We start from the raw sequence: 71,124 nt of genomic DNA, 5'->3' as shown, positions 1-71,124 counted from the left end.
AAAACCCCACAGCACAGCAGCCCTTCAAAGCTCTGGAGCTGCATTTCTCATGGCTGCAATAATACTTCCTTACAATATGGACTCTTAGCTGCTTTTTATGTAACTGCTGCTCTTAATCAGCTCAGTATCAGCAGCTCTAACCTGCCCTTGCTTGATTTATTGTATTTTCTTCCTAAAACAAACAGAGATTTGCAATCTCTCTGATTTCCCAGCTCTTATGCCACTCCACTGAGGTGCTTTAAACATCTCATTTAACTCCCATAGGTTGGGAAATTGCAAACCCCTCCCCTTCAAAACAAACAAGCAAGCAGGGAAAAAAAAAAAACTAACCCCTTCCAGCTAAAGTCTACACAGTTGGAATGTGTTGATTTCAACAAGAACTCTGAAACAAGATAGGAAGAGACAGGAACATGAAAACAGACCTTCTCCCCCCACCTTGCACAGATGGAGCTTGGAGGTTGCTTGTATCAAATGTTGGCTTGTTCTGAGGGAGCAGAGAATCATAGAATCATAGACTCATAGAATCAAGCAGGCTGGAAGAGAGCTCCAAGCTCAGCCAGCCCAACCTAGCACCCAGCCCTGGCCAAGCAACCAGACCATGGCACTAAGTGCCCCAGCCAGGCTTGGCTTCAACACCTCCAGCCACAGAGACTCCACCACCTCCCTGGGCAGCCCATTCCAGTGCCAATCACTCTCTCTGACAACAACTTCCTAACAACATCCAGACAAGACCTCCCCTGCCACAACTTGAGACTCTGTCCCCTTCTTCTGTTGCTGCTTGCCTGGCAGCAGAGCCCAACCCCACCTGGCTACAGCCTCCCTGCAGGCAGCTGCAGACAGCAATGAGCTCTGCCCTGAGCCTCCTCTGCTGCAGGCTGCACACCCCCAGCTCCCTCAGCCTCTCCTCACAGGGCTCTGCTCCAGGTGTAGTGGATTGAATAGGGCTGAGTGCTTGGCTTCAACATCTCCAGGCACAGAGACTCCACCACCTCCCTGGGCAGCCCATTCCAATGCCACTCACTCTCTCTGCCAACAACTTCCTCCTACCATCCAGCCTAGACCTCCCCTGGCACAAGCATCTACTTATGTTTTGTGAAACCTGAAGGAAGCAGTAGAGGAGAACATTTTTCAGTTGTTTGAGAAAGGCTGAGATGCTGCACTTGTTGTAGCATGAGTTTCCTTCTCCTTCCCTTCCTGCCCACTTCAGCTGTGTTTGTACAAAGGAGGGTGGAAGCAGTGGCAATGGCTCTGATGTACTGGGATTTTTCAAATGGGGTTTGGGTGGGAAGAACATAGAATCATAGAACCAACCAGCCTGGAAGAGACCTCCAAGCTCATCCAGTCCAACCTAGCACCCAATCACAGAATAACAGAATCAGTCAGGGTTGGAAGGATCACAAGGATCAGCCAGTGCCAACCCCCTGCCATGCCCAGGGACACCCTACCCTAGAGCAGGCTGCACACAGCCTCACACAGCCTGGCCTCAAACACCTCCAGCCATGGGGCCTCAACCACCTCCCTGGGCAACCCAGTCCAGCCTCTCACCACTCTCACGCTCAGGAACTTCCTCCTCACAGCCAGACTAGGTCTCCCCACCTCCAGCTTTGCTCCATTCCCCCCACTCCTGGCACTCCCTCACAGCCTCAAAAGTCCCTCCCCAGCTTTTTTGTAGCCCCCTTCAGATGCTGGAAGGCCACAAGAAGGCCCCCTGGGAGCCTCCTCTGCTCCAGCCTGCACAGCCCCAACTCTTTCAGTCTGTGCTCACAGCAGAGCTGCTGCAGCCTCTCAGCATCCTCCTGGCCCTGCTCTGGACACACTCCAGCATCTCCACAGCCCTCTTGTCCCAGGGGCTCCAGAGCTGGATGCAGGACTCCTTACCCTTCCCAATTGCTATTTTCTTAGGCATAAACACATTTTTCATTGTTTTTTTGTTTTTCATGAATACTAGAAACAATCTTCCCCACCTCACAATAATATTCTCTATAAGAATAGAGAAATAATTACTGCAAATAACTCAACCTTCTTTTTTTGTTAACCCAGTCTGTGAAAAATGCTTTTAAGTTTTGTATTTTTTCACTCTCTGCTGATGTTTTTATCCCCCCACAGGAGCCTGTGTAACAACACAGCTGGAAGAACATGATCTATCTATAGAACAGGGTTATGAGGATGATGAGGGCACTGGAGGACTGCCTTATGAGGAGAGGCTGAGTGCCCTGGGGCTGCTTAGTCTGGGGAAGAGAAGACTGAGAGGGGATTTATTAATGGTTTAGAAACATCTGAGGGCTGGGGGTCAGGAGTGGGGGGACAGGCTCTGCTCACTGCTGCCTGGGATAGGACAAGCAGCAATGGGTGGAAGCTGCAGCACAGCAGGTTCCAGCTCAACACAAGGGGGAACTTCTTTCCTGTAAGGGTCCCAGAGCCCTGGCACAGGCTGCCCAGAGAGGTTGTGGAGTCTCCTTCTGTGAAGACATCCAAGGCCTGTCTGGATGTGTTCCTGTGTGCTCTGTGTTAGATAGGATTGTCCTGCTCTGGCAGGGGGATTGGACCTGATGATCACCTTGGGTCCCTTCCAGCCCCTAGCATCCTGTGAGCCTGTGATGACACCATGAGATGCACTGCCTCCCTTTTTAGCACAGTTGAGGTTTGATTTCTCAAGGCAAGTTGTCACCCAAACACTGAACCCCCTCCCTGTGCTCCTAATGAGCAAACCCAGCAATTTCACAGAGCATAAAGCAGGCACAACGTGAAAGCCTCCTACGAATTGTCTAGGGGTGTAAAGGTCGGAGAGCAGCCCTGAGGAACAGGACCTGGGGGTCTGGGGTGAGGAAAAGCTCAACAGGAGCCTGCAGCATGCATGTGCAGCTCAGACAGCAGCTGTGTGCTGGGCTGCAGCAAGAGCAGTGTGGGCAGCAAGGCAAGGGAGGGGATTCTGCCCCTTGGCTCTGCTCTCCTCAGACTCCACCTGCAGTCTTGTGTGCAGTTCTGGAGCCCTCAACACAAGAGGGACATGGAACTGTTGAAGTGAATCCAGAGCAGGGCCACGATGATGCTGAGAGGGCTGCAGCCTCAGCTCTGAGGACAGGCTGAGAGAGTTTGAGCTCTTCTGTCTGAAGAAGAGATGGATTCAAGGAGATCTTATAGTGGCCTTCCAGTGTCTGAAGGGGATCTACAAGAAGGCTGGGGAGGGACTATGGACAAGGTCTTGTAATGACAGGATGAGGAGGAATGGGTTTACACTGGCAGAGGGGAGATTTGGACTAGATGTTAGGATGAATTTCTTTGCAGTGAGGGTGGTGAGACACTGGCACAGGTTGCTCAGGCAGGTTGTGGCTGCTCCCTCCCTGGAATAGAATTATAGAATCATAGAATCAACCAGGCTGGAAGAGACCTCCAAGCTCATGCAGTCCAACCTAGCACCCAGCCCTAGACAATCAACCAGACCATGGCACTAAGTGCCCCAGCCAGGCTTGGCTTCAACACCTCCAGCCACACAGACTCCACCACCTCCCTGGGCAGCCCATTCCAATGCCAATCACTCTCTCTGACAACAACTTCCTAACAACATCCAGCCTAGACCTGCCCTGGCACAGCTCCAGACTGTGTCCCCTTCTTCTGTTGCTGCTTGCCTGGCAGCAGAGCCCAATCCCACCTAGCTACAGCCTCCCTGCAGGCAGCTGCAGGCAGCAATGAGCTCTGCCCTGAGCCTCCTCTGCTGCAGGCTGCACCCCCCCAGCTCCCTCAGCCTCTCCTCACAGGGCTCTGCTCCAGGCCCCTCCCCAGCCCTTCTCTGGAGGTGTTCAAGGCCAGGTTGGATGAGACCTTGAGCAACCTGCTCTAGTGGGAGGTGTCCCTGCCTACGGCTGGGGGGCTGGAGCTGGATGATCCTTGAGGTCCCTTCCAACCTAGACCCTTCTACGATTCCACGATTCCACAGCTCTAAGCCCTGCATTGCAGCCCGCATCCCCAGCTGCACATCAGCAGAGGCGCAGGTCGCTTCCATCGCTTTGGCAGCGCCAGCGCCGCAGCAGCCTGCTTGAGCGGGCGCGGATCGAGCCCCGCACGCATCCCTTACCCACTGCGCCCTCTGCTGGACGCAGCTGGCAACGCAGGCGATGTTACTTCCAATTAATTTTTGGCATCCTCGCTTGGCATCTGCCTGAGGAATGCAAAGCGTGAAATTTGTAGTAGCAGGTTTAATATTTGATCCAGCCAAAAATGGCTTTTTTTTTGCTACGAGGACTTACCTTTGGTGGCGTTTTCACACCCGCCCCCCCCTCTTCCCTCCACCCCCTCCTCCTCCTTGTCCTCCTCCTCCTCCTCCTTTGCTCCGTGTTATTTCGTTGCCACCAAGCCTTGTTTACAGTCCAAACGCAAAAACAACCCTGCCACCGAATGCCATACGTGGCAGGAATAATTTCATGCTGTGCAAAATTTGTTTCATTTCACATCCTGTAAGAATAATTACTTAGCATAATGCCACTTAAGCTGTATTTCTAGCTGCAAACGTTAAGGAAAGGGGGAGGGGGGGAAGCTAGATGCTGGTTGGGAGGGGGAAAAGGGGTATTTAGGGGTCCCCAGGGTTTTGTACAACTGGTTGCTTTTGACACCAGGGAGAACAAGGAGTATGGAAATGCTGTATAAATGATGTCACTGAATTTAAGGCCACCATAAACCCTCAAAATTGTCAATGATATTTGAGGTCACTCCTATGCTGGGGACCTTGATAAGGCACTGCCTTCAGAAACAGAGGACAAAATACCACCCCCACCCCACCCCCCTTGCATTGCCTGCATTTCTCATGTTTCCTGCTATTAACTTTGTCTGAAAGGGAGAGTTACCCAATCAGCCTGAAAGAAACAATCATAGAATCAACCAGGTTGGAAGAGACCTCCAAGATCATCCAGTCCAACCTAGCACCCAGACGAATCATAGAATCAGTCAGGGTTGGAGTGGACCACAAGGATCATCTAGTTCAAATCCCCCTGCCACGGGCAGGGACAAATGAAGATCCTGAGCACCCCATTCTGATGCAGATCTCTCTCTCTGAAGAACTTCCTCCTAATATCCAGCCTAGACCTCCCCTGGCACAGTTGGAGATTGTAATGAAATGGGCTGCAATGCTGCTTTTAACCACAACCCAGTGGCTCTCTAAGACTACCCCATCCAGGTTCTGAGCCCAGTATCTCATCCTGTCCAACCTAGCTCCCAGCCCTCGCCAGTCAATCAAGACCATGGCACTAAGTGCCTCAGCCAAGCTTGGCTTCAACACCTCCAGCCACACAGACTCCACAACCTCCCTGGGCAGCCCATTCCAATGCCAATCACTCTCTCTGACAACAACTTCCTAAAAACATCCAGCCTAGACCTGCCCTGGCACAGCTTGAGGCTGTGTCCCCTTCTTCTGTTGCTGCTTGCCTGGCAGCAGAGCCCAACCCCACCTGGCTACAGCCTCCCTGCAGGCAGCTGCAGACAGCAATGAGCTCTGCCCTGAGCCTCCTCTGCTGCAGGCTGCACACCCCCAGCTCCCTCAGCCTCTCCTCACAGGGCTGTGGATTGGATAGGGCTGAATGCTAGGTTGGACTGGATGATCTCAGAGGTCTCTCCAACCTGGTGGATTCTATATGATTCTATGATGCTGGATCCCCTTCCTGTCATTTCATCAACTCCACTATTTACATGATGGAAAACAGGGGCCAGTAGGGTTAGAGATGAGTGAATGTGCTGAGTGCATTCAATAAATCCCACCCTAAGTGGTGCAGAAAAATCCCTTAGCACTCTGGGGCAGTGTGTGAACCACCATGCCAAAGGAGGCTCCAACCACCCTCCTGGGGCCCCACAGTTGTTCACAGTTCACTCTTAACTTCCAGGAAAAAAAAACAAATTGAAGTCTTTGATCCAAGACAAGACTGCCATGGTCTAATTGAGTTTGTTCAATTAAGTGTAGGGATCAAAATGGTTCTAGTGGATTTGTGAAGCTATTCAGGCTTCTTGAGGCCAGACTCAAGTTTGCAAACAAGTAGCAAATTCTTCCTATTTTTTTATTGCCAAATGATGGCAGAAATGATAGAATCAGAATCAACCAGGATGGAAGAGACCTCCAATAACCACTTATAGATCTAATCTCTTGAGAGCTACTTCATCCCCTTTGGCTTTTAACCAGCAATGACAATACCCATCTGCATCAAGGGTCCAGGCTGACCTTTATCTTTCTCAAGGCCAGGCTGTCTCTTCCTCACTCACCAACAAGATCCACTTTTGTTGTAGTTTTGGCCCCAAAGGATTTAGTGATAATACTTACTGACTGCATAGGGTTATGGTCACAGTGGCTTTGTTCAACCTGGCAAAAGGCAAAATCTCAGCTGTGTTAGAAGCAGGCTGTGAAGGATGGATAGAAAAATGTATGGATGGAGGCTGTCAATCATAGAACCATAGAATCAGTCAGGGTTGGAAGGGACCACAAGGAGCAGCCAGTTCCAACCCCCCTGCCATGCCCAGGGACACCCTACCCTAGAGCAGGCTGCACGCAGCCTCAGCCAGCCTGGCCTCAAACACCTCCAGCCATGGGGCCTCAACCACCTCCCTGGGCAACCCAGTCCAGCCTCTCACCACTCTCCTGCTCAGCAACTTCCTCCTCACCTCCAGTTTTGCTTCATTCCCCCCACTCCTGGCACTCCCTGACAGCCTAGAAAGTCCCTCCCCAGCTTTTTTGGAGCCACCTTCAGATGCTGGAAGGCCACAAGAAGGTCCCCTGGGAGCCTCCTCTGCTCCAGCCTGCACAGCCCCAACTCTTTCAGTCTGTGCTCACAGCAGAGCTGCTGCAGCCTCTGAGCATCCTCCTGGCCCTGCTCTGGACACACTCCAGCATCTCCACAGCCCTCTTGTCCCAGGGGCTCCAGAACTGGGTGCAGGACTCCAGGTGGGGTCTCAGCAGAGCAGAGTCACAGCAGATCACCTCCAATGCTGTCCAGCCCTCTGACAGCACAAATTCCCCCAGCTTCACTAATCTGACTGAAGTTATTCCAGTTGGTACTCATTCCTTGTTTTCACTCTGTTTCCAAAAAGCTTTTATTGAAGTGCCAAGTTTGAGTGAAACAGGAGTGTCCAGAGGCAGCAAAGGAGAAATAGTAATTCCGGGAGGGTGGGGGGAATGGCACCAAGTTGGGCACACACAGACTTCTTCTGGCTTGAAATAGGTTGCAGATCCTTCCTGGGGAAGCTTTATGAACAGTGGAGCTTCTCAGATGCCATTGTTTAAAAGGCTTTACTACTAAATCAAATCAAGGGAGGTTCTTCTGCCCCTGTGCTCAGCACTGCTCAGGCCACACCTTGAGTGTTGTGTCCAGTTCTGGGATACTCCAGTCAAGAGAGCTGTTGAGGTGCTGGAAGGTGTTTGGAGAAGGGCATCAAGGCTGGGGAGGGGCCTGGAGCAGAGCCCTGTGAGGAGAGGCTGAGGGAGCTGGGGGTGTGCAGCCTGCAGCAGAGGAGGCTCAGGGCAGAGCTCATTGCTGTCTGCAGCTGCCTGCAGGGAGGCTGTAGCCAGGTGGGGTTGGGCTCTGCTGCCAGAAGGAGAGGACACAGTCTCACGCTGTGCCAGGGGAGGTCTAGGCTGGATGTTGTTAGGAAGTTGTTGTCAGAGAGAGTGATTGGCACTGGAATGGGCTGCCCAGGGAGGTGGTGGAGTCTCTGTGGCTGGAGGTGTTGAAGCCAAGCCTGGCTGAGGTGCTTAGTGCCATGGTCTGGTTGCTTGGGCAGGGCTGGGTGCTAGGTTGGGCTGGATGAGCTTGGAGCTCTCTTCCAACCTGCTTGATTCTATGATTAACCAAAAGCAACCTCACTTCTGGCCCCAAAACCACTGAGTTCCTCCTAACATCCATCCTAGACCTCTCCCAGCACAACTCGAGACTCAGTCCCCTTGTTCTCTTGCTGCTTGCCTGGCAGCTGAGCCCAACCCCACCTGGCTACAGCCTCCCTGCAGGCAGCTGCAGGCAGCAATGTGCTCTGCCCTGAGCCTCCTCTTCTCCAGGCTGCACACCCCCAGCTCCCTCAGCCTCTCCTCACAGGGCTCTGCTCCAAGCTCCTCCCCAGCCTTGCTGCCCTTCTCTGGACACCTTCCAGCACCTCAGCATCTCTCTTGAATGGAGGAGCCCAGAACTGGACACAGCACTGCAGGTGTGTCCTGAGCAGTGCTGGGCACAGGGGCAGAATAAGCTCCTGTGTCCTGCTGCCCACACTGCTCCTGAGCCAGGCCATGCACACATGTAAGCCACGTGGATTTCAAGCTGCATTTCAGGGGTGGATTCTCCTTGTGCCATGTTTAGCTCTGCAACTCTTTCAAAGAGCAAATGCAATTTGCCAGCATCCTCCAGCCCCAACGATTTTATGCAGTTGCCTTCCCCCCCCCTCACCCCTTTCCTTTTTATTTCAGCCACCACATGGAACCCCCTGACAGGGTTTCAGGAGTTTTGTTTTAACGGCAAGGAGAAGAATTTGCTGATCCTTCCCCGTGGTGAAGTTACTTTCAAGTCAGCGAAAAGTTCTTGGCCGGCGATGAAAAAGTCTTTGCCAATTAGCGCTCAACGACTTCAATTCATCCCTCCCGGTTCAAGATGAGTAAGAACCTAATAAGGCTGTGATAAAAGGGCAAAAGGCAGCCAGCCCCCCCAAAAGGGGATTAATAGGCTCTTGCATCTATTTGTCTTCCTAACAGCTGAACTGTTACAAGTATTGACGGTCTTCAAACGGCCCCGGGGTCTCCAATGGCCATCTCCAGCTCCCCGGCCCCTAGGGGTGAGGGTTTCCCCCCCCATGGGCGATGCCAAAACCAACAAAGCCCTCGGGGATCAGGTAATGAAACTTCAGCTTCCCTCCCCGCCCCCCCCCTCCCCAAAACTCCCTCCCTCCTCCTCCTCTCCTCTTCTTTGAGCTTTATTTACCGGCAGCTGACAAGGGGCAAATTCAGCTGGAATTGTGTAGTCAAGGTCCTGTCAAGCCTTCAGAGGCACCCTTATGTCGAATCACCTTCCTGACTGGCATGTCGCTGAAAAGCCCTCGGCGCTGGTCCTTAACAGCTCCCGACAGCACAAAGGACACTCCAGACAGATGCCTACATGGCATCCTGCAGCATTTTAAAAGAGAATTAGTGCTTTTAATTATGGTCGTCGTCTGAAAGGAAACCATGCAAGCTCGGCAGGAGCCCTTTGATCAAACCCTTTCGCTAGCACAATGCCGCGGAACTGTGACTATTCCTAGCAAGGGGCCTTTTCTCGCTGAATGACTCACCAGTGAGCTTTGAATGCAGACAAGTTCCTCGCCCTCCCTCTTCATTAGCGAGCATTTCTATACAGGCTCCTATATAGTGCAGCGGAGTCTCGGAGCTGTATACAATGAGCGAAAGAGGAGGGAGGGAGGGATGGAGGGGGGGGGGGGGTTAAAAAAGAGAATCCCTACAGATTCTGGCCTCTACTTAGGAAGTGCTGGAGGACTCTGAGTGACTTTATTCATTAAAACAGGTTGCTATTAATTAACTGTCATAATAAAATAAAGAGCTATTATTTGCATTTCTTAGTGGGCTCCCTTTAGTAATAGATAGAAAAGATGCTTGTAACAGAAATGAATTTATAAGGGAGGGGGGGGGAGGAAAAGAACCTTCAGAAGTCTTTTTTTTTCCCTTTCTCCCCCTTTCCTCTCTCTTTCTGCCCATCCCCTCCCCCTCTTCCTCCTTTTTTTTTTTCCAAGGTCTAAGCAGCAGGAGCCTGACTAATTATTAGGACCAGTTTAGCAAGAGAACAAATAGAGGTAAAACACAAATATGAAAGCAATTAGGAAAATGCAAAATCCTGTTTACTTGGCAACTGATTCATGCAACTGAGACAAACGAAGAGCAAATCAGCTTTGCTTGTTTGATAAACTTAAAGGGTGCCACCCTAAGAGGAAGCTGATAAAAATGAAACTTCTGCCAGCATCCCTCAGCGCAGCCTTTGCAGTCAGCAGGCTCAGGCAACAGCCACGCAACTGCTGCCTCTACAGGCACCAGCAAATCTCATTTGAACAGATTCAGGATGTGTGTGTGTGTGTGTGTGTGTGTGGTGGGAGGAATTTGGTTAACTTCCCTGGCTGTTAAATATTATCCCCTTCCTGCTCGACCATCAGGGATGGAGCTGAACACCCAGCACGGACACCCAGCACACACAACTCATACCAACGTGGGGCACATGAATGGCAAACCAGTCCTGCTTTGCTCCCTGATAAAAATAAAAGCATCAATTTCACACTGCTCTTCACACTTGGGAAGGTTTTTTGGCCTCTGGGAAAGTTCTCCTCCATGTTTGCATGGCTTACTGCAACATGGGACAATAAACTCCACACAAGCTGCAGGCTGGGGGGGGACCTTTGTCCAGTCTCTCTCTTTTCTCCCAAGTAGATAGTGGCATCCACAAAAGCTTCCAATTATTTCAAGACTATGCAGCTAAGAAAGGGCATCTAATCAAGATAAAGAGAGCCCTTGGCTCACTGTATTTGCTTGAATGGATCTGCAATAATGCAGGTAACAAAAGCATTCAAAAACTGGACCCCTCTTGCTTTTCTGGAGGACTGGTTTTGAGAAGTGAGAAGAAAGCCACCCCCCACCAGAAAGCTGCAGAGAGGAACAGATGATGCTCCCCTGCTCTGTACAAACACTTCTGCAGGGACTGAGGAAAAGGAAGAGATTTAAGTGAGGCACAGTTGACCTGAAATGTAGTCGATTGCAACACAAAGAGTTAAAATGACACCCCTGAACTGCTCCTCTTCCTTCTCTCCCCTCTCCTTTGTGGCTTTGCAACCCAGAAGCTGGAGTGTTCTTTCTTTTTACTGCTCATTTCTCATCTGCTGTTTGTACAGGGATCATTTATAGAAGTAACAGGGGGAATTCCTATGATCTAGTTGAGTGGATAGGGCTGGACTGGATGATCTTGGAAGTCTCTTCCAACCTGCTTGATTCTATGATAGGTTGGACTGGATGATCTTGGAGGTCTCTTCCAACCTGCTTGATTCTCTGGCATGAAGCCATGCCAGAGACCAGAGACTGCCAAACGCTTGAGCAAACCACACCCCCACTGCAGTGCACCCAACAGGTACTCAAGCAGCACACAGCCTGAGGCGTGGATGCCTGCCCAGAGCACTGCACATCAGAAAGGGGCATGGCTCTGGGTTGGTCTGCAAAACAGCAAGTGCAAACCCCACCTAGCACTGCAAATCTTGTGCAGACAGCACAGGAGACACATCCTCTCCCCTACAGTGGACCTCACAGGCATGCCAGAAGCTGCAGGAGAAGCTCATTTCCTCCTGACAGCACCTGGCAACGTTATTCTGTCTACCCACACTCATGAGGGTGACCCTGCCTGGTCTAAATGGTGAGGAGGAAGTTCCTGGTGATGAGAGTGGTGAGAGGCTGGACTGGGTTGCCCAGGGAGGTGGTTGAGGCCCCATGGCTGGAGGTGTTTGAGGCCAGGCTGGCTGAGGCTGTGTGCAGCCTGCTCTAGGGTAGGGTGTCCCTGGGCATGGCAGGGGGGTTGGAACTGGCTGCTCCTTGTGGTCCCTTCCAACCCTGACTGATTCTGTGATTCTAAACCTCTCTAAAATTGCAGTTCTAGCTTCCCCTTTGCAAGGATGCACAATGAAGAAAATCTTTATGGGCTTGTATGGAGAGAGGCCACAGCACAGATGCCACCATCAGTGGGGAGAGCAGTGTCCCGGAGAGGCTGCTTTTGTGTCCCAATCAGGGTCTCAGCAACATGATCCTTCTTCCTCAGGTGGAGGCAGTGCAGGAAATTCCAAGCTGCTGCCTGCAGTCACAGAATCATACAGAGAATGGTTCAGAGTTGGAAAGGACTGCTGAAGGTCACATAATCCAATCCCTTCTATAGCGAGCAAGCAGAGTTTCAACTACAGCAGGCTGCTCAGAGTGCAGCCCAACCAGGAACAGGGAATCCACCTTTCTAGGCAAACTCAGACAGTGTTTGATCACCCTCAGGTTGAAAACTTTCTTCTTTGCATCTAGCCTGAATCTCCCCTCTTTTAGTTTTAAACCATCACCCCTTGTCCTGCTAAAAGAGTTTGTCCCCACCTTTCTCATAGCCCCACTTGAAGTACTGAAAGGCCATAATAATCACAGACTCATGGAATCAACCAGGTTGGAAGAGACCTCCAAGCTCAGCCAGTCCAACCTAGCACCCAGCCCTGGCCAAGCAACCAGACCATGGCACTAAGTGCCTCATCTAGTCTTGTCTTGAGCACCTCCACAGACAGTGACTCCACCACCTCCCTGGGCAGCCCATTCCAATGCCAATCACTGTAACAAAACAAGGTGTCCCTGGAGCCTTCTCTTCTTCAGGCTGAACAAAATCCCATCCCCTGCAAAGCAAGGAAGGCAGAGAGAGCTGGGTTGGTTTCTCCCTACCATCCCACATCAGGAGGACACTGTGTCTGCAGCACCCTTGGGCTACAAGCACAGCCAAGGAACGGTGAATGATCAGGCTCTCACAAACAGCACCACCCCATGAGCTTGTCTTGGTGGGAACCTCCCCAGCCATGCTCTCCTCTGGCCATAAAAACACACAGGCACTACACAGCTAAAGAAAAAATAGCCTTTGGAAACATCTTGGCTCAGCAGAGGAACATCCTCATCCTTGGCTCAAGGGACAGAGAGAACATTTAAAGGCTAAATACGTTTTCTCCATCTATAAAGGATGCTGCATCCATTAGCAAAGGTCTTCACACAGGTTTCTTCTGAAAGCAAACTGCTTTTTGAAATCCCAGTGGTTTATTTAACCATGAGCTGCTTTCCCCCCCACAAACAAAACAGCACAAACAGTTGCAACAGCAACTGCAAGCAGGGTGGCAACAGCAATCAAACTCCAAATGTCAGTGCGCTGCAGGGAGGCAGTCACACTTGATTTCATAGTATCAACCAGGTTGGAAGAGACCTCCAAGCTCAGCCAGTCCAACCTAGCACCCAGCCCTGGCCAATCAACCAGACCATGGCACTCAGTGCCTCATTCAGGCTTTTTTTTCCTCTCTGCTGCCACTTCTGTTGCTTTTAAACTCTGTTCTCACACCAGAGCTGACTTCACGATCGCGGCACTACAGCAGGTGGGTGGAGGAGCTCACTGCCTCCGATCTTCTTTCCTTCTCCTCAGACTCTGCAGCTCTTTCTTCAGGTGCTTCACAGCCTGCAGAATGTCCTGGAGCTGGGGATCATCCTCTGCTTTCTCAACATACAGAAGGAAATGTTTCACCGTTTCAGAGAGCAGCACTTCAGGCTCCACATCCGCCTGCTGGAGACGCAACATCCTCTCGCAGGCGATGGCATAGTTTTTGTGCCAGTTCACTGGGTGACTGGAATGAGAGCTGACAATTTCTTTGTATGACTGTTAAAAGGACAAAAAAAAACCCAGAAAGGGGATATATTAATTGAATGAAGGAGACCAACAGCTCTTAACCGTGCTTCAAAACTGCCCCTAAAGGACCAGATGCTATTTAGATGCCCAAGGCCAGAGTTGGAGCATTTCTCTAACTCCCTGTGTGCAATGGAGTGAATCAGAAATCCAAGGGGGGGGTGGGGGGGATGAAATGGTTCCCTTCCTGCAGCAGCTGCTTGTTTGGAAACGTTACAGATGATGGTGGTGACCCCACTGTGTGTCACGTGCTGCCCCCACCAAGGCCTTACACCAGCCCAGGGGAAATACAAATACTGAGCTGCTGTGCCTGCAAAGACTTGAGGAAGGTAGGAGAGCCCTGCAGAGGGACCTGGCCAGGATGGATGGATAGAAGCAAGCAGGATGGAAGAGACCACCATGGTGCCACACCTAGTTGGCAGCTGGCACTAGTGGTGTTCCCCAAGGATCAGTGCTGGGCCCAGCCCTGTTCAACATCTTTACTGATGAGCTGGAGCAGGGGATTGAGTCCAGAATCAGATGACACCAAGCTAGGAGCAGCTGTGGAGCTGTTGGAGGGCAGGAGAGCCCTGCAGAGGGATCTGGCCAGGCTGCATGGGTGGGCAGAGGCCAATGGGATGAGACTGAACAAGGCCAAGGGCAGGGTTCTGCACTTTGGCCACAACAACCCCAAGCAGCACTTGGGGCTGGGGCCAGAGTGGCTGAGAGCAGGCAGGCAGAGAGGGAGCTGGGGGTGCTGGTAGACAGGAGCTGGAGGTGAGGCAGCAGTGCCCAGGTGGGCAGCAGAGCCAATGGCATCCTGGGCTGGCTCAGGAGCAGTGTGGGCAGCAGGACAAGGGAGGTTCTTGTGCCCCTGTGCTCAGCACTGCTCAGGACACCCCTGGAGTGCTGTGTCCAGTTCTGGGCTCCTCAATTCAAGAGAGATGTTGAGGTGCTGGAAGGTGTTTGGAGAAGGGCAGCAAGGCTGGGGAGGGGCCTCCCTGTGAGGAGAGGCTGAGGGAGCTGGGGGTGTGCAGCCTGCAGCAGAGGAGGCTCAGGGCAGAGCTCATTGCTGTCTGCAGCTGCCTGCAGGGAGGCTGTAGCCAAGTGGGGTTGGGCTCTGCTGCCTGGCAAGTAGCATAGAACAAGGGGACAGTGTCAAGTTGTGTTGGGGGAGGTCTAGGCTGGATGTTGTTAGGAAGTTGTTGTCAGAGAGAGTGATTGGCATTGGAATGGGCTGCCCAGGGAGGTGGTGGAGTCTGTGTGCCGGGAGGTGTTCAAGCAAAGCCTGGCTGGGGCACTTAGTGCCATGGTCTGGTTGACTGGATAGGGCTGGGTGCTAAGTTGGGCTGGATGCTCTTGGAAGTCTCTTCCGACCTGGCTGATTCTATGATTTTTTTCTCCTCAGTGTTTCAGATCAGGATGTCCTCCACAGCACTTTAGCAGTTTGTTGACCAGAACAAGCATATTTACAAGCACAACAGCAGGCACATACCTAAGAACTTGGCTGTACAGCAAATATAAGAGCAAAGCAGGTGAGAGTTCAAAGCAAACTATTTCTTGGCTCTTTGCTGGAGTATGAATCTCCTCTCTCTACTGACAGACTTACAATTTTGGGCAGCTGTTGGCATTTTGGGCACTCCAGTATTTCCAGAGATACCTACACCAGCTTATGGGTGCAGCTTTGGTGTAGGTATCTTTGATAGGTAGGTAGAATCATTGAATCAACCAGGTTGGAAGAGACCTTCAGGCTCAGCCAGGCCAACCTAGCACCCAGCCCTGGCCAACCAACCAGACCATGGCACTAAGTGCCCCAGCCAGGCTTTGCCTGAATACCTCCAGGGACAGCAACTCCACCACCTCCCTGGGCAGCCCATTCCAATGCCAATCACTCTCTCTGGCAGGAACTTCCTAACAACATCCAGCCTAGACCTTCCCAGCCACAGCTTGAGACTGTCCCCCCTTCTTCTGTTGCTGCTTGCCTGGCAGAAGAGACCAACCCCACCTGGCTACAGCCTCCCTTCAGGTAGTTGTAGACAGCAATGAGGTCACCCCTGAGCTTCCTCTTCTCCAGGCTAAACAACCCCAGCTCCCTCAGGTAGGTGTAGGTAGGTAGGTAGGTGTATATATATATATATATATATATATATATATATATGTATGCATATATATATATATACCTTTAATAGGTAGATAGATATCTTTGGTGTAGGTAGCTTTGATAGTTAGGTATAGGTAGGTGTATATATACACCTTTGATAGGTAGATAGGTTGCTTTGATTGGTGTAGGTAGCTTTGATAGGTGGGTAGGTACAGGTATAGGTAGGTATATATATACCTTTGATAGGTAGATATGTATCTGATTGGTGTAGGTAGCTTTGATAGGTAGGTAGGTATAGGTAGGTATATATATGTACACACCTTTGATTGGTAGATAGGTACTTTTGATTGGTGCAGGTAGTTTTGATAGGTAGGTAGGTGTAGGTATAGATATATATATATATATATACACACCTTTGATAGGTAGATAGGTAGCTTTGATTGGTGCAGGTAGCTTTGATAGGTAGGTAGGTATAGGTAGATATATATATACACACACCTTTGATAGGTAGATAGGTATCTTTGATTGGTGTAGGTAGCTTTGATAGGTAGATAGGTGTAGGTGTAGGTTGGTATATATATATGTATATCATAGAATCATAGAATCAACCAGGTTGGAATACACCTCCAAGCTCATCCAGTCCAACCTAGCACCCAGCCCTAGCCAGTCAACCAGACCATGGCACTAAGCGCCTCATCCAGTCTTCTCTTGAACACCTATATATATATATATATATATACACTTAGGTAGATAGGTACCTTTGATTGGTGCAGGCAGCTTTGATAGGTAGGTGTAGGTATAGGTTGGTATATATACATACTTAGGTAGATAGGTACCTTTGGTGCAGGCAGCTTTGATAGGTAGGTGTAGGAATAGGTTGGTATATATACATACTTAGGTAGATAGGTACCTTTGATTGGTGTAGGTAGCTTTGATAGGTAGGTAGGTGTAGGTAGAGGTAGATATATATATATACACACCTTTGATAGGTAGATAGGTAGCTTTGATTGGTTCAGGTAGCTTTGATAGGTAGGTAGGTGTAGGTATAGGTAGATATATATATATACACACACCTTTGATAGGTAGATAGGTAGCTTTGATTGGTGCAGGTAGCTTTGATAGGTAGGTGTAGGTATAGGTTGGTATATATACATAGGTAGATAGGTACCTTTGATTGGTGTAGGTAGCTTTGATAGGTAGGTAGGTGTAGGTATAGGTAGATATATATATATATATACACACCTTTGATAGGTAGATAGGTAGCTTTGATTGGTTCAGGTAGCTTTGATAGGTAGGTAGGTGTAGGTATAGGTAGATATATATATATATACACACACCTTTGATAGGTAGATAGGTAGCTTTGATTGGTGCAGGTAGCTTTGATAGGTAGGTGTAGGTATAGGTTGGTATATATACATAGGTAGATAGGTACCTTTGATTGGTGTAGGTAGCTTTGATAGGTAGGTATAAGTAAGTATATATACATACCTTTGATAGGTAGGTATAGATAGGTATTTATGCATACCTTTGATAGGTAGGTATCTGTGATTGGTGCAGGTAGCTTTGATAGGTAGGTATAGATAGGTACAGATAGGTATTTATGCATACCTTTGATAGGTAGGTATCTGTGATTGGTGCAGGTAGCTTTGATAGGTAGGTATAGATAGGTATTTATGCATACATTTGATAGGTAATTATCTGTGATTGGTGTAGGTAGCTTTGATAGGTAGGTATAGATAGGTACAGATAGGTATTTATGCATACCTTTGATAGGTAGGTATCTGTGATTGGTGCAGGTAGCTTTGCTAGGTAGGTATAGGTAGGTACAGATAGGTATTTATGCATACCTTTGATAGGTAGGTATCTGTGATTGGTGGAGGTAGCTTTGATAGGTAGGTAGAGGTAGGTATATATACATACCTTTGATAGGGAAGTAGGTATAGATAGGTATTTATGCATACCTTTGATAGGTAGGTAGGCATCTGTGATTGGTGTAGGTAGCTTTGATACCTACAGCAGCTTATGCTTTGGTGTGAGAAGCAGCAGAAATAATTTGCACTGAGAAGACTGTCGGATTTGACACTTGCTGGCTTAGATGCATGACTGTGTAATGACAGAGGGGACAAATGCAGAGAGGGGACTTCAGGACAAGCAATCTCCTGGCAGGGGTTTGGAGACCAGCACAGACAAGGTAATTATAGTAAAAGCAGGGTGTCAACTGGTTAGTTTTGGTATCTTCTGTGACCGAGGGAGCAAGTAGGAATGGATAAAATCCCTGACCAAACCTCTTTGAATCTGCTATACTCTCAGTTTGGATCAACAAGGGAGAATGCAGATTACAGGAGCTATGTGGAGACACCCTATTTCCATGGAGCCCAGAAATTCAGAAGGAAAAAGAGCAGCAAGGAGACTGCAGGGACAATTCATAACCAAATACCTGACTTACAGTGTATGCAAAGGTGTAAAGCAGTGATTTCATTTCTGCAGACACACTGGCAGTTTCTGCAAGGTTGAATATAAAGAAAGCTGTTTTCATCCTAGGAGAATAAGAAAAGCTTCCATGGAACTTCTTAACACAAGCAGCTCACATCACACAGTGATACACACCTCCCATATACCCATGTGCAGGTCTGTGCTGTTTTGGTTGCTAGTGATGCAAAATTCTCTCCACGATGTATTCTCACCCTGTGTCCCAGTTACCCTCTACTCCTTCAAGTGGTTTTGGTGAACAAAACCATCACCACTTTCCTGAAGGACCTGCTGGTGGCCATGCACCCTCTGTCTCATCCTGCCAACCTTTTCCTTCTAAAGCTTGGCACACTTAGATCCAATAAAGCCATGCACTGTCAAGCTGCTCGCTCTGATGTGTGTTTCCACGCCACTGAGCTGGCATTACCCACTGGCTGCTGGGAGGGAGCAAAGGAGCATCACCTGGCTTGCCACATCTCCTCGTTAGCAACAGCTTCCCAGGAAGAGGGCTGGAAACTAAATGAGAATGAGAATAAAATTCAGACAGTAGATCCATGTTGCTGTGGTTCATTCACCAAGCAATCAACCTTCTAACCCAGCCAAATACACACCTCCCAGGCAGAAGAAAACCTATCATGAAGCCTGTGGCTCTGAGTACAGTGAATTCAGAGGATTCTCACTCCTTCCTACAACTTCATTCCTCTCTCCCTCCATAGAAGGACCCTCTGGTGTATCAGGTGTTTTACAGCATCCTACCTATCTTTATCATAAGAGATGCTTTTCACCATCCATTACAGTTCAGTTTATGACATTTAAAGCTTTGGATACTCCAAGTCATAGAATCAAGCAGGTTGGAAGAGAGTTCCAAGCTCAGCCAGCCCAACCTAGCACCCAGCCCTAGCTAACCAACCAGACCATGGCACTAAGTGCCCCAGCCAGGCTTGGCTTCAACACCTCCAGGGACAGCAATTCCACCACCTCCCTGGGCAGCCCATTCCAATGCCAATCACCCTCTGGCAACAACTTCCTAACAACATCCAGCCTAGACCTCCCCTGGCACAGCTTGAGACTCTGTCCCCCTCTTCTAGTGCTGCTTGCCTGGCAGCAGAGCCCAACCCCACCTGGCTACAGCCTCCCTGCAGGCAGCTGCAGACAGCAATGAGCTCTGCCCTGAGCCTCCTCTGCTGCAGGCTGCACCCCCCCAGCTCCCTCAGCCTCTCCTCACAGGGCTCTGCTCCAGGCCCCTCCCCAGCCTTGCTGCCCTTCTCCAAACACCTTCCAGCACCTCAGCATCTCTTTTGGCTCCTGATAAAGTTTTAGGAATTGGGCCCAACATTTGACTGGAAGCATCATCTCTAACTTTTAATGCTAATAAAAATGTAGATTTATTATATGTTCCAGTACACAAAATGTTATGATTATGGCTCACATTTCACTTCTCTAATACTGCAATGGATGTGGCTATGCTGCTGGCGGAATAATGAGCAGGAAGGAATCACAGGATCATAGAATCAAGCAGGTTGGAAGAGTCCTCCAAGCTCAGCCAGCCCAACCTATCACCCAGCCCTAGCCAAGCAACCAGACCATGGCTTCAAGTGCCTCATTCAGTCTTTTTTGGACACCTCTAAGAACAGATTTGCCTCTGCCTCATACCTGCCATAGTCTTCAGTCCAGTTATAGAGGTTTCTTGTGAGATGAGTCCACTCTGCTGGGTCAAAGGCAACATCAGAAGGCACCAACTTCTCACACGTACCCCATGGCCAGAGCGAATAGCTCCTCCTCCAGGTTGAGTCACCTTCATGAAGACCTATGCAGACAAATACTTCTTTACTGCCAAAAAGAACAACCAGAGAGAGCAACCATGAAGCCATGCCAAAGACCAGAGACTGCCAAACATGCTTGAGCAAACCACACTCCCACTGCAGTGCACCCAACAGGTACTCAAGCAGCACACAGCCTGAGGCGTGGATGCCTGCCCAGAGCACTGCACATCAGAAAGGGGCATGGCTCTGGGCTGGTCTGCAAAACAGCAAGTGCAAACCCCACCTAGCACTGCAAATCTTGTGCAGACAGCACAGGAGACACATCCTCTCCCCTACAGTGGACCTCACAAGCATGCCAGAAGCTGTAGGAGAAGCTCATTTCCTCCTGACAGCACGTGGCAACGTTATTCTGCCTACCCACACCCATGAGGGTGACCCTGCCTGGTCTAAATGGTGAGGAGAAAGGAGCATGAGAGTGGTGAGAGGCTGCAATGGGTTGCCCAGGGAGGTGGTTGAGGCCCCATGGCTGGAGGTGTTTAAGGCCAGGCTGGCAGAGGCTGTGGCCAGGCTGCTCTAGGGTAGGGTGTCCCTGGGCATGGCAGGGAGGTTGGAACTGGCTGCTCCTTGTGGTCCCTTCCAGCCCTGCCTGATTCTATGATTCTAAATGCAGATGCTATTCTTATTCATCTGAGTATCTAATCCTTTCTCCACTCTTCCTAAGCTATTTTTATAGGATGATTATTCCTGGAAACACATTCATTCTATGCTAATCAGTTGGCCACAAGGAAAGAGAAGCAGCAGCAATTTGCTCTCCAACAGCCATCATTTTGAGCACAGGGGAACGTTCCCTATTTCCATCATTGAATTGTATCAGCAACAAAATCATCAGTAAATACTCTCTCTGCCATCACCTTCTCATTTTTCCCCTACCTTAAAAACCCCAAACCCACCTGACAACAACAGGCAACATTACATCTGCATGGAGCTACTTCTGCACAGGTCTTTGCTTTAATTGCACCAAAATCATCTCACCACCAGGGAGGAACTCGGTGGAGAAAATGGATCTGTTTTTTTGGAGGCAGCACCAAGCTGTTCCATAAACAACTCCAAGGGAAACACCAAAATAAAACCCCCAACCAACAACAAAACACAAAAAGGGCTAAGATTGGATGAAAGCTCTTAGACAGGAAAGGAAATGCTTACTGTTTGTTTACTTTGAGGAAATGATGGAGATTGAAAGTGAGCTTCCCATCGGGCAATACTCCTTCCACAGGATTCCACTGGTCCCCAGGAAAATAAACATCAGGTAAATGCTTTGCCAGCTTGGGTAAATACCATTTGTAAGTCATCATCTGCCAGCACAAAGAGGAGGAAAATTAAAACAAGAAACAAAGTTTTCATCCCTTTTACATCCAGAAGCTGCAGGAAATGAGTTCTGCTAGAGGAGTGATTCTGGATGAGACACTTAGTGCCATAGAATCATAGGATCAACCAGGTTGGAAGAGACCTCCAAGCTCATCCAGTCCAACCTAGCACCCAGCCCTGGCCAATCATAGAATCAATCAGGTTGGAAGAGACCTCCAAGAGCATCCAGTCCAACCTAGCACCCAGCCCTGGCCAATCATAGAATCAATCAGGTTGGAAGAGACCTCCAAGAGCATCCAGTCCAACCTAGCACCCAACCCTAGCCAATCATTATAGAATCAATCAGGTTGGAAGAGACCTCCAAGATCATCCAGTCCAACCTAGCACCCAGTCCTATCCAGTTATCTAGACCATGCCACTAAATGCCTCATCCAGGCTTTACTTGGTCATGAGACTAGTTGATTGGATAGGGCTAGGTGCTAGGTTGGGCTGGATGAGCTTGGAGGTCTCTCCCAACCTGGTTGATTCCATGATTCTAAAAGCCTGGATGAGGCACTTAGTGCCATGGTCTGGTTGCTTGGCCAGGGCTGGGTGCTAGGTTGGACTGGATGAGCTTGGAGGTCTCTTCCAACCTGGTTGATTCTCTGATCTGGGTATCTGCCATGTTGGAAGAACTTGGACTTGCCCTTTTCTCCACCTGCTACAGAATCCCTGTTAGCTTTTTGGGCTGCAATGAGACTTGCACACCATTCCCCATCCCAGAACCCCCCCATGACCCTTCCACACAACACCCCAACATTTCTGCACAGTTGAGTTTTATTCAGAGACCCCCAACGAGGACAGAGAGGAACAACTAAACTTTGCCTCCTGTTTTTAAACATCTCCTTTGCCCCTTTTCATATTCCCTTCTGAACCTACCTCCTGGTCTATTAAGGTGACATCTGGCCTCATCCCCTCACAATAATGGACATAACGAAGAGCATTCCCAGGTAAGTCTCCTCTTAGCAGGATGACTGCATCCATTGGCATAGAGGACAGCAGATTCCTTGCAAACTTGTCCACAATGTAGTTGTTGCTCTGATCACAAATGCTTAAGGGAACAAATGAAAAGCAGCATTTCAAAATGTGATGTTTTTGGATGGGTTTGACTACCTTCAAACCAATTTTGTCCAATAGGTAATCCACAGGGGAAGTCCATCCTGGTCTCATCTCACTGAAAAGCATTATCATAGGATCATAGAATGGTTGGAAGGGACCTCAAGGATCATCCAGCTCCAACCCTCCCACCATAGGCAGGGACACCTCCCACTAGAGTAGGTTGCTCAAGGCCTCAAACCCTATGAGGAGAGGCTGAGGGAGCTGGGGGTGTTTAGCTTGGAGAAGAGGAGGCTCAGGGGTGACCTCATTGCTGTCCACAACTACCTGATGGGAGGTTGTAGCCAGGTGGGGTTGGGCTCTTCTGCCAGGCAAGCAGCACTAGAAGAAGGGGACACAATCTCAAGCTGTGCCAGGGCAGGTCTAGGCTGGATGTTGTTAGGAAGTTGTTGTCAGAGAGAGTGATTGGCATTGGAATGGGCTGCCCAGGGAGGTGGTGGAGTCTGTGTGGCTGGAGGTGTTGAAGCCAAGCCTGGCTGGGGCACTTAGTGCCATGGTCTGGTTGCTTGGCCAGGGCTGGGTGCTAGGTTGGACTGGCTGAGCTTGGAGGTCTCTTCCAACCTGCTTGTTTCTATGGTGCTATGATACTCATTCAACCTGGCCTTGGACACCTCCAGGAAGGGAGCATCCACAACCTCCCTGTGCAACCTGTGCCAGTGTCTCACCACCCTCACTGCAAACAACTTCCTCCTAACATCTAGTCTAAATCTCCTCTCTGCCAGTTCAAACCCATTCCTCCTCATTCTCTCATTACAAGACCTTGTCCATAGTCCCTCCCCAGCCTTCCTGTAGCCCCTTCAGACACTGGAAGGCCACTATAAGGTCTCCTCAAATCCTTCTCTTCTCCAGACTGAAGAGCCCCAACTCTCTCAGCCTGTCCTCACAGCAGAGCTGCTGCAGCCCTCTCAGCATCTTGGTGGCCTCCTCTGGACTCACCCCAACAGTTCCATGTCCCTCTTGTGTTTTCTTGTTTATCTCCACTTACAGAGAAACCAAGGTAGAGAAATGAAGCATTCAGACTCAGTCCCCAGCACCAGAGACACAAGGACAGATAAATAATAAAGGGCAGACTGATGAGTTACTTTCATGAGGAGTTTATGCATCTACAGAGTTTTCTTCCTTCAGCCTATGTGAAACCTCCACTAACAGCCTAAAGTCAGTGCTTGGTGAGGGAGCTGAAACAAGGGAGCATGTCAGGCTGTGACCATGCAAGGTGGGATGTGTAAAAGGCTTTTTCCACTTGAAGGAAACAGCAGAAACCTCCCAGCAGAAGTGTGTGGGAATTACAGGGGCATCCTGACTGGATAGCAACACCACAGCCCCAGGAGGCTGCACCAAGACACATTTCCATGGGAATTGTTACCTGTAATTTGCCCAAATTTGAGAAGAGACAAGAGTGAGAGCAGAAAGCCATTCCAGCCACAGCAGCACCTGACTGCCCTTCAGCATGGCACTTCCAACTGAGATGAGTGTGGCCAGCCCCAGCCCTGCCAGCACAGCCACCACAGCACTGCTCTGCAGCCAGAATCGCTCCACCTAGGAGACAAAACAGACTCTGTTTCCCCAGCTAGACACATAGCTGCATTTCTGCCCCTTACACAGCTTCAAGCCAGCCTCCTGCTCTTGATCAGCTCGTGCACAGGATCACAGGGTGCTAAGGGTTGGAAGGGACCTCCACAGACCATCAAGTCCAACCCCCCCTGCCAGAGCAGGATCATGGAGTCTAGCTCAGGTTGCACAGGAACACATCCAGATGAGTCCTGAAAGCCTCCAGAGAAGGAGACTCCACAACCTCTCTGGGCAGCCTGCTCTCTGGGCTCTAGTGCTCCAAGACTCTCACAGTGAAGAAGTTCTTCCTCATGTTGAGGTGGAACTTCCTGTGCTGCAGTTTACCCCCATTGCTCCTTGTCCTATCCCTGGGCACAACTGAGAAGAGTTTGTTCCCTCTCTCTTGATTCCCAGCCCTCAGACACTTACAAACATTGATTAGATCTACTCTGAGTCATCTCAAAGCCCATACTCCTCAGACCCTCCTCACAGGGCAGTGCTCAGCCCTTTAATTATCTTTGCAGCCCTCCCCTGGACTCTTTCAAGAAGTTCCCTGTCCTTCCTGAACTGGGAAGCTCAAAACTGAATGCAATATTCCAGGTGAAGTCTCACCAGGGCAGAGTAGAGGGGGAAGAGAACCTCCCTCCATCTGCTGTCCACATTCCTCTTAGGACATTCTTGCCTAGACACTTTCTCTCTCAGGTCACTGCAAGATGCAAGTGTTCAGCTGCCAGCAGACTTCAGACAGCAGCAGCCAGGGAGACTTGCAAAAGGGAACAGGGCAGAGCAATATTTGGAGTGCAACTTACCACACCCAGAAAGAGAGGCTTAGTAATATCCAAATTGGCTCTCCATGCAAAGAAAAGGGAATAAAGGCAGAGCATTCCAGTGAAGAGCCAGATCACAGATGACTTCTGCTGCTTTGTCCTGGTAAGAAAAAGGAAAAGCAGCTCTTGAGTGGCAGGATGAGACAAGAGACACAGGTACAGTATGCTTGCAAATGACTACCACTCTGTAAACCCAGATCTGTTTCATACAAGGAGCTGATGAAGCCTTTCTGAACCTTTCAAGTGGGTAAATGCTTCAAATCAGAACAAAATTGGGGCCAGAGTGGCTGAGACCAGCCAGGCAGAGAGGGACCTCAGGGTGCTGGGAGACAGGAGCTGAAGCTGAGGCAGCAGTGCCCAGGTGGGCAGCAGAGCCAATGGCATCCTGGGCTGGCTCAGGAGCAGTGTGGCCAGCAGGACAAGGGAGGTTCTTCTGCCCCTGTGCTCAGCACTGCTCAGGCCACCCCTGGAGTGCTGTGTCCAGTTCTGGGCTCCTGCATTCAAGAGAGATGTTGAGGTGCTGGAAGGTGTTGAGAGAAGGGCAGCAAGGCTGGGGAGGGGCCTGGAGCACAGCCCTGTGAGGAGAGGCTGAGGGAGCTGGGGGTGTGCAGCCTGCAGCAGAGGAGGCTCAGGGCAGAGCTCATTGCTGTCTGCAGCTGCCTGCAGGGAGGCTGTAGCCAGGTGGGGTTGGGCTCTGCTGCCAGGCAAGCAGCAACAGAACAAGGGGACACAGTCTGGAGTTGTGGCAGGGGAGGTCTAGGCTGGATGTTGTTAGGAAGTTGTTGTCAGAGAGAGTGATTGGCATTGGAATGGGCTGCCCAGGGAGGTGGTGGAGTCTGTGTGCCTGGAGGTGTTGCAGCCAAGCCTGGCTGGGGCACTTAGTGCCATGGTCTGGTTGCTTGGCCAGGGCTGGGTGCTAGGTTGGGCTGGCTGAGCTTGGAGCTCTCTTCCAGCCTGGCTGATTCTATGATACCAAACCAACTGGTCAACCTTTCTATTTTTATTTCCTCAACACAAAAGTGAGGGGAAAAGTAACACATAAAAAATTGGGGTTGAGATAAAGAGAGAAGATAAGAGTTTACTATTAATCTACTATTTTAAGCTCTCAGAGAGTGACAGGAGTGGAGGGAATGGAGCAAAGCTGGAGGTGGGGAGAGTCAGGCTGGAGGTGAGGAGGAAGTTGTTGAGCAGGAGAGTGGTGAGAGGCTGGACTGGGTTGCCCAGGGAGGTGGTTGAGGCCCCATGGCTGGAGGTGTTTGAGGCCAGGCTGTGTGAGGCTGTGTGCAGCCTGCTCTAGGGTAGGGTGTCCCTGGGCATGGCAGGGGGGTTGGAACTGGCTGCTCCTTGTGGTCCCTCCCAACCCTGACTGATTCTATGATTCAACTCCATCCATGACATCAAACTTCCATTTTCAAAGCAAAAACCATCAGAATTTCAAGATTTTAAAGCCTGCCATCTACAAAGCCACAGGGTTATCAGTAGCAAGAATATTTTGCTCTTAACTAACAGGTAGCCACAGCCAGTTGCCAAATTTTTTGCACCAGCAAGCAGAAGGCTGAGAAACCTGCAGCCAATAAAAAGTGCACAGGAGACAATCTTCTCTTTCAACTTACAGCAGCACTGAGCTCACACAGGCCACGAGTGCCAGAGCAAGGACTGGAAGGGAGAGCTCCAACTTCATCTGTGCCAGTTGAAAACTGTGGAGAAACAAATGCATAGATGTGTCATTCCCAAATCAGAGAATCAAGCAGGCTGGAAGAGACCTCCAAAAGCATTCCAGCCCAACCTATCACTCAGCCCTACCCAAGCAACCAGACCATGGCACTAAGTGCCTCAGCCAGGCTTGGCTTCAACACCTCCAGCCACAGAGACTCCACCACCTCCCTGGGCAGCCCATTCCAATGCCAATCACTCTCTCTGACAACAACTTCCTAACAACATCCATCCCCTGGCACAGCTTGAGACTGTGTCCCCCTCTTCTAGTGCTGCTTGCCTGGCAGAAGAGACCAACCCCACCTGGCTACAGCCTCCCTGCAGGCAGCTGCAGGCAGCAATGAGCTCTGTCCTGAGCCTCCTCTGCTGCAGGCTGCACACCCCCAGCTCCCTCAGCCTCTCCTCACAGGGCTGTGCTCCAGGCCCCTCCCCAGCCTTGCTGCCCTTCTCCAAACACCTTCCAGCACCTCAACATCTCTCTGCAATGGAGGAGCCCAGAACTGGACACAGCACTCCAGGGGTGGCCTGAGCACTGCTGAGCACAGGGGCAGAAGAACCTCCCTTGTCCTGCTGCCCACACTGCTCCTGAGCCAGCCCAGGATGCCATTGGCTCTGCTGCCCACCTGGGCACACTGCTGCCTCATTTTCATCCTACTATCCACCAGAACCCCTAGGTCCCTTTTTTCCTGGCTGCTCTCAGCCACTGTCCCCAGCCTGTAGTGCTGCTTTGCACTCATTTCACAGCCTTGCACTCAACTGAAGTGTCAAGAGAAGCAGGGAACAAGCACAACATAAGATACTCCTATTCCCCTCTGGTCAAGCCTACCATAAATGGGAACAAGCTGAGTCTGCATGTCATGATCTTGAAAGAAAAATCACTTGGAAGAGTGCTCCAGCATTCTTCCTTCTGACAGCGCAGAGACATGGACTGGATGATCTTGGAGGTCTCTTCCCACCTGGTTGATTCTATGCTGTCCCTGTGTCAGCTTTGGACCAAGCTGAGGAACGACAGGACAGGAGCCTGGTCCAAGTGACAGCAGCAGCAAATGGATTCTCCCCACTAGAAGGCAACGTGCAGATTTTTACTCACAGCAGCATCTCTTTCATACTGGATCCTGTCTCAGACTTGGCCTAGATGTAAAAGAAAGAAAACCCATGAGAAAGCCCCGGCCATGACTCCAGGACAAGGATATCTTCTCATTCACTGCCTGCAATGCCCTGAGCACACAGGGCTTCTCCAAACCCTTTTCAGGTGTTACTGCAAGGTGGTCACAGGGAACAGGAATTGCTTAAACACCAAAAAGACAGCAAATTCTACTCAAGCCTTCACTGCAAGGCTTTCTCCAGGGTCCTTGTTTCACATCATGTCACTGTGCAGGGCTCACAGCCTGGATCAGTATTTTTCCAGGTGCCACCAACCTATTGCCCTGTGAATTGAGCACGTTGTGAGGCTTGGCTATGATCCCTGCTGTGTCATCGCAGGCTCACAGATGTCAGGGGTTGGAAGGGACACAAAGAAATCGTTGAGTCCAACTCCCCTGCCAGAGCATGAGCACAAAATCTAGCTCAGGTCACACAGGCTCCAGAGAAGGAGACTCCACAACCTCTCTGGGCAGCCTGTGCCAGGGCTCTGGGACCCTTACAGGAAAGAAGTTCTCCCTTGTGTTGAGCTGGAACCTCCTGTGCTGCAGCTTACACCCATTGCTCCTTGTCCTGTCACAGAGTCTGTCCTGTCCTGTGAGCAGAGCCTGTCCCCCAGCTCCTGACCCCCAGCTCTCAGGTCTTTATAGACACTGATTCAATTCCCTCTCAATCTTCTCTTCTCCAGACTAAGCAGCCCCAGGTCCCTCAGCCTCTCCTCATCAGGCAGTGCTCCAGTTCCCTCATCATCTTTGTAGCTCTCCACTGGACTCTCTCCAGCAGATCCCTGTAGTTCTTAAACTGGGGAGCCCAAAACTGAAGGCAGTGCTCAAGATGAGGTCTCATCAGGGCAGAGTAGAGGGGGAGGAGAACCTCCAACTCTGACTGATTCTATCTCCAGCCATGGGGCCTCAACCACCTCCCTGGGCAGCCCACTCCAGCCTCTCACCACTCTCATGCTCAGGAACTTCCTCCTCACGGCCAGACTGACTCTCCTCACCTCCAGCTTTGCTCCATTCCCACCAGTCCTGGCACTCCCTCACAGTCTCAAAAGTCCCTCCCCAGATTTTTTGGAGCCCCCTTCAGATGCTGGAAGGCCACAAGAAGGTCCCCTGGGAGCCTCCTCTGCTCCAGCCTGCACAGCCCCAACTCTTTCAGTCTGTGCTCACAGCAGAGCTGCTGCAGCCCTCTGAGCATCCTCCTGGCCCTATGATGAGCACATGGACCTTGATTCCTGCTTCCTCACCAGATTCACCCCTCTGCCCTCTGTCCTGACAGGCAGAGTTGTGTGAGATCTCTATGAAATACATTAGAGTTTATATTGCAGGGTCTTGTAATTCATGGCACAAGTCTGGGAAAGAAGAGATGCTCTGCAGAGGTAAGAAATTGCCTTCAGAGGTAACCCCACTTGGCTACAACCTCCCTTCAGGGAGTTGTAGACAGAAATGAGCTCTGCCCTGAGCCTCTTCTTCAATAACCTTAAGGAAGATGGGGAAGGAGTCAAGTGGCAGAAAAGCAGCAAAGCAGCAGTCAAAACAGCAGCAGAGGAAGATCACAAGATCACAGGATGTTAGGGGCTGGAAAAGACCCAAGGAGATTATTGAGCCCAACTCCCCTGCCAGAGCAGGTCAATATTATCTAACACAGATCACAGAGGAACACATCCAGACAGGCCTTGAAAGTCTCCAGAGAAGGAGAGCAATGGGCACAGCAGAAGCAGCAAGGGGCAGGTCCAGGCTATGCATCCAGCCATAAAGCTCCTCAATTAGAGAGAGATGTTGAGGTGCTGGAAGGTGTTTGGAGAAGGGCAGCAAGGCTGGGGAGGGGCCTGGAGCACAGCCCTGTGAGGAGAGGCTGAGGGAGCTGGGGGTGTGCAGCCTGCAGAAGAGGAGGCTCTGGGGTGACCTCATTGCTGTCTACAACTACCTGAAGGGAGGCTGTAGCCAGGTGGGGTTGGGCTCTGCTGCCAGGCAAGTAGCAACAGAACAAGGGGACACAGTCTCAAGTTGTGCCAGGGCAGGTCTAGGCTGGATGTTGTTAGGAAGTTGTTGTCAGAGAGAGTGATTGGCATTGGAATGGGCTGCCCAGGGAGGTGGTGGAGTGGCTGTGCCTGGAGGTGTTGCAGCCAAGCCTGGCTGGGGCACTTAGTGCCATGGTCTGGTTGCTTGGCCAGGGCTGGGTGCTAGGTTGGACTGGATGCTCTCGGAGGTCTCTTCCATCCTGCTTGATTCTATGATTCTATCCACTGCTGCCATTCTGTAGCCTACCCTTACAATGTTCACCTCTCCACTCAGAGCTTCCACTTCTAACTTTCTCTGTTCCAAACTCTTTCCTGTCTGAGCTAGAAATCGACCTCCAACAGCCACAAAGGTAATGCAGAACAAAATGACCTCTTATTTTACCAGATTGAATGTCCCATATTCCTCCCTGAGAAAGTGGGTCCAAAAGCCCTGAAAAGTTGTCTGGTCTCCCCATGTCCACCGAGCTCGATTGAGGTAGGACGAAGCCGGGAGGTAGAGATAAGGCAGCAAACCAAGCGAGAAGCAGAAACCCAACTTCAGCAAGTGGCCTGGGGACAATTCCTGCACCAAAAGAGATGTCATATTGCATAACAATGTTTATTTTAATCAAGGATGGATTTTCAAGAAGAGATGAAGAAGGGGGGGGGGGGGGGGAAGAAACCCCAAACCCAACCAACCAAACCCACTCCACCATCAAATATATTTACACCGAGCTGATCTCTCAATTTAGAGTAAGTCCCTCCAAAATGCTCTGTTAAACCTTCTGATTTTTGTGGATTACTAAGGAAAACTGCATCAAAACTGATCTCCTTTGCATGGCAGGGTGAAATTTAAAGTGAAGCAAATAATATTAGCTAAGGAGTCAGGAGTATCAGACTCATTGCATCTTTCACATTTAAATCGTGGCATGACATGCCTAGATGGCTGAAGCACTGCAAGGCTGAGATAACCCACTTTGCAGCGATTAAGAGTTGGCTGGTATTCCATCTGGCAAAAAAGGGAAGCAAAAAATGCTGCTCTGAGTACTACTAGGCACACCATCACCAGCATCAGGAGGCAGTTTTGCCTTTTACTTCATCAGGATTGCGGCGGTTCCAATGGACAGGCCAACTTTTAGGGGGGGATTTCTCAAGACTGCCTAAGGGGGTCAGGAAGAAAAGACTTTCAAAGGGCCCTCTGTGCCTAACTCCTTTAAGTGCTTTGGAAAATGCCACCCTAGAATCTAAGTGATATGGAAATGCCACCCTAGAATGTAAGTGATACGGAAAATGCCACCCTAGAATGTAAGTGATATGGAAATACCACCCTAGAATGTAAGTGATATGGAAATGCCACCCTAGAATGTAAGTGATATGGAAATACCACCCTAGAATGTAAATGCTTTGGAAAATGCCACCCTAGAATGTAAGTGATATGGAAAATGTCACCCTAGAATCTAAGTGATATGGAAATGCCACCCTAGAATCTAAGTGATATGGAAATGCCACCCTAGAATGTAAGTGATATGGAAAATGCCATCCTAGAATCTAAGTGATATGGAAATGCCACCCTAGAATCTAAGTGATATGGAAAATGCCACCCTAGAATGTAAGTGATATGGAAAATGCCACCCTAGAATGTAAGTGATATGGAAAATGCCACCCTAGAATCTAAGTGATATGGAAAATGCCACCCTAGAATCTAAGTGATATGGAAATGCCACCCTAGAATCTAAGTGATATGGAAAATGCCACCCTAGAATCTAAGTGATATGGAAATGCCACCCTAGAATGTAAGTGATATGGAAAATGCCACCCTAGAATGTAAGTGAAATGGAAAATGCCACCCTAGAATCTAAGTGATATGGAAATGCCACCCTAGAATCTACGTGATATGGAAAATGCCACCCTAGAATCTAAGTGATATGGAAAATGCCACCCTAGAATCTAAGTGATATGGAAATGCCACCCTAGAATCTAAGTGATATGGAAAATGCCACCCTAGAATGTAAGTGATATGGAAAATGCCACCCTAGAATGTAAGTGAAATGGAAAATGCCACCCTAGAATCTAAGTGATATGGAAATGCCACCCTAGAATCTACGTGATATGGAAAATGCCACCCTAGAATCTAAGTGATATGGAAAATGCCACCCTAGAATCTAAGTGATATGGAAATGCCACCCTAGAATCTAAGTGATATGGAAATGCCACCCTAGAATGTAAGTGATATGGAAAATGCCACCCTAGAATGTAAGTGAAATGGAAAATGCCACCCTAGAATCTAAGTGATATGGAAAATGCCACCCTAGAATGTAAATGCTTTGGAAAATGCCACCCTAGAATCTAAGTGATATAGAAAATGCCACTCTAGAATGTAAATGCTTTGGAAAATGCCACCCTAAAATCTAAGTGATATGGAAGTGCCACCCTAGAATGTAAATCATATGGAAAATGCCACTCTAGAATCTAAGTGCATTGGAAAATGCCACCCTAGAATCAAAGTGATATGGAAAATGCCACCCTAGAATGGAAATGCTTTGGACAATGCCACCCTAGAATCTAAGTGATATGGAAATGCTACCCTAGAATCTAAGTGCTTTGGAAAATGCCACCCTAGAATCTAACAGATATGGGAAATGCCACCCTAGAATCTGATATGGGAAATGCCATCCTAGAATGTAAATTATATGGACAATGCCACCCTAGAATCTAAGTGATATGGAAATGCCACCCTAGAATCTAAGTGATATGGAAAATGCCATCCTAGAATCTAAGTGATATAGAAAATGCAACCCTAGAATGGAAATGCTTTGGACAATGCCACCCTAGAATGGAAATGCTTTGGAAAATGCCACCCTAGAATCTAAGTGATATGGAAAATACCACCTTAGAATGGAAATGCTTTGGAAAATGCCACCTTAGAATGCTGCAGGCTTGCTTTATGGTTAGCCACTGCCCTGTCAATCAAAGCACTTGGGGTGATGGGGAAGAGGCACCATCTAGGCTGATCGTCTGCAGAGCAGAATCATAGACTGGTTAAGGTTGGAAGGGATCTCAAAGATCATCCAGTTCCAACCCCCACCATAGGAAGGGACACCTCCCCATGGGAGGGACAACTCTCTCCTAGAACAGGTTGCTCAAGGTCTCATCCAACCTGGTTTTGAACACCTCCAGGGAGGTTGTGTAGCACAGAATCACTGAATGTGATCTTTGATGGGGCTGCAGTGGGTTAATCATAGAATCACAGAATCAGTCAGGGTTGGAAGGCACCACAAGGAGCAGCCAGTTCTAACCCCCCTGCCATGTCCAGGGACACCCTACCCTAGAGCAGGCTGCACACAGCCTCAGCCAGCCTGGCCTCAAACACCTCCAGCCATGGGGCCTCAACCACCTCCCTGGGCAACCCAGTCCAGGCTCTCTCCACTCTCCTTCTCAACAACTTCCTCCTCACCTCCAGCCTCACTCTCCCCACCTCCAGCTTTGATCCATTCCCCCCACTCCTGGCACTCCCTCACACCCTCAAAAGTCCCTCCCCAGATTTTTTGGAGCCCACTTCAGATGCTGGAAGGACACAGGAAGGTCCCCTGGGAGCCTCCTCTGCTCCAGCCTGCACAGCCCCAACTCTTTCAGGCTGTGCTCACAGCAGAGCTGCTGCAGCCTCTGAGCATCCTCCTGGCCCTGCTCTGGACACTCTCCAGCATCTCCACAGCCCTCTTGTCCCAGGGGCTCCAGAACTGGATGCAGGACTCCAGGTGGGGTCTCAGCAGAGCACAGCAGAGGGGGAGAATCTCCTCACCTGATAGCCTAGTTGGGTTGTGACCAACTACTTTAGACAGCCTGTTAACTGCTCCTGTTTGTACACCTGTGCAGAAGTGGCTCAAGTGCTTGGAAGGAATTACTTACTGTCTGATCAAAGCAACAGACACAGGCCAGGAAAATACATACCCTCTTCCTGAAGAGCCTGAAGAGTACCCAAGGCACAATACAAGCAACATAAAGCACTATGGTGTGCTGGTTGCACAAGCTGAGCCCACAGCAAAAGGCACCAAGTTTAGAGATCTGAAAGGAGAAAACAAAATAAAACCAACCAACCACAACCCCCAAACAACACATTCACAAATACTCTTAGCACCTGGCACAAGCAGCTGGAGATGAAAGGAGCTCCACTGCAGCCCACAGCACACTCAGTGCAGAAAGGCACATGGATAGCTCAGCACTGCTCATTTTAATACAGATAACACAGGCTGCACCTGATTGCTTTGGGGGAGATTTCACCTGTTGAACAGAAAACTCAGTTTAAGAAGTGCCCAGCACAACAGCCACATCACCACACCTGTCACAATGAAATCATGCAACCTGGTTCTTGAACCTCTGCTACGTAGAAGACTGCCCAGGAGTCACATTAAACAAGTGGAGCACTTGCAGCCCAGAGAGCCAAGCAGAGCCTGGGCTGCAGCAGCAGCAGTGTGGCCAGCAGGGCCAGGGAGGGGATTCTGCCCCTCTGCTGTGCTCTGCTGAGACCCCACCTGGAGTCCTGCATCCAGCTCTGGAACCCTCATTCCAAGAGGGCTGTGGAGATGCTGGAGAGTGTCCAGAGTAGGGCCAGGAGGATGCTCAGAGGCTGCAGCAGCTCTGCTGTGAGCACAGACTGAAAGAGTTGGGGCTGTGCAGGCTGGAGCAGAGGAGGCTCCCAGGGGACCTTCTTGTGGCCTTCCAGCATGTGAAGGGGGCTACAGAAATGCTGGGGAGGGACTTTTGAGGCTGTCAGGGAGTGACAGGAATGAGGGGAATGGAGCAAAGCTGGAGGTGGGGAGATTGAAACTGGAGGTGAGGAGGAAGTTGCTGAGCAGGAGAGTGGTGAGAGGCTGGACTGGGTTGCCCAGGGAGGTGGTTGAGGCCCCATGGCTGGAGGTGTTTGAGGCCAGGCTGGCTGAGGCTGTGTGCAGCCTGCTCTAGGGTAGGGTGTCCCTGGGCATGGCAGGGGGGTTGGAACTGGCTGCTCCTTGTGGTCCCTTCCAACCCTGACTGATTCTGTGATTCTAACTCTGAACAATGTAAAGTTTCCAGTAGCCACACCTTAAAAGCAGGTTCATTGAATGGGTTGGATTGGAAAGGACCTCTAAGAACATCTAGTTCCAACCCCCGTGCCGTGGGCAGGGACAGCTCCCACTAGACCATGCTGCTCAAGGCCCCATCCCACCCAGCCTTGAAAACCTCCTGTGAGGGAGTCTCCACAACTTCCCTAGGCAACCTGTGCTAGTGTCTCACCACCCTTACTGTAACAAATTTCTTCCTCACATCCAGGCCAATGGCATCCTGGGCTGGCTCAGGAGCAGTGTGGGCAGCAGGACAAGGGAAGTTCTTCTGCCCCTGTGCTCAGCACTGCTCAGGACACCCCTGGAGTGCTGTGTTCAGTTCTGGGCTCCTCAATTCAAGAGAGATGTTGAGGTGCTGGAAGGTGTTTGGAGAAGGGCAGCAAGGCTGGTGAGGGGCCTGGAGCAGAGCCCTGTGAGGAGAGGCTGAGGAGCTGGGGGTGTGCAGCCTGCAGCAGAGGAGGCTCAGGGCAGAGCTCATTGCTGCCTGCAGCTGCCTGCAGGGAGGCTGTAGCCAGGTGGGGTTGGGCTCTGCTGCCAGGCAAGCAGCAACAGAACAAGGGGACACAGTCTCAAGCTGTGCCAGGGCAGGTCTAGGCTGGATGTTGTTAGGAAGTTGCTGTCAGAGAGAGTGATTGGCATTGGAATGGGCTGCCCAGGGAGGTGGTGGAGTCTGTGTGGCTGGAGGTGTTGCAGCCAAGCCTGGCTGGGGCACTTAGTGCCATGGTCTGGTTGGTTGGCCAGGGCTGGGTGCTAGGTTGGGCTGGATGAGCTTGGAGGTCCCTTCCAACCTGGTTGTTTCTATGATTCCTTAAAAATATTTTTCTATGATTCCTTAAAAATATTTGTGGAGCTCAGAGCTGCCCTGTGGCACTCAGAACAATCTCAGTAATTTCTGATGTACACTGATGAAATCCAAGCACATCCCTGAAGCCCTCTGCATGACCCTCTGATTTATGGCATGTGCTGTGAGCCTGTTCTTAGCAGCCTGGGTTCACAGCAAGGGATGCCAGACACTTGGAAAACTTTTGAAACAGGCTCCTTCCTGCTTCCAAACTTCTCACTGGAATCTGGCACAGGAAACAAGGGAGAAGGCTGGAAAATGCCCAACTCCATCTTCACCAAGTTGAGGTTGTAGTGTCTTTGGAAAAGGAAAGGCAAGAGAAAAGGGAAGTGGAAAAGGGAAATATAATGGGGAGGGAAAAGGGGAAGAGAATGGGGAAGGGAGAGGGGGAGAGGGCGAGAGGGGGAGAGGGGGGGAGGAAAAAGGGGGAAGGGGAAAAGGGGGGAGGGGAAAAGGGGGGAGGGGAAAAGGGGGAAAGGGGGAAAGGGGGAAAGGGGGAAAGGGGGAAAGGGGGAAAGGGGGAAAGGGGGAAAGGGGGAAAGGGGGAAAGGGGGAAAGGGGGAAAGGGGGAAAGGGGGAGAGGGGGAGAGGGGAGAAGGGGAAAAGGGGAAAAGGGGGAAAGAGGAAAAAGGGGAAATGGGAGAGGGGAATAAAGGAAGGGGAAGGGGAAAGGGGAAGAAAGGAAGGGACAGGGAAGACAGGAACAGGAAGGAGAAAGGGGAAGGGGGAAAGGAGAAGGGGGGAAAGACGTAAGGGGAAAAAAGGAAGGAGATGGGGAAGAAAGGAAGGAGATGGGGAAGAAAGGAAGGAGATGGGGAAGAAAGGAAGGAGATGGGGAAGAAAGGAAGGAGACAGGGAAGAAAGGAAGGAGAAAGGGAAGGAAAGGGAAAGGGAAAGTCCACTGGTGAAAGAAGGTCTCCGTAAGCACCGCTAAAAGATGTTATTTGAGAACTGATGAAGCTGAGTAAACTACCACTGCAGCCTGCTCAAATTCTAGCCTAGGCTGACAGAAATCCTTTTATTCACACACAGTTTAGAGGAGTCACAGCAGGCAAGTCTGGGAGAGGAGAGGAGATCAGATGTTCAGGCAAACAGACGGAGACAGAACAAGGCTGCTGAGGAGAAGCATCACTTGGCTGCCTACTCTGCTTATGAAGCAAAGAATGCAGTATGAAATGCAAAGTCTCTGCACCTAACAATGCCATTATTTCAGGGGCACATTTAATTTCCAGAGAACTGACTGAAAATTTGCTTGCTTCTGGATTTTCTTTGCTTCCCCACCCCAAATAAACCTGAAATTGTGAGTAGGGAAATAGAGCTGCTTACCCCGAGGGGAAAAGAGCAATTCTGAAAAGACAAATGTGAGCACCCACAGCCTAGTTTGAGCCTTTTATATCATAGAATCATAGAGTCAGTCAGGGTTGGAAGGGAGCACAAGGAGCAGCCAGTTCCAACCCCCCTGCCATGCCCAGGGACACCCTACCCTAGAGCAGGCTGCACACAGCCTCAGCCAGCCTGGCCTCAAACACCTCCAGCCATGGGGCCTCAACCACCTCCCTGGGCAACCCACTCCAGCCTCTCACCACTCTCCTGCTCAGCAACTTCCTCCTCACCTCCAGCCTCACTCTCCCCACCTCCAGCTTTGCTCCATTCCTCCCACTCCTGTCATTACCTGATATCCTCAAAAGTCCTTCCCCAGCTTTTTTGTAGCCCCCTTCAGATCCTGGAAGGCCACAAGAAGGTCACCTGGGAGCCTCCTCTGCTCCAGCCTGCACAGCCCCAACTCCTTCAGTCTGTGCTCACAGCAGAGCTGCTGCAGCCTCTCAGCATCCTCCTGGCCCTGCTCTGGACACTCTCCAGCATCTCCACAGCCCTCTTGTCCCAGGGGCTCCAGAGCTGGATGCAGGACTCCAGGTGGGGTCTCAGCAGAGCAGAGCAGAGCAGAGGGGGAGAATCCCCTCCCTGGCCCTGCTGGCCACACTTCTGCTGCTGCAGCCCAGGCTCTGCTTGGCTTTCTGGGCTGCAAGTGCACACTGCTGGCTCCTCTTGAGCTTCTCCTCCAGCAGCATCCCCAAGTCCCTCTCCTCAGGGCTGCTCTCCAGCCACTCACTGCCCAGCCTGGATTGGTACTTGGCATTGCCTCCACCCAGCTGCAGGACCTTGCACTTGCTCTTGTTGACCCTCCTGAGCTTGGCTTGTGCCCACCTCTGCAGCCTGCCCAGGTGCCTCTGGATGGATCCCTGCCCTCCAGCCTGCCTGCTGCACCACACAGCTTGGTGTGGGCAGCAAACTTGCTGAGGCTGCACTCAGTGCCTCTGTCCATGGCACCCACAAAGATGTTGAACAAGAGTGGTGCCAGGACTGATGCCTGAGGGACTCTGCTTGTCACTGCCTGCACTTGGCCATGAAGCCATTGACAGCCACTCTCTGGGTGCCGCCCAAATATGCAGGAACCAAACTTTGCACCAAAACATTCAGACAAAGATTAGTTTGTTTTTCCTTTTTTCACCTTGTGTGAACTAAACAAAGCAACCCTGAACACATCCAACAGTTCCCAGCAGGAACAGGGATGGGCATCACCAACTCTTAAGCCAAGCAGACAGGTTTAGCAACATTTAGCACTTCTGAACATCCCAGGTAGGGCAAGGATGGACACCACCAACTCTTAAGCCAAGCAGACAGGTAACTCTTAAGCCAAGCTGAAAGGTAACTCTTAAGCCAAGCAGGCAGGTAACTCTTAAGCCAAGCTGAAAGGTTTAGCAATGTTTAGCACTTCTGAACATCCCAGGTAGGGCAGGGATGGACACCACCAACTCTTAAGCCAAGCAGACAGGTAAGTCTTAAGCCAAGCAGGCAGGTTTAGTATCCTTTAGCACTTCTGAACATCCCAGGTAGGGCAGGGATGGACACCACCAACTCTTAACCCAAGCAGACAGGTAACTCTTAAGCCAAGCTGAAAGGTAACTGTTAACCCAAGCAGGCAGGTAACTCTTAAGCCAAGCTGAAAGGTTTAGCAATGTTTAGCACTTCTGAACATCCCAGGTAGGGCAGAGATGGGCACCATCAACTCTTAAGCCAAGCAGACAGATAACTCTTAAGCCAAGCAGACAGGTAAGTCTTAAGCCAAGCATACAGGTTTAGCATCGTTTAGCATTTCTGAACATCCCAGGTAGGGCAGGGATGGGCACCATCAACTCTTAACCCAAGCAGACAGGTAACTCTTAAGCCAAGCTGAAAGGTAACTCTTAAGCCAAGCAGACAGGTAACTCTTAAGCCAAGCAGACAGGTAACTCTTAAGCCAAACAGACAGGTAACTCTTAAGCCAAGCAGACAGATAACTCTTAAGCCAAGCAGACAGGTAACTCTTAAGCCAAGCAGGCAGGTTTAGTATCCTTTAGCACTTCTGAACATCCCAGGTAGGGCAGGGATGGACACCACCAACTCTTAACCCAAGCAGACAGGTAACTCTTAAGCCAAGCTGAAAGGTAACTGTTAACCCAAGCAGGCAGGTAACTCTTAAGCCAAGCTGAAAGGTTTAGCAATGTTTAGCACTTCTGAACATCCCAGGTAGGGCAGAGATGGGCACCATCAACTCTTAAGCCAAGCAGACAGATAACTCTTAAGCCAAGCAGACAGATAACTCTTAAGCCAAGCAGACAGGTTTAGCATCGTTTAGCATTTCTGAACATCCCAGGTAGGGCAGGGATGGACACCACCACTCTTAAGCCAAGCAGACAGGTAACTCTTAAGCCAAGCTGAAAGGTAACTCTTAAGCCAAGCAGACAGGTTTAGCATCGTTGAGCACTTCTGAACATCGCAGGTAGGGCAGGGATGGGCACCACCAACTCTTCACCCAAGCAGACAGGTAAGTCTTAAGCCAAGCAGACAGGTAAGTCTTAAGCCAAGCAGACAGGTAAGTCTTAAGCCAAGCAGACAGGTTTAGCATCGTTTAGCACTTCTGAACATCCCAGGTAGGGCAGGGATGGGCACCACCACTCTTAAGCCAAGCAGACAGGTAACTCTTAAGCCAAGCAGGCAGGTTTAGTATCATTTAGCACTTCTGAACATCCCAGGTAGGGCAGGGATGGGCACCACCAACTCTTAAGCCAAGCAGACAGGTAACTCTTAAGCCAAGCAGGCAGGTTTAGTATCATTTAGCACTTCTGAACATCCCAGGTAGGGCAGGGATGGGCACCACCAACTCTTAAGCCAAGCAGACAGGTAACTCTTAAGCCAAGCAGGCAGGTTTAGTATCATTTAGCACTTCTGAACATCCCAGGTAGGGCAGGGATGGGCACCACCACTCTTAAGCCAAGCAGACAGGTAACTCTTAAGCCAAGCAGGCAGGTTTAGTATCATTTAGCACTTCTGAACATCCCAGGTAGGGCAGGGATGGGCACCACCAACTCTTAAGCCAAGCAGACAGGTAACTCTTAAGCCAAGCAGGCAGGTTTAGTATCATTTAGCACTTCTGAACATCCCAGGTAGGGCAGGGATGGGCACCACCAACTCTTAAGCCAAGCAGACAGGTAACTCTTAAGCCAAGCAGGCAGGTTTAGTATCATTTAGCACTTCTGAACATCCCAGGTAGGGCAGGGATGGGCACCACCAACTCTTAAGCCAAGCAGACAGGTAACTCTTAAGCCAAGCTGAAAGGTAACTGTTAAGCCAAGCAGACAGGTAACTCTTAAGCCAAGCTGAAAGGTAACTGTTAAGCCAAGCAGGCAGGTAAGTCTTAAGCCAACCAGACAGGTTTAGCAAAGTTTAGCACTTCTGAACATCCAGGTAGGGCAGGGATGGGCACCACCACCACCACCAGCCTAGCCCCCCAAAACCTGTCTTTTACTGAACCGAAACGAAGTCATCACTAACCGAAGAGCAAACTAAACAGATGCACAACAGCTAACTGAAAAGAAAGAAAAGAGCCATTCGTTCTGCTTGAGATGTTTTACCTTTGATCTCTCTTTTGCAGTGGGTGCCTCCTCAAACTGCACAGTGAGAGCCATCAGCAGCCCCACAAACAGATTGTTTAAGCTGAAAACCTCCGCCGCGATGGACCACTGCCATGTTAGGCGAGAAAATGCAAACACCCCCGCAGCAAGGATTCCTCCAGCACATGAGCCAGAAAGCCTGCAAACACAGATAACATGAAATCTTCTTTTCCAACAAAAAGAGGCCTACTTTATTGTCCTTTTTCCCCCCCCTTAATTTTTTTTCTTCCTTTTAAACATCCTGTAGCAGCAGCGATGGTGGCTGCCGCTCAGCACCCTGCCAAAACATTCTATGGTTAATATCTTGCTAATAATTTCTTTGCCATGAGGAAGAGCAGGAGTGAGCCAGCCTGTCTCCTTGCCAGCCACCCAACACCAAAGAGCCAGCTTCTTCTTCTTCTTACGAGCACCACAAAAACTCCCAGCATTGAATTTGGTCCAGAAGCCCCTGATGAGCCATGGCCCAGCGGGTCACGGTACGCCGAGCCAGGGAGTCACGCCTCTAATGGGATACTTTCTGCTGGAGGAGATGCCAGCAAGGGTGAAGCCTTAAATTCATCAAGGCATTGAATAAAGAGTGGATTAGGGATATTCATGATGGACAGCATTAGCTGAGCTTTCTTGGAGTGGGGGGGGGGTGTTTAGTGTCTCAGCAGTGGGTGAGGATTGCAGCATCCGTGAGCCCGGCAGGGAGAGTTGCCCATCAGGAGCAGGGGAAATGGGTGACAGTATGCAGGAATCACACCCACAGAGCATATCTGATTGAAAGAGACCTCAAAGATCATCCAGTCCAACCTCTGACCCAGCACTGCAGGGTCAACACTATGCAGCAGGAGAAGCACCCACTGCTGGAATGGCTGCAAGGTAAAAAGCTGGGCACCTCTACGATTCCCAGGTGGGATTATGGCACACAGTCATAGGATTATAGAAGGAGACAGGTTGGAGGAGACCTTCAAGATCATAAAGTCCAACCTAGCACCCAGCCCTGTCCAGAGACTGGAAAGTGCACATCCACATGGGACTTGCTTCTCAGGTCCCACACATAACTCTGAGAAAAATGTTAAGCAAGAAAATAAAAACTACAGTCCCTGCACTCAGAGATGAAGGAACTGCTGGCAGAGCACTCTCTAGCAAGAGCTCTTCTCCCTGGTGATGCTTCCTCTCCATAGAATCAGAGAATCAAGCAGATTGGAAGGGACCTCCAAGCTCATCCAGCCCAACCTAGCACCCAGCCCTGGCCAAGCAACCAGACCATGGCACTAAGTGCCCCAGCCAGGCTTGGCTTCAACACCTCCAGGGATGGTGACTGCACCACCTTTCTAAGGCATTTTGAGATCTGCAGCTGCAGGAGGCATCGGGAGGACAAGAAGCAATCTGGAGGGCAGGATACATCCAGAGGGACCTGCACAGGCTGCAGAGGTGGGCACAAGCCAAGCTCAGGAGGGTCAACAAGAGCAAGTGCAAGGTCCAGCATCTGGGTGGAGGCAATGCCAAGCACCAATCCAGGCTGTGCAGTGAGTGGCTGGAGAGCAGCCCTCAGGAGAGGGACTTGGGGGTGCTGCTGGAGGAGAAGCTCAGGAGGAGCCAGCAGTGTGCACTTGCAGCCCAAAAAGCCAAGCAGAGCCTGGGCTGCAGCAGCAGCAGTGTGGCCAGCAGGGCCAGGGAGGGGATTCTCCCCCTCTGCTCTGCTCTGCTCTGCTGAGACCCCACCTGGAGTCCTGCATCCAGTTCTGGAGCCCCTGGGACAAGAGGGCTGTGGAGATGCTGGAGAGTGTCCAGAGCAGGGCCAGGAGTATGCTGAGAGGCTGCAGCAGCTCTGCTGTGAGCACAGCCTGAAAGAGTTGGGGCTGTGCAGGCTGGAGCAGAGGAGGCTCCCAGGGGACCTTCTTGTGGCCTTCCAGCATCTGAAGGGGGCTACAAAAAAGCTGGGGAAGGACTTTTTAAGCTGTCAGGGAGTGACAGGACTGGGTGTAATGGAGCAAAGCTGGAGGTGGGGAGAGTGAGGCTGGAGGTGAGGAGGAAGTTGCTGAGGATGAGAGTGGTGAGAGGCTGGACTGGGTTGCCCAGGGAGGTGGTTGAGGCCCCATGGCTGGAGGTGTTTGAGGCCAGGCTGGCTGAGGCTGTGTGCAGCCTGCTCTAGGGTAGGGTGTCCCTGGGCATGGCAGGGGGTTGGAACTGGCTGCTCCTTGTGGTCCCTTCCAACCCTGACTGATTCTGTGATTCTAAGCAAAGCAGTTAACACTAGGGAAAAATAAACCCTCTCAGGTATTTGAAGACAGAGCAGACAAGCTGAGTGTGACACAGAGCTTCAGCATCAAGACTGTAGTAAGGGGTCCGGACAAATCAGTGGAATGACAAAAGAGTCTACCCAACTGATAGCAGGGGAGAGTGTTTCAGCCCAAATCTGTACCTGCAAAGTACCTCTATTGGCCTTTGAAGTAAGGTAATGTGGAACCTCTTCTGTATAAAATCAGGCAGACTACTCCTGTGCTCACTGATGCATGCCACCATGGAGGGCTCTTCCAATGCCTAAACCCCACTGCAGTTCAACAGAGGTCTTGGCTCTTCCAAGTACCTCACACCTTGAGTGCTGTGTCCAGTTCTGGGCTCCTCAGTTCAAGAGAGATGTGGAGGTGCTGGAAGGTGTTTGGAGAAGGGCAGCAAGGCTGGGGAGGGGCCTGGAGCAGAGCCCTGTGAGGAGAGGCTGAGGGAGCTGGGGGTGTGCAGCCTGCAGCAGAGGAGGCTCAGGGCAGAGCTCATTGCTGTCTGCAGCTGCCTGAAGGGAGGCTGTAGCCAGGTGGGGTTGGGCTCTGCTGCCAGGCAAGCAGCAACAGAACAAGGGGACAGAGTCTGGAGTTGTGGCAGGGGAGGTCTAGGCTGGATGTTGTTAGGAAGTTCCTGTCAGAGAGAGTGATTGGCATTGGAATGGGCTGCCCAGGGAGGTGGTGGAGTCTCTGTGGCTGGAGGTGTTGAAGCCAAGCCTGGCTGGGGCACTCAGTGCCATGGTCTGGTTGATTGTCTAGGGCTGGGTGCTAGGTTGGGCTGGCTGAGCTTGGAGCTCTCTTCCAGCCTGGTTGACTGTATGGTTCTATATGCATTTAATAAAGAATTCCCTCAGAGTTTTCCCTTTTTCTTTCTGATGGCAGATGTTTAATAAACTGCAACAACTCACTAAACTCTTGGTTTAAAGCTCTCTATGGATGGGAACTGGGATTTAATTAAACTGGTTTTGTTAAATGCAACCTTCTGTGCAGTGGATTCCTACAGAAGGAAGATAATCAGGAGGTTTTCTGTTTGAAGCTGATGTCTTAAACACTGGGAACACCTATCAGCACCCAGTGAAATAAGCTGATTATTTCTGCCTCCAAAACTTTGCAGGTAGCACATCTCAGCCTTGTCTTTTTCTGTATAGTCACTGAATAAGAGAAGAAAAAGGCAAAACAACTCCAAGAAGAAAAACCAACTCAAAACCCAACCCAACTCCCCTGTTTCTCAAAATCTCCCTTAATAAGAGAATTAATGGATTTGGTAAAATTTCAGTCTCTCCCTGCCTGTGCAGATGATGACCTTGGGGTTCATGGCTCCCTGGACACCTGCACAAGTTCCAGGTACATTGCACCACCAACTTCTACCCCTGCAGTGTTGTGACTCCATTTTGCAGCAGAAAAGCCATATCTGGTCCATGTGGTTTTTTACTTCACGGTTTAAGAAGATCAAAGTAGAGAAAATTGTAACCTTTTCATAGAATCAGAGAATCCAGCAGGTTGGAAGAGAGCTCCAAGCTCAGCCAGCCCAACCTAGCACCCAGCCCTGCCCAACCAACCAGACCATGGCACTAAGTGCCCCAGCCAGGCTTGGCTTCAACACCTCCAGCCACACAGACTCCACCACCTCCCTGGGCAGCCCATTCCAATGCCAATCACTCTCTCTGACAACAACTTCCTAACAACATCCAGCCTAGACCTCCCCTGCCACAACTCCAGACTCTGTCCCCTTGTTCTGTTGCTGCTTGCCTGGCAGCAGAGCCCAACCCCACCTGGCTACAGCCTCCCTGCAGGCAGCTGCGGGCAGCAATCAGCTCTGCCCTGAGCCTCCTCTGCTGCAGGCTGCACACCCCCAGCTCCCTCAGCCTCTCCTCACAGGGCTCTGCTCCATGCCCCTCCCCAGCCTTGCTGCCCTTCTCCAAACACCTTCCAGCATCTCAACAGCTCTCTGCAATTCAGGAGCCCACAATTGGACACAGCACTCAAGGTGTGGCCTGAGCAGTGCTGAGCACAGGGGCAGAAGAACCTCCCTTGTCCTGCTGCCCACACTGCTCCTGAGCCAGCCCAGGATGCCCTTGGCTCTGCTGCCCACCTGGGCACTGCTGCCTCAGCTTCAGCTCCTCTCTCCCACCACCCCCAGCTCCCTCTCTGCCTGCCTGCTCTCAGCCACTCTGGCCCCAGCCCCAAGTGCTGCTTGGGGTTGTTGTGGCCAAAGTGCAGAACCCTGCACTTGGCCTTGTTCAGTCTCATCCCATTGGCCTCTGCCCACCCATCCAACCTGGCCAGGTCCCTCTGCAGGGCTCTGCTACCCTCCAACAGCTCCACAGCTGCTCCTAGCTTGGTGTCATCTCCAGACTTACTGACGCTGGACTCAAGCCCCTGCTCCAGAACATCAATAAAGATGTTGAACAGGACTGTGCCCAGCACTGTTTTGCAGGTTTTGGGTTGAACCCCAGAGTTTTCACTTGTTTGATTTACAAACTATTATTTTTTTTGTTCAATCTGAGCCCAATGAGAATGGAACTTAAAGATTCAACAACCAAGCTGCAGACCTAGAACCAGTGAATTGTTTGGGCTGGAAGGGACCTTTCAAGGTCATTCAGTCCAGCTGTCAGCAGGAACATCTGCAAGGAGAGAAAGTTGCTGAGACCTCTTGCTCATCTTTAGCCATTTTACATGTTCAGGGATGGGACTTCTACCACTTGCCCAGGCAACCTGGGCCAGTGTCTCACCACCCTAACTGTAAAACATTTCTTCCCTATATCCAGTCCAAATGTCCCCTTTTCTAGCTCAAAACCATCAGCCCTTGCCCTGTCACAACAGATTCCACTGAAAAGTCTGTCCCCATCTTTCTTATAAGACCCTTTAAGTACCAAGAGGTCATGAGAAGATCTTCCTGGAGCTTTCTGTTCTCCAGCCTCAATAAGCCACTCTCTCAGCCTGGCCTCACAGTAGGGAGGTTCCAGCCCTTGGATCATTGTTGTGGCATCCTCTGCCCTATTCCAACAAGTCCATGTCTCTGCTGTGCTGAGAACTCTCAACAAGACAGGTGGGGTCTCCCCATAGTGGTGTAGAAGGGCAGAGTCCCTTTTCTCTACCAGCTGGCCACAGATAACTTCTGAGTGTGCACTGATGCTGAAAAACTACTGCAAAATAAAATGAACCCCAAATTTAGGACCTATGTAAGAATAATTATCTCCCCAAACTCCAATCCCTGGGGGTTTGCCTGCCTCTCACTCACAAACACTCAGTGGACAAGAGGAGGTTTCTCTTGCTCTCAAGCACTGAAGAGCCAGCACAGGTACCACAGGGAATAGCAAACCAGATTCTATTCTTCCTCAAGGACCTGGAGCTGAAAAGCCACTTAAGCCCTGCCTGCAGCCTGTGCTTCCAGCACAGGAGAAGGAGGTAGCAGAGCATGGCTTGGCCTGACTATTAAGGATGAGTCTTCATGGCCAGAAGGAAAGAGGAGAAACCAAGATATGAACTATCACCACTTATTTAGCCTTTAAACAAATTCTCATATTGAAACACCACAAGATGAAGAGGGAGTCACCCAGCCTAGGAGCCTGCCTAAGCAGAGCTGCTCCTTACATACATAGGGAGATAGAGCTGGGGAGGGGCCTGGAGCAGAGCCCTGTAGGAGAGGCTGAGGGAGCTGGGGGTGTGCAGCCTGCAGCAGAGGAGGCTCAGGGCAGAGCTCATTGCTGCCTGCAGATGCCTGCAGGGAGGCTGTAGCCAGGTGGGGTTGGGCTCTGCTGCCAGGCAAGCAGCAACAGAACAAGGGGACACAGCCTCAAGCTGTGGCAGGGCAGGTCTAGGCTGGATGTTGTTAGGAAGTTGTTGTCAGAGAGAGTGATTGGCATTGGAATGGGCTGCCCAGGGAGGTGGTGCAGTCACCATCCCTGGAGGTGTTGAAGCCAAGCCTGACTGGGGCACTTAGTGCCATGGTCTGGTTGCTTGGCCAGGGCTGGGTGCTAGGTTGGGCTGGATGAGCTTGGAGGTCTCTTCCAGCCTGGTTGATTCTGATTCTATGATTGGCCAGGGCTGGGTGCTAGGTTGGAGTGGATGCTCTTGGAAATCTCTTCCAACCTGGTTGATTCTATGATTACTGGAATAACAATCCATTAGCAAATGGGTATGGCCTTAACCCAGGCAGCCACAACAAGTAGCATCTTCTCCCAGCTGCCAAAAGAAAGCCCAAACTGGTAGGAACTGAGTTAGAAACACCCAAACTACCAAAAAAGAGAGAGGGGGGAAAGAGAGAGAGAGAGGGGGGAAAGAGAGAGAGAGAGAGAGGGGAAAGAGAGAGAGAGAGAGAGGGGAAAGAGAGAGAGAGAGAGGGGGGAAAGAGAGAGAGAGAGTGGGGAAAGAGAGAGAGAGGGGGGAAAAAGAGAGAGAGAGAGAGAGGGGGGAAAGAGAGAGGGGGGGGGGGGAGAGAGAGATAGAGAGATAGGGGGGGAAACAGAGAGAGAGAGGGAGGAAAGAGAGAGAGAGAGGGGGGAAAGAGAGAGAGAGAGGGGGGAAAGAGAGAGAGAGAGGGGGGAAAGAGAGAGGGGGGGAAGAGAGAGAGAGAGAGGGGGGAAAGAGAGAGAGAGGGGGGAAAGAGAGAGAGAGAGGGGGGAAAGAGAGAGAGAGAGAGGGGGGAAAGAGAGAGAGAGAGAGGGGGGAAAGAGAGAGAGAGAGAGGGGGGAAAGAGAGAGAGAGAGAGAGAGGGGGGAAAGAGAGAGAGAGAGAGAGAGGGGGGAAAGAGAGAGAGAGAGAGGGGGGAAAGAGAGAGAGAGAGAGGGGGGAAAGAGAGAGAGAGAGAGGGGGGAAAGAGAGAGAGAGAGGGGGGAAAGAGAAAGAGAGAGAGGGGGGAAAGAGAGAGAGAGGGGGGAAAGAGAGAGAGAGGGGGGAAAGAGAGAGAGAGGGGGGAAAGAGAGAGAGAGGGGGGAAAGAGAGAGAGAGGGGGGAGGGGGGAGAGAGAGAGAGAGGGGAAAATAAAAGAGGGGGAAAATAAAAGAGGGGGGAAATAAAAGAGGGGGGGAAATAAAAGAGGGGGGGAAATAAAAGAGGGGGGGAAATAAAAGAGGGGGGGAAATAAAAGAGGGGGGAAATAAAAGAGGGGGGAAATAAAATAGGGGGGGAAATAAAAGAGGGGGAAATAAAAGAGGGGGGGAAATAAAAGAGGGGGGGAAATAAAAGAGGGGGGAAATAAAAGAGGGGGGGAAATAAAAGAGGGGGGGGAATAAAAGAGGGGGGGGAATAAAAGAGGGGGGGAAATAAAAGAGGGGGGAAATAAAAGAGGGGGGAAATAAAAGAGGGGGGAAATAAAAGAGGGGGGGAATAAAAGAGGGGGAAATAAAAGAGGGGGGGAAATAAAAGAGGGGGGAAATAAAAGAGGGGGGAAATAAAAGAGGGGGGAAATAAAAGAGGGGGGAAATAAAAGAGGGGGGAAATAAAAGAGGGGGGGAAATAAAAGAGGGGGGAAATAAAAGAGGGGGGAAATAAAAGAGGGGGGGGAATAAAAGAGGGGGAAATAAAAAAGAGGGGGGAAATAAAAGAGGGGGAAATAAAAGAGGGGGAAATAAAAGAGGGGGAAATAAAAGAGGGGGGAAATAAAAGAGGGAGAAAAATCAAAGTCGGGGAAAAATTAAAGAGGGGGAAAAAAAGTGGAAATAATAATAATAAAAAAAGAATAAAGTGAACTATGAAATGAAATCCAAATGAGCTGGCTTCACAATTACCAAGTCAGCCCATGCAGCCCTCCGCTATTGTACGGAGTGGCATAAACCCCCGGGCGGCCTATCAGCTCCCTGGCAGGCAGGGGGCTGCGCTATTCAAAGCGAGAGATACAAGCTGCAGGGCAAAAACCTGGCAGCTCCCATCTGACCCCCCAATCCCCGGCTGGTGACAGCTCCAAGCTCCATGGCAAATTAGCCCTTCTCACATTACAATTGCAGGAGACAGATTCCATTAGCGGTATCTGAAATTGAGTGGAGAGCTGCTCCGTTATCAGACTTGACTCATAAGCGCCGCTATTAATCAGAGCTATGATAGCATTTATACGTCCCGAGCTATCTGCCGCCGCTGTGATATTCCCCTACAAAGGGTTGATGGGACTTAGGGAAGGGAACAATGGAGCTTTCGGGGGGAAAAGCAGAGTAAATCAAGAAAGTCCTGTGACTTCCGCGCATTCTGAAGGGATTGAGGTTTACATAAATTTTCTCCCCGTTGGAGATTGAGCTCTTGCTCATCTTACACATGGGATTTAGTTGTCACTCAATGGTAACAGCTGTGAAAAGGTGAAGCGGCCCACCGCTCGGAATATTGCCTCTGCTTTTAAAGCAATTAACCCATGAACAGGAGGATACCTGGCGATATCAAAGGGATTAAGGCAGGCAGTGCATTATTAACATTGCCTTGAACTAATTCTAACTCTGACTAGCTGTCAGAAAAGACTCTTCAGTCTTTAAGGGAAAAAAAAAAAAAAGAAGAGTTTTTTGCCCTCCTTTCTCTCTTCTTTCCCCCCCCCTTCCAAGTCCTCTTCAAAATGAAGCTGAGTTATTGCAGCCTAATGTGTCTACTTGAGAGCGAAATGCAAATGAAGGGAGCTGGTAAGGTCTTCAGAGCGAACTTGCTGCTGGTTCTGATCCTGAGCACAAGGCAGGGATGGGGGGGTGGAAATTAGACCTATATCTGTGATCATTGCAGGGGTGGAACTCATTTCTATAGCTGTTATCATTGGGGGGGTGGAAGTCATACCTCTATCTGTGATCATTGGGGGGGGTGGAAGTCATACCTACATCTAGGATCATTGGGGGGGTGGAAGTCATACCTACATCTAGGATTATTGGGGGGGTGGAAGTCATACCTACATCTAGGATCATTGGGGGAGTGGAAGTTATATCTATGATCATTGGGGGGGGTGGAAATTAGACCTATATCTGTGATCATTGAGGGGTGGAACTCATTTCTATAGCTGTTATCATTGGGGGGGGGTGGAAGTCATACCTATATCCATGATCATTGGGAGGGTGGAAATTAGACCTATATCTGTGATCATTGGGGGGGTGGAAAACATACCTATATCTGTGATCATTGTGGGGGGTGGAAATTAGACCTACATCTAAGATCATTGGGGGGGGTGGAAGTCATACCTATATCTATGACCATTGGGGGAGTGGAAGTTATATCTATGATCATTGGGAGGGTGGAAATTAGACCTATATCTGTGATCACTGGGGGGGTGGAAATTAGACCTATATCTGTGATCATTGGGGGGGTGGAAATTAGACCTATATTTATGATCATTGGGGGAGTTGAAGTTATATCTATGATCATTGCAGGGGTGGAAATTAGACCTATATCTGTGATCATTGCAGGGGTGGAACTCATTTCTATAGCTGTTACCATTGGGGGGGGTGGAAGTCATACCTATATCTGTGATCATTGCGGGGGGGTGGAAATTAGACCTACATCTAGGATCATTGGGGGGGTGGAAGTCATACCTATATCTATGATCATTATGGGGGGGTGGAAATTAGACCTACATCTAGGATCATTGGGGAGGTGGAAGTCATACCTATATCCATGATCATTGGGAGGGTGGAAATTAGACCTACATCTGTGATCATTGGAGGGGGGGAAGACATACCTATATCTATGATCATTGGGGGGGTGGAAATTAGACCTATATCTGTGATCATTGGGGGGGTGGAAGACATACCTATATCTATGATCATTGGGGGAGGGTGGAAATTAGACCTACATCTGTGATCATTGGAGGGGGGGAAGACATACCTATATCCATGATCATTGGGAGGGTGGAAATTAGACCTATATCTGTGATCATTGGGGGGGTGGAAGACATACCTACATCTATGATCATTGGGGGAGTGGAAGTTATATCTATGATCATTGCGGGGGTGGAAATTAGACCTATATCTGTGATCATTGTGGGGGGTGGAAATTATACCTACATGTATGATCATTGGGGCGGTGGAAATCATTCCTACATCTGTGATCATTGGGGGGGTGGAAATCATTCCTACATCTGTGATCATTGGGGGAGTGGAAATCATTCCTACATCTGTGATCATTGGGGGAGTGGAAGTCATACCTATATCTATGATCATTGGGGGGGTGGAAATCATTCCTACATCTGTAATCATTGTGGGGGTGGAAATTAGACCTATATCTGCGATCATTGGGGGAGTGGAAATTAGACCTATATCTGTGATCACTGGGGGGGTGGAAATTAGACCTACATCTATGATCATTGAGAGGGTGGAAATCATTCCTACATCTGTGATCATTGGGGGGGTGGAAATTGGAAATCATTCCTACATCTGTGATCATTGGGGGGGGTGGCAACCGTTCCTATATCTGTGATCACTGAGGGGGGTGGAAGTCATACCTATATCTATGATCATTGTGGGGGTGGAAATTAGACCTATATTTGTGATCATTGGGGGGGTGGAAGTTATACCTAAATATCTATGATCATTGGAGGGGTAGAAATAAGACCAACATCTGTGATCATTGCAGGGGTGGAAATTAGACCTACATCTGCAATCATTGCAGGGGTGGAAATTATGCCTATACCTATGATCACTGGAGGGGTGGAAATTACACCTATATCTGTGATCATTGTGGGGGTGGAAGTTATACCTGTATATAGATACCATTGGAATGGGCTGCCCAGGGAGGTGGTGGAGTCTCTGTGGCTGGAGGTGTTCAGGAAAAGACTGCATGAGGCACTTAGTGCCATGGTCTGGTTGACTGGATGGGGCTGGGGGATAGGTTGGACTGGATGAGCTTGGAGGTCTCTTCCAACCTGGTTGATTCTATGATTCTATGATCATGAGGGGGTGGAAATTACACCTGTATCTAGATGACATACGTAGACATGACACTTGGGGACACAGAATTATAGAATCAAGCAGGTTGGAAGAGACCTCCAAGCTCATCCAGTCCAACCTAGCACCCAGCCCTGGCCAAGCAACCAGACCATGGCACTAAGTGCCCCAGCCAGGCTTAGCTTCAACACCTCCAGCCACAGAGACTCCACCACCTCCCTGGGCAGCCCATTCCAATGCCAATCACTCTCTCTGACAACAACTTCCTAACAACATCCAGCCTAGACCTGCCCTGCCACAACTCCAGACTCTGTCCCCTTCTTCTGCTGCTGGTTGCCTGGCAGCAGAGCCCAACCCCACCTGGCTACAACCTCCCTGCAGGCAGCTGCAGACAGCAATGAGCTCTGCCCTGAGCCTCCTCTTCTGCAGGCTGCACACCCCCAGCTCCCTCAGCCTCTCCTCCCACGGCTTGAGTACCTTCCTTTCTTCTCTCCCTCCTAAAACTTTCTAAGTAATTGTTACTAAGAACAGCTGCTTTTCAAACAGCCCAGATCCTCATGCTGTGCCACAAGAGTGGGAATCTATGATAATCTGTCATCTGGAACAACCCAAATATGGCCTGTAAGGAGATTTTGTCTTCCTAAAGCCCAGTGTTTTAATTTCCCATGATGGTCAAGTGGGCACCAGCATATCAGGTGGAAGCATTCATTCCTCTCTCATCCTTCCATCTGCCCAAAACCATGCTCCAGAAATGCAGTCAAACTGTTTGAGGACAAATTCTGCTCCAGCAAAACCACAGATCTCAAGGACACAATTTCCCCACTCATCATAGAATCATGAATCTATGAATCTGTCTTCCTAAAGCTCAGTGTTTTAATGTGCCATGATGGTCAAGTGGGCACCAGCATATCAGGCAGAAGCATTCATTCCTCTCTCATCCTTCCATCTGCCCAAAACCATGCTCCAGAAATGCAGTTAAACTATTTGAGGACAAATTCTGCTCCAGCAAAACCACAAAGCTCAAGGACACAGAGTAATTCCCCACTCATCACAGAATCATGAATCTATGAATCATAGAATGATGATTCTATGATTCTGATTTCCTGAAGCTCAGTGTTTTAATTTCCCATGACAGTCAAGTGGGCACCAGCATACCAGGTGGGAGCATTCATTCCTCTCTCATCCTTCTATCTGCTCCAAACTATGATCCAGAAATGCAGTTAAACTATTTGAGAGGAAACTCTGCTCCAGCAAAACCACAGAGCTCAGGGACAAGGAGTATTTCCCCACTCATCACTCAAGTTTTAGGGAAGCATCAGCCATGAGTTGCCTCTAGGATGGCCATGAAGGAGCTCCATCCTCCTAGCTCTCCAATATGCCTGTTCCTTCATAGGGACCTTCTCACAAGAGCTCCAGGAGACATTACCAGAGCAAGAAAACTCAGAGCTATTAGGACAGTCAAGTCCATAGAATCATAGAATCAGGCAGGGTTGGAAGGGACCACAAGGAGCAGCCAGTTCCAACCCCCCTGCCATGCCCAGGGACACCCTACCCTAGAGCAGGCTGCACACAGCCTCAGCCAGCCTGGCCTTAAACACCTCCAGCCATGGGGCCTCAACCACCTCCCTGGGCAACCCACTCCAGCCTCTCACCACTCTCCTGCTCAACAACTTCCTCCTCACCTCCAGTCTCAATCTCCTCACCTCCAGCTTTGCTCCATTTCTCCCAGTCCTCTCACTACCAGTCCACTTTCAAATCATTCTGATCCCTTCAAAATGATCAATTAATTTTGATGATTTCCTTACAAACTCATGCCTGAAGCTGATGGGTTTTGGGGTTTTGTTTGAAGCAGGAGAAAAGTTGGCTCTAGTTTTAATTATATACCCACAGTGTGTTGCTAGGAAGGTTTCGGGGAGCAGGAGACATAAATATATGTTAAATAAATAAATAAATATCTATATTAAGAAAAAAAATATATATAATAAATATGCATCAGCCTAAAACTGAATATAAAATAAATAGAAGTCTAATAAATATTAGTCTAAAGTTGCATATAAAACAAATACATATATAATAAATACATACCAGTCTAAACCTGTATATAAAATAAATATATGTCTAATAAATATTAGCCTAATATTGGATATAAACCATATATATATATAAAAGTAGCCTAAAATAGTATATAAAATAAATAAATATATATAGAATAAGGGTAAGCCTAAAATAGTATATAAAATAAATAAAAATATATAATTAATAAATATTAGCCTAAAAGAGTATATTAAATATATTTATAAAATAAAAAGTAGCCTAAAATAGTATGTTAAATATATATATAATAAAAAGTAGCCTAAAATAGTATATAAAATAAATAAATATATACAATAAATAACTATTAGCCAAATAGTATTTTAAATATATATATATATATATATATGATAAAAAGTAGCCTAAAATAGTATATAAAATAAATATATACAATAAATAACTATTGGCCTAAAGTAGCATATTAAAAATACATATATAATAAAAAGTAGCCTAAAATAGTATATAAAATAAATAAATATATATATATACAATAAATAACTATTAGCCAAACAGTATTTTAAATATATATATATATATATATATGATAAAAAGTAGCCTAAAATAGTATATAAAATAAATATATACAATAAATAACTATTGGCCTAAAGTAGCATATTAAAAATACATATATAATAAAAAGTAGCCTAAAATAGTATATAAAATAAATAAATATATATATATACAATAAATATTAGCCTAAAGTAGTATATTAAATATATACATATAATAAAAAGTAGCCTAAAATAGTATATAAAATAAATAAATATATATAATAAATCACTATTAGTCTGAAATAGTACATAAAATATATATATAATAAAAAATAGTCTAAAATAGTACATTAAATAAATAAATAAATATAATAAATACCTATTAGTCTAAAACTGTACATGAAATAAATATATATAATAAATATTAGTCTAAAACTGTATATAAAATAAATATATGTATAATAAATATTAGCCTAAAACTGTATATAAAATAAATATATATAATAAATATTAGTCTAAAAGTGTATATAAAATAAATATATATATATAATAAATAGCTATTAGTCTAATACTCTATATAAATATATGTATAATAAATAACTGTTAGTCTAAAACTGGATAGAAATATATATATAAAATAAATATTAGTCTAAAACTGTATATAAATATATATAATAAATGTTAGTCTAAAACTGTATATAAATTTAATATATATATAATAAATAGCTATTAGTCTAAAACTGTATATAAATATATGTCTAATAAATAACTATTAGTCTAAGACTGTATAGAAATATATGTATAATAAATAGCTATTAGTCTAAAACTGCATATAAAATACATAAATATATAAATAAATAACTATCAGTCTAAAAGTGTCTATAAAATAAATATATAAACAAATAAATGTATAAAATAAGTAACTATTAGTCTAAAAGTGTATATAAAATAAATATATAAATAAATAATGTATGAAATAAGTAACTATTAGTCTAAAAGTGTATATAAAATAAATATATAAACAAATAAATATATAAAATAAATAACTATTAGTCTAAAAGTGCATATAAAATAAATATATAAACAAATAAATATACAAAATAAATAACTATTAGTCTAAAAGTGCATATAAAATAAATATATAAACAAATAAATATATAAAATAAATAACTATTAGTCTAAAAGTGTATATAAAATCAATATATATGTAATAAATATTAGTCTAAAACTGAACAGGATACCCAGAACAGGCATATTAAAGTGATGTGAGCTGCTTCATTCAACGCAACATTCTTCCCCCTTTCTAAACACCCTTTGCAACTCAGCCAGAAAAACAGCTGGCCAAAAAAAAACCCCAACCCCTTACTAGAGCAATGAAACCTTTTACTCTGCTGCTGCCCCTGCAATAAATCAGGCTTGCATCTTTAAACACAGCTGTGAAAGGTACATGCAGGGGTTTAAAGCAGGGGAAAGCATCCCGCTTCACTTTGCAACAGAGAATGCAAAGAACACAGCCTCCACCCAAAGGAAAACGACACTCTGACAATCATATCATAAGAAGATAATTGGTTTACTCTGAAAACTTGCTATGCTTTGCCTCCTACAGTAAAACAAATGAAGAGTTGCTTAAAGAAACAATCCTATAGCCGCACTTGCTGCATCCCAGAGCAGCTGCCCCCCCGCTCCCTTCCACGTACACTTTCAAAGCAGCGCTGAATGACTTGCCTCAGTTACAAGCAGTCTTGAGGAAACTCTTTGTAAGTGTGTTAATTACAAGCAGTTTATTATGACTGTGCAGAGGTGGGGAGGGGGGGAAATAAACCACCCTAATTCAGAAGGAGCAGAGCTGCTCTTTGGGTGATGCTCTGGTTTACTGACAAAAGGGCTTTTCGCATCGCTGGGGTTCGATGGAGTTTTAAGAAGCACAATCTTGGCTTAGAAAGGAAAAAAGCAATGTAATGAAATGAATCATGTAACATAACATACTGCAAGATACAAATAAGATGTTGGGCTTGCTTCCTATGGACCTGCCTGCACGGAGCATCCAACCAACCATCACCTGGCAGAAGAGAATGAAGGAATAAATTCCATCCTAATCCCGCGCGCTCCGTAACATCCCAACCCAGCCGCGGATGGGAGCTGCGACTCTTTCCTTAAGCAGTAAAATTGTCTCCACCTGCCAAGGAATAAACTTGGGAAATGGCTCTTAAAAGGAAAGAGTCAAAGAGGGGAAAAAACAGAAGAGAGATTTACTGTATGGGGGATGCTGGGAGGCGCGGTTAAAACCCCACCAGGGTAAACAGCAAACACTGCCTGGCTGGTGGGGGAAGAAAAGAAAAGGGTTTAGAGGTTAAGTTCGGGTCAGACGACAAATGAAATTGTAACAAGCCAACTGACATTGTATAATGTCTTCTTCCACTCGATCAATAGGGCAGCATCAGCCCCATTACCATAGAGATGGCTTCCTCCCCGCTGAAGGGTGGCTATTGTTTGAGGAGAGAGATTTGCCACTTGAACTGCGCTGCTCCCGAAGGATGTGTACTTCATCAATTATTTGTGTTCCTAACATCTACATATTTTCATATTAACGTCCACATTTCACGTGGCAGGAGGAGCAGGTGCTTATTCTTCCTTCTCTATCTCGCAGGGGTCACCTCATCAGCTAAATTGTAATTAAAGCACAAAAATGTTGACGGGGGGGGAGAGGGAGGTTTGGATTTGGTAGACTGGTTTAGAGCCTTTGTGAGTACGGACAAGCCCGGTGCAAACCAAAAGAGGATGTCCTCAGATAGTTACAGCTTGCGTGCAGATGGTGCCAGTGAACACTTCCCTGAAAGGATTTTTAAGAGACAGAAAAAAAACCCAACTACTTTTTTTCTGGGGGGGTGCTAAATGAATGTCATTAAAAAAAAAATAAACCAATTTTAAGGTACTTCAAAGGGGAAATACAACACTGTCATTTGGACCCACAATGGAATCAATTGAAACTGACCTTACAATTAATTTTAAGTCAAATCAATGGCTGCCAGGAAGAATAATTGATCCTGGGAGTGTCTTGTGTCTATGAAATAATTTTCCTCTACCTCTCAAGGTTTTCTATCTTCTTTCAGTTCTGTTCTTTTCAGCAAGTTCTGATCTAGGGTAGGGTGTCCCCAGACACAGCAGGGGGGTTGGAACTAGCTGATTCTTATGGTCCCTTCCAACCCTGACTATGATTCTAAGTTATAGATCTGACAGAAGCAACCTTATCCAAATCCAATGAAACACCACCACAAAAATAAATACTAAACCTCCAGAAGTGGAAAAACAATTCCCAAATTTAGCCTGTCACTTCTTCATCCTTATTTGTCTAAAGCGACCACTGCATCGTCTCCTAGGCACAAAGCAGGCGCCTAACGAATCGCCGCACTGCAGTTAAACAACCAAAAAGCAGGGCAGATCCTTCACAGTCGCCCTAATTACCAGGAATAACCATCATTTAAAACAAAACTCAGAACCAAACATTCAAAACCTTTAGCAAACTCCTTGCAGGAGTTTTTTAATGCCATGGAAAAGGAGTTCTGCGTCGATGCCGCGCGCGGGAGGGCAGCGCCGGCTTCCAGCTCCCCAAATCCGCTGCGAAATAAGAGGATGCTGAATGATATAAGGCTGCCTTCATCGTGCATATTACCCAAGAGTAGAAGCCAGCACTTGATTAATAAATGCCTATAGAAATATTGAGGAATTACTTCAGCCATTCCAGCAGGTGCAATGTGAAAGGTGATCTGCAAAGAGCAACTCCCCTTCAGCAGAGGAAGATGCACCTGTACAGATGGATACAGCGGACCGAACTTGAAGTGAGCTCGGGGCACTTGGGCTGTGCAGGACCTGCCTTCCCCTTCCCCATTTATTTCTGTGTGTATTTTTAGGTTGCTTTCACACACACACACACTCATTTATTTCTCTGTTTATTTTTAGGTTGCTTTCACACACACTCATTTATTTCTGTGTTTATTTTTAGGTCGCTTTCGCTCTCTGGGCAGGTTTCCCTGAGAGGCAACGGGTGGCAGAAAAGGGGCTTTTGTCCAAAATAATCCTGATAAGGAAGCATCCCACCCCATCCTGAAACATCCCACTATCATTTCAGATTTCACTGTTTGCAACCTCAAAACGTGCCCTATTTTTCCCCTGCAAAAAGAACAGCAGAAATTGTTTGTATGGGTTGCGATAATCCTCTCAAATATGGGTCAGGCTGAGGTTAAGAGCAGCCAGAACTTGCAGATCAAAGACGAGCAGGGTTAACAAAACCCCCAACCACGTGTGCATCCCGATTATTCCCTTTTCTCAAAAGGTTAGAGGTCTGGGAAAAAAAAAAAATGGAGGGGCTCCATGGCAGGATCCTCCTCTGCAGCACCTACAACCGGGAGCCGCAGGCTGTCGGCATCGATGCTCACCCCGGTCCTCGAGTACCACGGGCAGGCAACTGCCCATCCGCCTCCGGCAGGGGCTGCAATTAAACCAAGTTCGCGGCTTCCCCGAAAGGTGAAGCTCATCCTGTTAATTTAAACAGACCATCTGCATCTTTGGAGGACGACAAACTTCATTAGTTCTGGTTAGTTAAACCGAGTGGTGATTCGTGATAATGAGCCTGAACAACCTGTCACGGCTGTGCATGGGGAAAAGGGCACACACGTTTTATTCTTACTGTTATTATTATTTAACAGAAAAGAACCAGAAGATAAATAAGAGGGGACCTTTTGTGCAGGAAAGAAGGTCAAATTCAGATTAAAGTGTTGTTAGGTTAATCAGAGGAACTAATTACGGCTGGAAAGAGGAGGCGGGGAGGGAGGAGCCGCTAGTCCGAAGGCTAGAAGGGAACAGAGGGAGCCTTTCGGCAACGTCCCAAGCTGACAGGGAAGCATCACGCCAAGGAGAGAAGAGCCCTGCTGGCTTTACCTGAACACCGTGTAAAAAAGCAAGGAGGCAGCGGCTGCTCCCAACAAGCCACAGAGGAGATTGACTCGGTAGGCAGGGGAGCCGACGGGCAGCAGCCCAGCCATCACCAGTTTGGCCAGCAACGTGAACAAGGGGTAGCCGGGAGGGTGGGCGACCTACGGAACGGAGAGAGAAGAGGTTATACGAACCAGGGAGCGACATTCCCACGGATGCAAAAGCACAGCAGCACGCCCAGCTTTAGCGACAGGAGCTAGGGGGCCCCGCGAGTGGCTCCTCTCCCCGTCCCATCCATCCTTCCCAATTTCAACTCCGCGAATAACGTCGGGGTTTTATTTTCCCCCCCAGTGGATTTGGCTCCAAGCCTCGCCCATCATAACCAAGCGGTGAGAAAAAGAGGTGCCGCGATTCATTAGCCTGCCTTAAAAGGGCTCCTTCTTTGGGTTCACAGCATATTAGGGTCATTTAAAAAGCTGTTGGGGTTTGGTTTTTTATATATATATATACTTTATTGTATTTAAGAGGGGGGGGAAAACCAGACAGCAGCTTCTCAACTGTTTTATTGGTTAGCAAGTTGAAAGACCACACTGCTATCGGATTACCACCGCGCTGACAGTCCTAAGGTCTTGCCTAAAGGGATCATGCACCATAATAAAGTTTATTAAATAATAAAACTTATTAAAATTGTTAACCCGATTTATTTTATTCTCCCCAGCTTATACAAAATTTGGGTTGATAATAAGCCAGCTACTGTATATACAGTAAAGCCTTTTGCTTTATAATTTAGTTTAATTGGATTTAAAACTTGAAGTAAATTGTCGCGTGCTGTACTTATAAGTTAGCAAAAAAAAAAAACCTGTGGTTTGAAAATAAATTAATCTACTTTACTCCATGCTTAATTAAACTTCCTTAATTCCTAAAACTGTTAATGAGAGCATTGATTAAACAATAAAACTAATACTTACTCCAAGCTCATAGGCGGCTGTGATCAGCTCCCCTGTGAAAAAATAATGTAAAACCAATAATTACTATTAGGAAATGACACTCCTCCAAAGTTTTCAAAATCCAAATGCTTGCATTGGGGTTTTGCATTAATTTGACTGGATAAAACTGTAAATCTGTAGAGATTTAGCAGCATGAAATTTTTTTCCTAAGAATATTTTCTCCCTCTGATGTCACTGCACAAAAATATCTTTCTTGTTGTGTTTGCGCGAGACTTTTAGGAACAGATAAGGAGAGGTAGGTAAAGAATGGCCCAAGGTAATGATGGGAGAAGAATCAAGGTGAAGAATCGAGGAATGCTGGTGGAAAGGTCTCACAGCCCAGATGCTCATTTTGAGGGGTGTCTGTGACAAACCCTAAAATACCAAACTCTGTAGAGTTGTTCGTTTACAGTCATCAGTTGATCATCTGCAAACCTAAACGAGGGCTACTGTAGAAGTGTCTGCAGCTACTCCTTGGAGATCTGTGATAAGCAATCTTGTAAAGACCCAGGCCTGCAGTGGCTAAGGAAAGCAGGAAGGAGATAAAGGAGAAGCAGGAATATCCTGACATCAGCAACAAAGAAGGGCTTGCTGACCAGAGATGAGGAAGACTGTGTGGGTTGTTCATGGCAGATAAGCATTCCAGACCACCAGGATTGGAATTGGAGTGGAGAATGGAAAAATACCTCTGTTAATGAACTCCAAGAAATAATAACTCCACCTCTTATTATGAATATGCCTGCTCTTGTGACATAAACTGTGCCTTGTCCCAGCATGGGGTGTGCAGGACTGATGGAGCCATCCTGCCCGCACCCAGCTCTGTAATAAAACATACCTCATATCTCTGCACGACTTTTGGGGTTCATTTCGCAGTTCAACACTCCAAATGTAGGCATTGGCATCTGTGTGCTTTTAATTTAAACCCAACTGACTCCGGGACTTTCAAAGCACCACGGGTTTGCAACGCTTAAGCTGCATTGTCTCTTCAACAACCCAATTGCTTCTCATTTAAAGAACAAAAATCCTCCCGGCTTTAACAGGTTTAAAGAGAGAAAACACAAGCAGCGGATCGTGCAAATCTGCCTCCGTGTGTCTGGGAACCATGGAAGCTAAAGCAGTTCTTGCAGCATCCACTTCTCCACAAGTCACTCTCTTACCTGTCCGGGGATGCTGCATCCACCAGCTGCTTCTATTAGAAACACCGTTTAGAGGTTTGCATTCCATTTGTGCCTTACACCAGGACAATTAATTGCCACCAGAGCATCCACCCTTAGCAGAAGTTGTGTTTTACACCAGGACAATTAATTGCCACCAGAGCATCCACCCTTAGCAGAAGTTGTGTTTTACACCAGGACGATTAATTGCCACCAGAGCATCCACCCTTAGCAGAAGTTGTGTTTTACACCAGGACAATTAATTGCCACCAGAGCATCCACCCTTAGCAGAAGTTGTGTTTTACACCAGGACAATTAATTGCCACCAGAGCATCCACCCTTAGCAGAAGTTGTGTTTTACACCAGGACAATTAATTGCCACAAGAGCATCCACCCTTAGCAGAAGTTGTGTTTTACACCAGGACAATTAATTGCCACAACAGCATCCACCCTTAGCAGAAGCTGTGTTTTACACCAGGACAATTAATTGCCACCAGAGCATCCAGCCTTAGCAGAAGCTGTGTTTTACACCAGGACAATTAATTGCCACCAGAGCATCCACCCTTAGCAGAAGTTGTGTTTTACCCAGGACAATTAATTGCCACAAGAGCATCCACCCTTAGCAGAAGTTGTGTTTTACACCAGGACAATTAATTGCCACAACAGCATCCACCCTTAGCAGAAGCTGTGTTTTACACCAGGACAATTAATTGCCACCAGAGCATCCACCCTTAGCAGAAGTTGTGTTTTACACCAGGACAATTAATTGCCACCAGAGCATCCACCCTTAGCAGAAGTTGTGTTTTACACCAGGACAATTAATTGCCACCAGAGCATCCACCCTCAGCAGAAGTTGTGTTTTACACCAGGACAATTAATTGCCACAAGAGCATCCACCCTTAGCAGAAGTTGTGTTTTACACCAGGACAATTAATTGCCATAAGAGCATCCACCCTTAGCAGAAGTTGTGTTTTACACCAGGACAATTGCCACCAGAGCATCCACCCTTAGCAGAAGCTGTGTTTTACACCAGGACAATTAATTGCCACCAGAGCATCCACCCTTAGCAGATCACTTATAAAACACTGAGCATTTTCAGAGTGCTTGACACTGAAGCATTTTGCAATGCTCCTGCATGGTGTACATTCAGTATATTCAATAGCATCAATCATACTGAGGGATGAAGGATGGAAGAGGTGATGAAATTAAAAATCACGTCTGGTATTCCTTCTTCCCCTCCCATTCTGTACTCTAATTGGCCCTGGTAACTTGGCAAGCATCAAGGTTGCAGTAGCTTTATCCTATCTTTATTTATAGGCTGGATGTTAGGAGGAAGTTCTTCAGAGAGAGTGATTGGCATTGGAATGGGCTGCCCAGGGAGGTGGTGGAGTCTCTGTGCCTGGAGGTGCTCAAGACTGGATGAGGCACTTAGTGCCATGGTCTGGTTGATTGGATATGGCTGGGTGATAGGTTGGACTGGATGGTCTGGGAGGTCTCTTCCAACCTGGTTGATACTATGATTCTATGATTTATAGAATGGTGTGGGTTGGAAGGGACCTTAAAGATCACCTAGTTCCAACCCCTGTGGACACCCTCCAATGGACCAGCATGAAGAGCAAAATTAACAACACTTTAAATTTCTGCACATTATCATAGAAACACAGAATGGTAGAGGTTGGAAAGGACCTCTGGAGATCATAGAATCCAACCCCCTGCTCAAGCAGGATCATCTTACTGTCCAACACAGTGGAGGAGGACGGCACAAATCATAGAATCACAGAATGGTCTGGATTGGCAGGGACCCTTAAAGGTCACCTGGTCCAATTGCCCTGCAGTGAGCAGGGACATCTTTAAATGGCACTTTTAAACCCTGACATTACAGTAACCAACATATTTCCACAGCAAGATGCAAGTCAACCCACTCTCACCATAAAATTGCAGCCACTGCCACACGAGATGCCTAGGGACAGCCCTGCAGCTTTCTGCACAGAAGCCTCTCTGATGTGCATTTTGCTATGCTGGAAAATAGCTACTTCCATTACCATTCTATTTTAGGAAGACATTGCAAGACAGCCCCAAAAAAGTGTGTGGGAAAACCATTCATCCCAAGCTGAGACCTAAACCATTCATCCCAAGCTGAGACCTTTAGTGCTCAGCAGCTGCCAGGGCACGGCGAGGTTGTGAAGCAATCGATCACCCTGCACGTAGAAGATGATGCTAATAAAGGAAGCCCTAAATTTGCTATCACAGGTGCTCCCCAGCATGTCATCACACACTGCTCTGGGCAGTGGCTACTGGTGGATGCCTCTCACATCACAGGGATGCTGTTCCTGAGCCAGGCATGAAATCACAGGATCACAGGATGACAGGATATTAGGGGTTGGAAGGGACCCGAGGAGATCATCCAGTCCAACTCCCCTGCCAGAGCAGGACAATCCTATCTAACACAGAGCACACAGGAACACATCCAGACAGGCCTGGAAAGGCTCCAGAGAAGGAGACTCCACAACCTCTCTGGGCAGCCTGTGCCAGGGCTCTGGGACCCTTACAGGAAAGAAGTTCCCCCTTGTGTTGAGCTGGAACCTCCTGTGCTGCAGCTTCCATCCATTGCTGCTTGTCCTATCCCAGGCAGCAGTGAGCAGAGCCTGTTCCACTCCTGGCAGCCTTCAGATACTTATAAACATTTATCAACTCCCCTCTAAGTCTTCTCTTCTCCAGACTAAGCAGCCCCAGGTCCCTCAGCCTCTCCTCATCAGGCAGTGCCCTCCTGTCCCCTCATCATCCTCGTAGCCCTCTGCTGGACCCTTTCCAGCACATCCCTGTCCCTCTTCAACTTGAGAGCCCAAAACTGAACACAGTATACAAGATGAGGTCTCAGCAGGGCAGAGTAGAGGGGCAGGAGAACCTCCCTTGATCTGCTGGCCACACTCTTACTATACACCCCAGGATCCCATTGGCCTTCTTGGCCACAAGGGCACATTGCTGTTCTGTGGTTAATTTGTTATCTGCCAGGACCCCAGGGTCCCTTTCCACAGGACTCCCTTCCAGCAGATCACCTTCCAGCCTGTATTGGGTCCTTCTGGGATGCAGCAATATCTGCATCTAAAAACGGCTAAAGGTTAAGGTCTTGCATATTGCTGTGACATTGGTTCTGATTGTGGGAAAGAACAACCCCAAAACAATGCAGACACAAACAGTATCACAGTATCACAGTATCATCAGGGTTGGCAGAGACCTCACAGATCATCAAGTCCAACCCTTTAGCACAGAGCTCAAGGCCAGACCATGGCACCAAGTGCCACGTCCAGTCCTGCCTTGAACTGCCCCAGGGACGGCGACTCCACCACCTCCCCAGGCAGCCCATTCCAGTGCCCAATGACTCTCTCAGTGAAGAACTTTCTCCTCACCTCCAGCCTAAATCTCCCCTGGCACAGCCAGGGTCGAAGCAATGCCAAGCACAAATGCAGGCTGGGCAGTGAGTGGCTGGAGAGCAGCCCTCAGGAGAGGGACTTGGGGGTGCTGCTGGAGGAGAAGCTCAGCAGGAGCCAGCAGTGTGCACTTGCAGCCCAGAAAGCCAAGCAGAGCCTGGGCTGCAGCAGCAGAAGTGTGGCCAGCAGGGACAGGGAGGGGATTCTCCCCCTCTACTCTGCTCTGCTGAGACCCTACCTGGAGTCCTGCATCCAGTTCTGGAGCCCCTGGGACAAGAGGGCTGTGGAGATGCTGGAGAGTGTCCAGAGCAGGGCCAGGAGGATGCTGAGAGGCTGCAGCAGCTCTGCTGTGAGCACAGACTGAAAGAGTTGGGGCTGTGCAGGCTGGAGCAGAGGAGGCTCCCAGGTGTGGCCTTCCAGCATTTGAAGGGGGCTACAAAAAAGCTGGGGAGGGACTTCTGAGGCTGTGTCAGGGAGTGTCAGGAGTGGGGGAATGGAGCAAAGCTGGAGGTGGGGAGATTGAGGCTGGAGGTGAGGAGGAAGTTGTTGAGCAGGAGAGTGGTGAGAGGCTGGAGTGGGTTGCCCAGGGAGGTGGTTGAGGCCCCACGGCTGGAGGTGTTTGAGGCCAGGCTGGCTGAGGCTGTGTGCAGCCTGCTCTAGGGTAGGGTGTCCCTGGGCATGGCAGGGGGGCTGGAACTGGCTGCTCCTTGTGGTCCCTTCCAGCCCTGACTGATTCTATGATTCTGTGATTCTAATAAATAGAATAATTTTGGTTGGAAGAGACCTTTAAGATTATCAAAGCCAAGCACTAGCCCAGCACTGTCAGGTCAGATTCAATATACTCATGGATGTCACTGGCAGGCTTTGACAGCCAACAGCACAGCTCTGCCTTGTAAGAAATAAGGAAAGAACATCTAAGGAAAGACGCAAAAATAAATTCCAGGATGCAGACCTGTTGAATTCCACAGGGAAAACCAATAGGGGAAGCATGATGCCCAGCATTTCAGATGAGACTACCTGTCCCACCCATGTGCCTGTGCATCATTTGGAGCCTCTATGGGGATAGGGACTACAGAAGCATGGAGCACGATTACTGAAAGGCAAAACACCAAGAGGACGACTACAGCATCCATGACCTTGATTTCAGTGTGTTTGCCCTGAGAGAAAACAACCTGCAGTGCCTTCAGATGCCTGCTCAAACTGAAGAGTTCATTCCTCCACCACCTTGATATAAATACACTTCTGACCATCCAGCTCTGTTCCCCAATGAAGGTGTGTTGTGGAGGGCCCATAGGTCTGAAAATAGGCTTACATATGCCTTGTCCTGCCTGGACATGTTCTTCTGCCCATAATCAGAGGTAAACACAGAAAACCAGCACAAAGGGGCACAACAGACCTGGTGCCATAAAGTCTGACCTGCCCAGGCTTTAGCTTGTGTAAGCCCCCACAAACCCAGCTCGTGCCTGCCTGGTGTAAGGCACATGCTACCCCCATAGCTGGGAGGTCCAGAATCATAGAATGAACCAGGTTGGAAGAGAGCTCCAAGCTCAGACAGGCCAACCCAGCACCCAGCCCTGGCCAAGCAACCAGACCATGGCACTAAGTGCCCCAGCCAGGCTTGGCAAGAACACCTCCAGCCACACAGACTCCACCACCTCCCTGGGCAGCCCATTCCAATGCCAATCACTCTCTCTGACAGGAACTTCCTAACAACATCCAGCCTAGACCTCCCCTGCCACAACTCCAGACTCTGTCCCCTTCTTCTGTTGCTGCTTGCCTGGCAGCAGAGCCCAACCCCACCTGGCTACAGCCTCCCTGCAGGCAGCTGCAGACAGCAATGAGCTCTGCCCTGAGCCTCCTCCTCTGCAGGCTGCACACCCCCAGCTCCCTCAGCCTCTCCTCACAGGGCTCTGCTCCAGGCCCCTCCCCAGTCTTGCTGTCCTTCTCTCAACACCTTCCAGCACCTCAACAGCTCTCTGCAATTCAGGAGCCCACAACTGGACACAGCACTGCAGGTGTGGCCTGAGCAGTGCTGAGCACAGGGGCACAAGAACCTCCCTTGTCCTGCTGCCCACACTGCTCCTGAGCCAGCCCAGGATGCCATTGGCTCTGCTGCCCACCTGGGCACACTGCTGCCTCATCTTTAGCCTACTATCTACCAGTCCCCCCAGGGAAGGATTGGACTATCAGACCTTTAAAGCTCTCTTCCAACCCAAGCCACTCCTGTCATCAGAAAAACCTGCCTCCCACTTTGTCAAAGGTGAGAATGGTGATTTGCACACTGGAGATAACACCTGAGCTCAAGTGCAATTACAAATGAGGCTCTCAAGGCTTCACACAGCATGCAAAGCTCGGAGCACAGGCAGCCTCTGAATGTCCACACAAGTTTCCCATCAGAGAATACTTAAAAGACTAAATAGTAATAACTGTTGACACATGGATTGCCATTTATTAGCTGATATATGCAGGAGCAAAGCCAGCTCTCTTACAAACTTTGAAGCAGAAGCCAAAGGCATCAGGAGGGTATACATGGGCCAGCCTAGCAAGGATGTGCTTGCACACCTTGCCTGGAGCACAGGATGAGAGCTCTGTGGAGAAGGGATTTAAACCCAAGTTATTTCTGCATATCTCTGACAGCAGGGTCCCTCTGATCCAAATGTAGGGACAGCAGAAAGGGGCACCACAAGCTTGTCCTTTGAGAGCCAACCAGCCAGGATGAGCTTGGTGAAATCAAAACCCAGATCTCTCCTGTTATCCTTAAATCAAATAACCCTCACTTGAGTCACTGCTCAAGTGAAGAGCCATGCTGAACACACACTGCCTTAAACCTGGGTAGACAAAACCCATCCTGCTTTTAACAAGCAGCACTGTCTTTCAGCTAACTCCAAACAAAAACTAACAGCAGATTTTAATGAGTTGCAGTACAACATCTCTCTCTCTCTCCACATGTATTGAAGCTTTAAATAGATGGATCCATTAAAAGCCCATTTATATATAAGGAATTTTATGCACTGCTCAGATTGAAAACCAGTGCTGACTGAGACACAGAGTTAAAAACCCTCACTCAGGGCTCTTCTGGGATGCTAAAGCCATTATGATTATTTACTTCATTAAAAAAAAAGAAGTCAAATTACTCCCTAGAAAATCCAAGCCCTCCTATTCCCAAATCCAAGAGTGCTGCAGAAGGAAGGTGTTTTTAAGGCAAGATCAAAGCCAAACTGCAGAAGAAGCAAGAGGGAGAATTTCATCCTGCCTGGTGGGATCAGCAGCACACACCATCAGACAGTCTGTCACTATTGGCAAGTTGCACTTTCAGCAAGGCAGATCCAGAGATGTCACTGCTGCAGCTGCCCAGGCCAGAGAAAGCAACAGTCTAAACCTCAACCCACAGAACCATTCAGGTTGGAAAGGACCTTTAAGACAATCCCACATCTTGCAGGATGGCATATCTGCGTTCTGATGTCACCAGCTGTCCCCAGGGCCCCTGACTAAATCCTTTGCTGAAGGGCTCAGATAGAGGTGAGGGGCGTGGAGCACAAATCCTATGAGAAGAGGCTGAGGGAGCTGGGCCTGTTTAGCCTGGAGAAGAGGAGGCTCAGGGGTGATCTTATTACTGTCTACAACTACCTGAAGGGGCATTGTAGCCAGGTGGGGGGTGGCCTCTCTCCCAGGCAACCAGCAATAGAACAAGGGGACACAGTCTCTAGTTGTGCCAGGGTAGGTCTAGGCTGGATATTAGGAAGAAGTTCTTCACAGAGAGAGTGATTGGCATTGGAATGGGCTGCCCAGGGAGGTGGTGGAGGCACCGTCCCTGGGGGTCTTCAAGAAAAGACTGGCTGAGGCACTTAGTGCCATGGTCTGGTTGATTGGCCAGGGCTGGGTGATAGGTTGAACTGGATGATCTTGGAGGTCTCTTCCAACCTGCTTGATTCTATGATTCTATGATTCTATCCACTGCAAAACCAACAGGCATGAGGAGAGGATCCAGTCAGAGAATCATAGAATCAAGCAGGTTGGAAGAAACCTCCAAGATCATCCAGTCCAACCTAGCACCCAGCCCTATCCATGGTCAACCAGACCATGGCACCGAGTGCCTCATCCAGTCTCTTCTTGAAGACCTCCAGGGACGGTGCCTCCACCACCTCCCTGGACAGCCCTGACTCCAAGAGGATTCTTCACCAGAAGTACAAATCCCATGTAGTGACAGCAATCATAGAATTGACCAGGTTGGATGAGACCTCCAAGATCATTCAGTCCAACCTATCACCCAGCCAATGCACCAGCCCCTATGGAGCAAATTTACGGGGTGACAGCAGCCCTATGGGTGACAGCAATGCAACAGCCCCCATGGGGCAGCAGAAACCCAGTGGGGTGACAGTGATGAACATGTCCCTGGGGAGAAAAACCTCTATGGGGTTGACAGCAGCCCTAAAGGATGACAGCAATGCATGAGTCTCTGTGGTGAAGAAACCCAAGGGGATGCCAGCAATGCTCCAATCCCTATGGAGTGAGTAACTCTATAGGCTGACAGAAGTCCTGTGGGGTCACAGCGATGCACCAGGCCCTATGGAATGTGCAGTCCTATATGAAGAGACCAGCTCTGTAGGATGACAGTGACCCTATGGATAGTCAACGCAGCAGGTCCTACGGAATGTGCAACCTTACAGGACTCCAGTGACAAACCAACCCCTATGGAACGACAACAACACAACCTATGGAGCGACGGCGACGCACCGGCCCCAGGGGAGGAGCATCAGAGAATCACTGAATCAGCCAGGCTGGAAGAGACCTCCAAGCTCATCCAGTCCAACCTAGCACCCAGCCATGTCCAGTCACTAGACCATGGTACCGAGTGCCTCATCCAGTCTTTTCTTGAAGACCTCCAGGCACAGAGACTCCACCACCTCCCTGGGCAGCCCATTCCAATGCCAATCACTCTCTCTGACAACTTCCTCCTAACATCCAGCCCAGACCTCTCCTGGCACAGCTTGAGACTGTGTCCCCTTGTTCTGTTGCTGCTTGCCTGGCAGCAGAGCCCAACCCCCACTCGGCTATAATATCCCTGCAGGCAGCTGCAGACAGCAATGAGCTCTGCCCTGAGCCTCCTCTGCTGCAGGCTGCCACCCCCAGCTCCCTCAGCCTCTCCTCACAGGGCTCTGCTCCAGGCCCCTCCCCAGCCTTGCTGCCCTTCTCCAAACACCTTCCAGCATCTCAACAGCTCTCTGCAATGGAGGAGCCCAGAACTGGACACAGCACTCAAGGTGTGGCCTGAACAGTGCTGAGCACAGGGGCACAAGAACCTCCCTTGTCCTGCTGCCCACACTGCTCCTGAGCCAGCCCAGGATGCCATTGGCTCTGCTGCCCACCTGGGCACACTGCTGCCTCAGCTTCAGCTACTATCCATCAGCACCCCCAGCTCCCTTTCCTCCTGTCTGCTTTCCAGCCACTCAGTCCCCAGCCTGTAGCGCTGCTTGGGGTTGTTGTGGCCACTTGGCCTTGTTCAGTCTCATCCCCTTGGCCTCTGCCCACCCATCCAGCCTGGCCAGGTCCCTCTGCAGGGCTCTGCTACCCTCCAACAGCTCCACAGCTGCTCCTAGCTTGGTGCCATCTGCAAACTGACTGAGGCTGGACTCAGTCCCCTGCTCCAGATCATCAATAAAGGATGCACCGGCCCCTAACTGCCCCCCGCCCTTTCCCGCAAGGTGTCCACGATGCACCGGCCCCTGCGCGGAGAGGCTCCCTTCGGTGGCCACCTCTGCGGTGAGGGAACCCCATATCCCGGCCCCATACGTTGCCCCGCCGCCCCTCCCCTACTCGCGGGCGGGCTGGCGTCGCTGGGTACGTTACCGGCATCCCCGCCGGGCAGGGAGGGCGGCAGCGTGGCCGCGTAGAGAGCCGCCACGGCAGCGCCCAGCGCCCCGGCGGCGGCAGCGCCACCCGCGCTGCTCCCCGCGCCCATGTGCGCCGCCGCCGCCACTTCCGGGTTGGGCGGTGCGGGGCCGGTGGGCAGTACCACTGTGCCCACGGGGGGGGACGGCCTCGGCCTACCCCTGGCCCACCCGCCCGCCTTTCCTCGCTCCCCTCGGGGCCAGCTCCCGGGACCACCCGTAACTAACGGCGCTCGGGCACGGAACAGAAAGGGCTGTGGGTCTGGTGGGGAGAGTCAGTGTGGCCTCCTGTTGACTCAGGCTCTCAACCCCCTACCGAGAGGAGGTGGTTCAGGCGGGAGGGTGGGCGAGGAGCGGGGCCCGCGGCGGGCAGGGGGGAGCTGGGCAGGGCATGCTCCGGTCCCGGGCGTTTCGCTGCCTCTGGCTCGCCGTTTCTCGGCAGCACGGGGGGTCGTGGCTCCCCGGGCCCGGTGTGCAGACGAAGGGGCGCAGCGGTTTGCCACGAAGGGAGGTGACGATGCCTTTGGGCCCGTGGGATTGGCTTGGGACCGGCCCGAGGCCTCCTGAAACAGCCTTTTAGAGTACGTTGGTATTTCATAGTGTATCGCAGAATCGACCGGGCTGGAA

At 49.2% G+C, this 71,124-nt stretch overlaps 1 protein-coding gene across 2 annotated transcripts; it reads right to left on the bottom strand.

The window, feature by feature from the left end:
• Positions 1 to 12,777: 12,777 nt before the first annotated feature.
• Positions 12,778 to 70,568, bottom strand: TMEM260 (transmembrane protein 260). 2 transcript variants are annotated; one of them, XM_064152674.1, is made up of 16 exons: positions 70,457 to 70,568; positions 60,010 to 60,041; positions 59,048 to 59,202; positions 40,385 to 40,562; positions 33,441 to 33,554; positions 29,896 to 30,075; positions 27,444 to 27,484; positions 26,254 to 26,337; positions 24,623 to 24,740; positions 23,629 to 23,801; positions 22,029 to 22,200; positions 20,949 to 21,097; positions 19,636 to 19,812; positions 18,445 to 18,498; positions 17,960 to 18,050; positions 12,778 to 13,406 (listed from the first exon to the last, which is right to left on the bottom strand). In XM_064152674.1, the coding sequence occupies exons 1-16, from the start codon at positions 70,566 to 70,568 to the stop codon at positions 13,143 to 13,145; spliced, it is 2,094 nt and encodes a 697-aa protein (XP_064008744.1). In that variant the 3' UTR covers positions 12,778 to 13,142. The 2 variants fall into 2 exon arrangements, with proteins under 2 accessions (XP_064008744.1, XP_064008749.1); XM_064152679.1 differs by lacking the exons at positions 33,441 to 33,554; positions 70,457 to 70,568 and having other exon boundaries at positions 60,010 to 60,182.
• Between the last annotated feature and the right edge of the window lie 556 nt (positions 70,569 to 71,124).

Source organism: Pogoniulus pusillus, chromosome 1, assembly GCF_015220805.1.
Source record: "Pogoniulus pusillus isolate bPogPus1 chromosome 1, bPogPus1.pri, whole genome shotgun sequence".
In the NCBI taxonomy this organism is placed as follows: Eukaryota; Metazoa; Chordata; class Aves; order Piciformes; family Lybiidae; genus Pogoniulus; species Pogoniulus pusillus.
Note: the sequence above shows the minus strand (reverse complement) of the source record. Positions and strands in the feature narration are given on the sequence as shown.

Coding starts and splice junctions, on each gene's coding strand:
- TMEM260 (XM_064152674.1), bottom strand. CDS start 70,568: ATGGGCGCGGGGAGCAGCGCGGGTGGCGCTGCCGCCGCCGGGGCGCTG. Junction 59,203..60,009: donor CAGCCGCCTATGAGCTTGGA/GTAAGTATTAGT, acceptor TCCGTTCCGTAG/GTCGCCCACCCTCCCGGCTA. Junction 18,051..18,444: donor GAGGAGATGTGGCAAGCCAG/GTGATGCTCCTT, acceptor TTATTCTCCTAG/GATGAAAACAGCTTTCTTTA.